This window comes from Arvicola amphibius, chromosome 2, assembly GCF_903992535.2.
Source record: "Arvicola amphibius chromosome 2, mArvAmp1.2, whole genome shotgun sequence".
Classification (NCBI taxonomy): Eukaryota; Metazoa; Chordata; class Mammalia; order Rodentia; family Cricetidae; genus Arvicola; species Arvicola amphibius.
The window spans coordinates 142,129,242-142,186,496 of record NC_052048.2 but is presented as its reverse complement, the minus strand read 5'-3'; the positions used below and the strand labels follow the sequence as shown (position 1 = coordinate 142,186,496).

At 45.3% G+C, this 57,255-nt stretch overlaps 1 protein-coding gene across 1 annotated transcript; it reads right to left on the bottom strand.

The window, feature by feature from the left end:
• Positions 1 to 5,874: 5,874 nt before the first annotated feature.
• Gsdme (gasdermin E) lies at positions 5,875 to 54,881 on the bottom strand. Its single transcript, XM_038318965.1, has 9 exons — positions 54,671 to 54,881; positions 49,622 to 49,814; positions 27,507 to 27,678; positions 25,568 to 25,688; positions 19,904 to 20,068; positions 18,114 to 18,241; positions 16,336 to 16,537; positions 13,469 to 13,542; positions 5,875 to 6,108 (listed from the first exon to the last, which is right to left on the bottom strand). The coding sequence occupies exons 1-9, from the start codon at positions 54,879 to 54,881 to the stop codon at positions 5,875 to 5,877; spliced, it is 1,500 nt and encodes a 499-aa protein (XP_038174893.1).
• Between the last annotated feature and the right edge of the window lie 2,374 nt (positions 54,882 to 57,255).

The following is a 57,255-nucleotide window of genomic DNA, read 5'->3' as shown; positions in this document are numbered from 1 at the left end:
ATTCTGTAGGTCTTTAAGTTTTTGAAGATTATCTATCCATCCGAAATATATCTCTGCATATCTAGAAAACCTAACATGTCTATAAGTTTAACTATTATAAATGACTATTACATTTTTAAATGAGCAGAATAAACATTAATATCTTAAACAAGAGTAGAAACATACATAATAATATAAAAAATGACCTTAAATTTGTATTAATATCCAAAAGTCCTTTAAATAATAGAAACATAAGTATAGTGTAAGAAAATTAACTTTAAATTTGTATCATTATACCAAAATCTTTGACAATGTAAAACATCAGTAATTAATAGTTATATTTTTGTCCTATATTTTTATGTTTCTCTAAATATAACAAACATCCATAACCTACCAAATAACCAAAGGCTATACTCCCACCCCAACTCTTGGGAATGTGGATGTCATTTTCTTGAAACTACTTCCTGCTGTCTATAGACTAAGTATCTTTAGGGTTCACAGAGACCTTTCAGGGGGTCTTGTTTGCAAAACATATTAGCCTGGAAGGAATCCACAGGTTTTTATCTTCTGTGGAAACAAAAGTAGAACCTCTTTCTCCAAAGCAACATATCCTTAGACTTAAATTTGAGTCAAGATACCTTTAAAATATGTTGTTTTAACTCAGTAGCCCCCACCAAGCAAAGCAGTTAGCTCATTAATAGTCAAAAAATTTAAAGAAAACACAATAATATACATAATCCAGATTCTGTGTATTTTCCATCTTTACATGGATATATGTGTGTGTGTATATATATATATATATACATATTTTAAGGATTTTAAGTCATTATTTTAATCTATGTCTGTTTCTACTCTTTTTCTCTTTCCCAAACATATGCACATTTATCAATCACACTGTGACCTGTTCAGAGGTCGTTTATGTCTGAATCTGTAATTATTATGTATCTGTAATCCTTTTTTTGACCAGGAGAGTTTTTAAAATGATAAACAGACTTAGCTAGGACCAAGGCAACAGCCCTGGATGCTGGTACTACCCCATTCTGCTTTCCAACATGGTGGAGGTATATTTACTGCCAGCTCTGGGAAGCAGCAGGTCCATGCCACCAGCAAGCTGCTTGTAACACACTACCCACAAAATTTTATTTTTTTTATTTTTATTTATTTTTTTGCTCTGAGAAAAAAATCTGCCATGCAGCATGCTGTCCAGCTTGGAGACATCTCTATGTACCACGTTAGGAAGGTACCATGCTGTGCTCAAGCCTGAATTCCATGACATCTCTGCACCGTGGCCTGCATGAGAGACACAAAGCTGTCCTCAGCTTAGTTTAAGCTTTCTCAGGTCTATGTAGATGTACTTGCCCCACATTGGGTACCAACTGTAGGAAGATGTATGTGAATCCACAAGAACCCAGATAAAAATATACCAAAGACTTATTAAGTAACATGACAACATTACAACATTACAACAGAGTGCTGTCACGGTCTTCCATTCTGCCTTGGGGTGAATGGAAGCAGCAGTCTCTGACCACCACGCAAGAGAGTGAGTGAGACCTAACTAGTCAAGAGGAAAGAAAGATCACAACATTAAAAACTCTTCAGCTGAAAAGGGTAGGAGCTTAGGGGTGGAATGCCTTGCAACCTTAGTGTACACATGGCCCTAGGTACATGCCAACACCCCAGAAAGAAACAAAACCCCTTCTGAGTTATATGTTATTTTAAGCCAGAAGCCTTTAGCAGTTAAGACATGATTACATCTTATGTCAGAGAGCTTGTTAGTGGTTGCACTATTAGTAAGCATAGTCCAAGTGAGAAATACTTAGCCTTTGCAGGAAGAGCCAGTTAGGTGCTGTACTGTTGTAGAATGAGCATGCCTTTGCAATGAGGAGTCACTCTGAGCACATATAAATTAATAGAGGAAAAATCCTCTAATAATAACATGTGCCTAGTTCTGGCCAACGCACATAGGGAAGCAGCCTCAAACGGACTTACAGGCATTGGGTTTATGCATTCCATATATGCTACCATCCTCTAATCTCTTTCAGGTCTTGACCCAGATTACACTTGAACAATTTAAAGAGGTAAGAGTCTGCAAGTCTGGCCAGGTGGGCAGATGGGAGATTTACACAGCAAAGATAGACCAGTGTTGTTTTGGTTGCTTGCTGTCCAGGGCCATCTTTCCCATTTTACAGAACTATGAAAAGAACAGAGGCCTAACGGCAGATCAGGACTTAATGATAGCATGCGCCACTCCCTGGAGCTGCAGCCCTAAAGACATGTATTCTGATATGGGAATGGGTCTCACGGCTGGTCATTCTTAGTAAACAATCTCAGGAGTCCTAAACTCAAGTTATTTTTGAGAAACAAAATTTTCTTCCCTGCCATTTTCTGACAAGCCTAATTAGTACATTGCTTATTTCCCAGTTCCTGTGGAGGTGGCACTCCCTTCGCTAAGACCTGCTTTGTAACTTAGTGTCTCCTGGTTTATAACATTACTGTTGTTCATGTTTCCCCTAAATCAGTAGCTCATGTGTATCTGAATGTAAAATGCAAAGTAGATGTTTGTTTTCCCTGTATGTCATCTTATAAGAACTGATTCTGGTTCCTGTTTCTTCTGTAACACTGGCTTTTGTTGTTGATTGTGGTGGGGTGTGTTTTGTTGTTGTTGTTGTTTGTTGGTTTGTTTTGTTTTTTAAATGATGTCCTGCAGAAGAATGAGCAATAGTGTTGCCTTAGGGTTACTGTTGCTGTGATGAGACACCATGACCACAGCAACTTGGGGAGGAAAGGGCTGATTTGGTTTACACTTCCATGTCACTGTTCATCATTGAAGGAAGTCAGGACAGGCACACAAGCAGGGAAGGGACCTAGAGACAGGAGCTGATGCAGAGACCATGGAGGAACTATCTTTACCAGCTTGCTCCTTGAGGCTTGCTCAGCCTACTTTCTCATAGAACCCCAGTACCACCAGCCCAAGGGTGGTACTATCCACAGTGATCTGGGTCCCCCATCAATCACTAATTAAGAAATATTTTTTTTTCACATAAAAATATTTATTTAAAATTTATTTATTTTTTTTTCTTTTTTTTTTTCCATGGTTTATTTTTTTTTATATTTAAAAATTTCCATCTCCTTCCCTCCTCCTCCCCCCTCCCTCCCCTCCTCCTCCCCCTTCCCTCCCTTCCTTCTCCCCCTTGAAAAGGAGGGAGGGGAAGTATGGGTGGAGGGGAGGGGAGGGAAGGGGGTTAAGAAATATTTTATAGGCTTGTTTGCACCCGGATCTTATGGAGGCATTTTCTCAGTTGGGGTTCCCTCCTCTCAGATGACTATCCTGTATCAAGTTGACATAAAATTAGCCAGCGCAAGTGTTCAGCAGCAAATGAAATTTTCTGCAAGCTGTTTTGAATTGTCAGAACCTACAAAGACCATTTGATGTGAATGACTTACTTTGAAATTTTTTGTCTCCCCACCCCCAGTTCATGTTTATATAACTTTGCTCCTAATACAAGCACTTGCTCTTTATAGCCCCACCCTCTTTAGTGACTGTAGGAGTTTTCAGTAGAAGACAACATGCTTATAAAAGTCAAAGCTTGCCAAATTGCTTAAGGAACTTTCTGATGAAAAGGTTTAAAAATAAAAGTTAAGCAGCCCTGCTTTCCAGATGTCTGCATTACTGAATTCTGCAGAAAGGACCATCACTGCTGTCCTTATTATTTCCTATAATACAGTAAGTACTGATTTTTCAGAAACTCACTATAAATCTTTCAACAGATTTCCATATACAGTTAAAAGTTAGAGATTGCATATTCCTGTTAAATATTTTTTGTGCATATAAAGAAATGCTTGCTGTTGGAAAGATGAGCAGTATTTTGTTAATAGGTAGAACTAAGAGATAAAACTACAGGATAGCAATTAGCTTTTATTTCGATGTTTTTTTTTTTTTTAAGTCCTTGGTGCAAATTTTTCTGTCTAAATAAATTTTATCTGCCTCTACTTTTCAGCCAGGATTCCCAATGCTGTTGTTTCTATTCTGGCTGATAAATGGTAGTGGCTTTCATAGAAAAGGACTTCAGAGTTGGGGAAGATTAAAATACAGGATGAAGATACAAAAACTGCTTAGACAGCATGAGACACTATAGTCACTTCCCATCTGCCCAGGAAAGAGTCACCATGTGTTTTAGCAAGCAGCCCTGTTGTGGGTTACAGCTTAATACTAGGCCTGCAGGAAGAGGGCAGGGACCCATCAAAACACAGCATTGTGGCTTTGTGAAACAGGCAGTCTTTCCAGAAGTGCCCTTTGGAGAACACTCCCATGCAGGTTAAGGGTCTTTCTGATGTCTCCAGAAGAATGTGTTTTGTTTTTGTTTTATCCCCATTCTTTGTGTGTGTATATGTTCACATGTCACATAGAGGCTAAAGATACCTTCATCTACTGCTCTCCATTTGGGGTGTATTTTGCCCAGACAGGTTCTCTGACTAAAACTGAAGCCCTCTGGTTGGCTACTCTGGCAAGCAAGCAAGCCCAGACTGCCTTCCAGTGCTAGTATTACAGGTGTGTTCACAGTGTCTGGCATTCTACATGCGAGCCATAGAGCCAACTCAGGTTTCCATGCCTGTACATCACTTACTACTGGACTGTCTCCAGTCCTTTATATTTCCTATCTTATACGAGCCATCATTCAGGGGTTTTCTTAATTAGAATAATACAAAATTCCAACCAGACTATAAAGGTGAGGAAATAACATTTTTTTTTTTTTTTTTTTTTTTTTTTTTTTTTTTTTTTTTTGCCTTTTGTCCTAGTCACAAAGTCCCTGAATTGCAATACTCCATTTCCAGGTTTCTCCTGAACTTTAGACATGCATCCCCATGCATGTGTGTTTTCCACCTGTAGGTTCATATATGTTCTGTCCATAGCATGCTTTTTATGTCTTATGTCAGAAATAGATGAGACACAGCACCAACTCTGCACAACTACATACATTTGCATTTCCTTCCTAACTTGTGATCAGTTTATTTCTGAGCAGTGCCACTAGTATAGCCCTGTAAAAGACAGCTGCATAAGGTGGAGTCTATGTTTATTTTATTTCGTTTTTTGTTACTCTTCCTCGTAATGTGAAGAGGCCACATGGGTGAAGTGAAGGTGAAAACTGCATCTCCCTGCTGCTTCGGTCCGGAGGCATTGGTACTGGTCTATAATAACAGATACTCTCAGTGGAATATAGAGGCTTGGAGAAACTGTCCAAGCCCACTGAAGCAGAAGGACATCAAAACAGAATAGCAAACTATACATAGTTGAGAATCTTTTGATAGAAATGGCAGCATGTGACAAATTTCCAGAAGCCATTGGAATTGCTCCAGACATAGTATGTTTATCAAAGTGTAACAAAGTCAAATCAAAGGAATATATCTTAAGTCCCCATGTTGAGGTGGGTGAGATAAAATGTCCTTAATACAATTATGTTTCATATGCTCAAGTAGCATTACAGTCTCCCAGTCACTGTGTTACAGACAGCATGTCGGAAAGAAGTGAGGAGAAATTGCTTTCCTACAGCTTTCACAGCCTGAGAGAAATTTTGACTTTTTTTTGTTTTTGTATAACAGCAGTGAGTGTAAAATAATGTGACAGGTGGGTGAAGAACAAAGCCCTTGACTTCCCTCAAGTAACTCAAATCTTAGGATCTACCATGGTTCCCGGGGTCACTGACTGTTGGCACAGTAGGCCTCTGAGAATAAACGGTTCACAGTGCTTGCAGGCATTTAGTATGGAAAGTCACCACTTACTGTGCTTTGGAATTCACTGACAAACTTTTAACATGCTTGGGCCCAAATCCCAAAGTATTTTCTCAATTTTGAAAAGTACTCAGCCTTGGTCAGTAGCACTTAGTTCTGACAAAGACATTACTTATGGTCTTTACTTAGAGTGCAAAGCCCACTTAGAGTGATATGAAGAATTAGTGGGAAGATGCAAGAGTCCTTCAGGATGGTGGCTTTCACAGACAGCTGCATCCTCTCCAGAGCAATTTCAGCAGAGGCAAACAAACGCTGCACAATCTCAAACCTCTCAGTATCTCTCAGAGGAGCCAAGATGGGGTCTTCAAAATCACATACCCTATCACCAGACAGAGCATGGAGCTGAAATGACAAATTTAAACAAATTTAAACCAAAAAAAAAAATGTCCCAGAAAATCCAAGTTAGATACGTTTCTTAAAAACTCCCAGAAAGGACAGGAAAACCATTGACCATAATAAGATATATGATTCTTCATGCTAAGACCTTAGGCCTGTTCTATTCATTGCCTGCATTCCTGTCTGAATCCCCATTCTGTTACACCTTCTAAACTGATTAGCCCAGTAGGTTAGAAAAATCAGCATGTACCTTTTGTATGTCACATATAAGGATTCATCTTGGCTTTATTGATAATATGTACATTTTTATGGGATATTTTAGGGTAATTCAATACATATAATTAGTAATAAAAATCAGACAATAAGAACTTTTGTCTCCACACACCATTTTGTGTTGAATTTTTCATACACTTGTAATTATTGTGAAATATGGTGGTTTATCTCTTACCATGTTAAAGAAGATCCAGAAGTGTCCCACCTGTCCATGGTTTGAAACTCCATAGAATTTCAGCCATCCTCCCCACTGCTTGTCTGAGTCTAGTGGTCATGATTCTAATCTGTTCTTCCAAGAGTTTGACTTAGTATTTCCACAAATGCATGAGAGTGTATGTCCTGTGTCTCGCCTGTTTCATTTAACAATGATCTCCAGTTTCTGCCATGTTGCTACCAATAAATAACATGTTTTCATTTATTATAAGGGAATACTATTCTACTGTGCATTTATCTGTGTTCTTTGGCCTTCATCTGTTGAGGAACATCTGGGTTGTTTTCACATTTTAGCTATGTGAACAGGCTCAGCAAACATGGGAGTACACATCTATTGCTATTTCATCTTCAATAGACATGGTAGCACTCAGCAGTTTCAGCACTCGGGCCCTCCATTGTGTTTTCTACAATGGCTGTACTAAGTACATCCTTTCCAATAGTATATAAGAGTTTTCCTTTCTCTACATCCTCTCTATTATTTCTTACATGTTTTTGATGATAGTTATTTTAATGAGGATGATATACTACTACATTGCAATTTTGATTTGTGTTTCCATGGTGATCAGAGAGACAGTAGTGGGGTTTTGTTTTTTCATGTACTTGCAGTTTGTATACCTTTTGAGAAGTATCCATTTAGGTTTTTATCTCACTTTTTAATTGGATTGTTTTTATGGTATATGGCCTTTTGAGTTTCTAGTATTATCCAGAAACATCTCTTGTCAGAAGATTGTAGATACTTTTCACATGGTATGTTATATTTTGCGATGCTATTGAGTTCAGTTGGTACTACTTTATTGAGAATATTTGTACATGAGTCTGTGGTTGTCTCGTCTCCTCTGGGTATCCAGATAATGCATTTGGTAGAGTTCCTCCGAGTTCACCTTCAAATAACGGAAGCAGCATTGGAATTAGCTCTTCAAGTCCTAGACTATCTTTAGGAAATTTCAGTTACTGTTTCCCTCTCATTGCTGGCCTGTTTAGAGTTGATATTTCTCTTGACTCAGCTAGCTGCGATACACGTATCTGCATAGGTTTCCATTTTGCAGACTGCAGTTGCTGCAGTCGTTCCTTGTGATCCTCTGCTTCTGTTGTGTGTAATGTCTTCGTCCATCTAAGAGTGTGCCTAACTGTTACCAGCACACACACCTAATTTGTTTTGACAATTTTGCTTTTCTCCCAAAACACCAGATTGTTGATTTCTGTGGGTTTTTTGTTTTGTTGATAAAGGGTCTCAGTATGTATCCCTGGCTGTCTTGTAACTCACTGTATAGATAAGGCTGGCCTGGAAAGCACAACAATCCTCCTGCCTCGTCTGCCCATACCTAGCTTCTCTTTGTTTCTAAGTTTTGATTTTCTGCTGTGCTTTGGGTTTTGGTGTGTCCTTGTTTTCCCTATGTCCTTGAGTTGCAGCAGTAAGTTGCTTACAATCTTAAGATCTTTCTGTTGTCTGATATATGCATTATTGTTCAAAAGTAACACATAGACAGAAGACCCACCTACATCAGACTCCCTTCCCTGACCCTTGAGGGGATCATACAGACAACACACTCATCACATAAATAATACTTTTTAAAAAAACTAGCAGAAAGATTCGTGCTGGATTATGTCTTGGGAAAAGGAGTGACACTGACACGGGCTTCAGAACTAAAGTCGTACTGAGTTCACAGCTGGGCAGACGGGTGATGCAGCATGTGGCTAACATGCAGGTAGTAAGGCTGTTGGAGGGCAAAAGATTACATGCTAGGTGTCAGCAGACTGGCTTTAGCTTAGAGGAGGGTGGGACCTTGATAGAAACCTACAAACTTCTTCCTCTTCAAGATAGTTGTTCCTAAAAGTTCACCCACAAAGTAAGAACATTGTATTTACCAGACAGTGGTGGAGCACACCTTTAACCCCAGCACTTGGGAGGCAGAAGCAGGCGAATCTCTGAATTTGAGGCCAGCCTGATCTACAGAGCTAGTTCCAGGACAACCAAAACTGTTATATAGAGTAACCTTGTCTCCGAAAACAGACAAACGAAGAACAGTGTATTTGTCTCTCAAAATCATTTGGCTAGTTACACCCCAATGTCTGGCAGCCCCATGGATCCTGACAGTTCCTTGGTGTCATCAAATCGTTTGTACCACTACAAGAACCCTGAGCACCCTTTCATAGCCTCTCTGTAGTCTGTCTTGTGCCCTTTTTTATTCCTGATATAATAGGGTTTAATGTGTTTTAGCTGTTATAGGTAGAATGTGGACAACTGGTTATTCTTGATTTCTTTTGCAATAAACCAACTCTTGCACTCTTCAAATTAAAAAAAAAATGCATTGAGACTTATTTACAACCTAATATGTTCTAGTCTTGAGTAGTACATATTTCTAATAAGAATGAGTTTGCTGCTACTGCTGCTGGTTAAGACGCCCTGTAACTGGTAACACTCATGTGTTTAGACTGAGGTGTTTCTTTCATTTTGTGTCTAAATGTGCTGCCCAAAGTGGAAAAAGAAGGGAAGTCCCTGGTTAAACCTGTATTCATCTCCCTTCTTGCACATCTACAGTTGTTCTGGCTATTGGGTTGGTAATGTTGGACCTATATGTATTTGCCCTTTTGTATCTGGTTGCTGAACTGATCTGTTTATGAATATATAGTGATTGCATTCTCTCTCTGGTTGTTTAAAGTCCACTTTACCCTATGAGATTATGAGTGTAACTTCTGCTTGCTTTTGATTTCTGTTTAGTTGCTTTTTTTCCCCAGCCCCTTTTAATACACTGTCTTAGCTAGGATTTCTATTGTGAAAAGACATCATGACCATGGCAGCTCTTAAAAGAAAAACATTTAATTGGGGCTGGCTTACAGTTTCAGAGGTTTAGTCCATTATCATCATGGTGGAACATGGCAGTATGCAGGCAGACATGGTGCTGGAGAAGGGTGGTGTGCAGGCAAACATGGTGATAGAGAAAGAACTGAGAGTTCTGCATTTTGATTCAAAGGAAGCAGAAATGACTGTGTACCACACTAGGCATAGCTTGAGCATATAAGACCTCAAAGCCCACCCTCACAGTGACACACTTCTTCCAACAAGGCTACACCTCCTAATAGTGCCATTTCCTATGGACTACGTATTCAAACACATGAGTCTGTCTTATGGGGAGCATGTCTATTCAAACCACCACATACGCATACATCAGTGAATGGATTTCTTGTGGTTTGGTTTTCTTTGAGACAGGGTTTCTCTGTGGCTTTGGAGTCTGTCCTGGAACCAGCTCCTGTAGACCAGGTTGACCTCGACTCGAACTCATAGAGGTACGCCTGTCTCTGCCTCCCAAGTGCTGGGATTAAAGTCATGTACCACTACCGCCCAGCTGAAACTAGTTTTTAAATGCCTTTTTTCTTCCCCATCTGGAATCCCCATAGTACAAATATTTTTACCTATTTCTGTCCTAGATACCTTGTAGCTTTTCTCAATTACCCACACAAGCCCCCTTACTGAAGTAATTGGAAAGATTATCCTTAGGTTCTGCAGTGTTTCCTTGTGCTACTTCCTATTTTCAGAGCTTTGTTTTATTGCATTGATTAGATATATTGGCTCCAGAATTAATAGTCTTTGGTATTTTTTAACTAAGATTTCTAACTCTTAATTTCTCATTTATATCCCAAATTGCTTTTTGCTTCTTTGTGTTACTTTGCTTATATTTTCTTGGAGCTCATTAATGTTTCCTTGGGATCATTACTGTAAAGTCTTCAGACTTCCTTCTCAGAGATTATTTTTAGAGGAGAACAGCTATTCTCTCTGGCTGGCTTGTTCTCTGTATCCTGTACATTTGTGAAACATCCAATATTTTGAGGCACTTTCTGCGGGAATTTTTGTTCATTTAAATGTCAGCTGGATAGGTGCCCGGGCTTCGGTTACACATGAACTCAAACGTGTACCTGCTGTGCGGTGCCTCATTTGGTTCCTATCATTAAGGCCAAGGGGTCAGCAACAATCCTGACCACAGTAGGGATTTGCCATAAACACAGAGTGTATTCAGCCATTATGGACTCATTGGTATGAGATCCAGAAAGAGCTATCCCTAGGTCTATCCAGGTGAACATAGAACACATAACGAGTTGTAGAAGATGCTTGAGTCTGTAGCACCAACACCTACAATTCTAGAGCCACAGGATGGCACCAACCCCTTTCTCCATGTCTTACCTGGTAAATATCTCCAGTAACCATGGGATTTAAGATTTTGAAACATAAAGGAGTTCTTCCCTAGTCCTTTGGGAGTGGTTAAAGTCTCTGGGGCTTTATAGCCACTTTTGTGGATGTGTGGGATCGAGACTGTCGCTCATCCAGGACCAAGGTATTAAGCACAAGTTTTACTCAGTACCAGCAACCCTAACCCAAAGTCAATGGACTATGGAAGTTAAGTTCCTTGGATCTTCCCAATAGTTCTGGTTTCCATGCTCGGAGGTGCAGGACTTGGGGGAGAATCCCCCTGTGTGCCACGGCTTAATATGAGTGGTATGCAAGCCTGTTGTTTGGTGTCTGTGGCCACAAGGCCAGGGTGGAAACATATCTAGATCATGCAAAGAGTAAGTAGTGGAGTGGCCAACTTGTGGCATAGTTTGCCATGAAGCTGAAGACCACAGATGTGATTCCAGCTACAAGCCTGAGTAGTGCTGAGGCTTTTGCACCAGCAGCTCCATTTCCAAAGCTGTAAGCACAAAAAGTTCCCACTGTCGTTGGGTGTGAGTATCACTGACAGTTGGGGCCCTGGTTGCTGGATTCCTGGAGCTATAGGACTTACCTGGAAACTTGGCCAACTTGTGATAGACAGGTGCAAGTGAGGGTAGGCCTTCACAGGCATCTACAGCCTCACAACCTCAAGGTTGTAGGGTGAGGAGGAGATGACCCGCCATGCATATGACTATGATACCTCAGAGTCTGAAGTAGCAAAATTCTGTCTATACTGCCTTCCACCCAGTGAGTGGGCACAGGACAAAAGGTCCATAACAAGGTAAAAGCCTTGCTGATGGGAGGCCCAACTAAGGTGATCACCTTCTTTGGAGCCCTGTTTAAACAAGCCACTTTCTCAGAGTGGACATGAAGCTGTATGTCCTCTGGCTTGGGCAGTTGCAGAATGATAAGATCTACAGCCATTTTCCATTCTTTCTCCAGACAGCATCAGGTTTAGTGAAGGGCAGGGTATGTCTAACAGGTACTCCCTACATTGTTTAATGTTCCAGTCACTTTTTTGCTGACAGTTTTTTCTTTGCTCTGGGGCAGGTACACACTCACCACTCCCACCACTTGGTCATTCGTTGTTTTGTTTATTAATGTAAATGGCAATATTAAAGTTTCTCTGGTATTTGGGTGAACTCAGGTGTAGGTACTGTCATTTATTAATTGTTTTCTGTTTCAAGAACCTTTGCCCTGGCTACTCTGTATCCTTTGGGAATATTTTCTAGATTTCTCTACTGATTTAAATCTACCCTCTTCCCAGTCCACAGCATGTGGATAGTGTATCTTACAGTTTGTCCAAAACCTTAAAGAAGACTCAACTTCACTTGGACCTTCAAACAGGAGTATGGGTAGATTATGTGACTTTTCTAGGTAAGTCACTTTAAGAAGTACACAATACTCCAGTCTTGAAGTGGGAAATCTACAGAGATTACTTGAGGACACCTAGGACCATCTTCCTTTAAGAAACCTATTTTGTCTGCTGAGCAGCTTCAAATGCAGGCAAGTGCATCTGCAGGCAGCAGGAGTCCACCCATTTTTGGAACTGGTTCCTGTCTGGTCCTGGAACATCAGCCAGTCAGAGCCAGAGCTCACTGCAAAGAGTGCTAAGTGAGTTCATTAGGGCCTGGCTCCCATAGCACGAGTTTCTTCTCTGTGTACTTCCTGAATGGCTTCAATTAGTCCCTAAATACTCAAGAAGCAGACTTTGGAAATGCTGAACACTCACTGCTGCAAGAGGGAACAGAGTTGTTTTGCTCATCATCTCATACAATTAGTACAATTATATCATTTCTATAATCAAACTACACAAGCAGCCATCACCCTCAGCTGGTCTGAGATATGGTGGCATGTTTCCAAGAAGTTGAGTATCCCCTGGGGCACGGACTCTGTGGTCAGTTCTGATGGCACCAGCCCAGCTATGTGATAAGATACCTAGTGATCCTGGCTTGTGACACATCCTACATACAGAACAACATCTAAGACCACGTACATGCTTTAGTATTCCCAGAGGACATGCAGAACATAAGTAGGCCTATCTGGGCAGTCTGTATTGCCAGCTTTGCTCTGTGAGGTAATACGGGGGCTTGGCACCACTTGGCATACCAGACTTTAAAACAAGTGATCCAGGGCCTTCTACCAGCACAGGGTGTGTGAGAGAAGCTGCCTCTGGACAATCTGGGGCAGCCTGTTGCTGCTCTCTGCTAACTGCCCTCTCTGGAACTTGAAAACTTCGCTCCACTCTGGGGTTAGACTCATTGCTGATCTCCTGCTCTTGCAGTGGTACTGATATTGTAAGAGGATGGGAGAAGCTATGTCTCCTCCAGAGAGCAGCCCTGAGTGCTTTCTGGCAAATGTGACACAAAGCAGCTTCAAACCATGCCACACACGGCAGTGGCCAACAGCAGGGTGTTGGGCCTCTCAGTACCAAGTTATGGCCAGAAGTCTCCAAATTGAGGAAAGAACAGTATTTGGAGTTGGCACACTAGGCTGCTTTGCTAGCCAGCTCTTTGAACACTTTGCTCTGTACCTCAGACATCCCCAGCACCCATATGTTAATAATATGTACTTACACACTCAAGCTGAGAAACTAGAGGTGTTATACGAGCTGCATAGCACTATGCCTCATCCCTAGCCTTTTCCACCCCACTGTCCCAGCTGAAGGTTCCTTACCAGGTGGCACAGCGTACGAATAATGTGAAGTTTACAGCAAGTCCCCAGGAGAACTGTGGCATTATCTGGCATTTCTGTAGAAGACATGCATCGTGGTCATGGTCACTGTCAAAAACAAGTTTGTGGAAGCCAAGCATGGTGACGTATGTTGTAATGTCATCATTTGAGAGGTTAGACAGAAGAATCACAAGCCTGAGACACAGTGATCCCTTATATTAAAAAGAAAGAACAGTTCGGCCATCCCTAGGTGGTGTCCAACTTATAGTTCATTACCTTGCTACCACTAAAGTAAATGTGTGACTGGGCTAGGAGTGGTGGCATACTCTTAATCCCAGCACTTGTGAGGCAGAATCTCTGGGTTCTAGGTCAGCCAGAACTACACAGACTGTCAGGAACAAGAGTGTGGTCATGTTTGAAGGCAGTGCTGGTGATCTGTGGGGTCTCCCTGGGAATCTAGTCACCAGATGATGCTCTTTGACATCAAATTTGCTCAAAAAAGGCAGTGCTTGAATGGTTAGAACCATTCCAGGTAACTAGGCTAGAGCTTCTGTCAGAAAGCTTTGTTTTGTTTCTGCTTTTCTAAGACATTCTTGCTATGTAACCCAGAATAGCCTTGAATTTGCAATAACCCTGCCTCTTCCAAGTACTGGGATTTACAGGCATGAGAATATGTAACATGTAAACATTCAAGACCATAGCGTGGGGTATTCTCTAGGAACCTGTTAATTTTACACACTAGAAGGTATTTAGGAATACATGTCAGTACACCACACAAACATGAAGGGCTCCATCATGCCACCACTCCCTTTGGGAGAGAAAGCTCCGACAGGGCTAAGCAGTGACACAACAGAGTTGGGACAGAATTGTAAGAGGCTGGGCTACACCAGAGGACCCTGCCAAAGGGATTCAAATCAGTGCCATTCGTGCATCTATACAATGCTTCCCGTACAAAATAAGAGCTCCTGAGATGAACCCAATCCACAGCGCGTTAGCTTGGAGCTGCTAAGTCACCTGGTATAGTGAGCACTCATGAACTTCATGACCACCTACATCTGTTAGCTGTATTAAAGATGACATGTCACTGAGGCTGTGACCTAGAGAGGACAAAAAGACAGGCTGCTGAAGGAAGGGGCAGCCCTGTTAGGTGATCTCACCAGAGAAACCCAACATAACCTTCCAGTGTGGTCATGCCCCTGCCTCTGAGGAAGCTCACAGTTTTCCTATGTCCCCAAGGAGGCCCTCACTCCACTTCAAGAAGAGGATAGAAGGTACAGGGCTGAGAAGGGTATGTAGTGTCAACCAAGCACTGAGACACATTTCAACCCCTTCACCTTCCAGAATGCCTCTTGCTTCATGAAATCACTACCGCATCCCTCATCCCTAGAGATGCTTAACAGAGCTGTGAGCACATCACAAAGGGCTCTCACCCTGGTGAATGTCCTAGGCCAGGCATGCTCTGTCCTCCCCTAACTACCTAGAAGACAGTATACAGCTGCCCAGGAAGTCAGGGAGAAAGTGATTCAGTTACAAATGAGGTTCTGTGGTACTGAGATCTTGGATTTGCCAAGATTTGCTCATGGTCAAAGGGTCAGAGGAAGCTTTCTGGGAGACGGGCAGTGCTGGAAGCAGCTAAGCAGGATAAAGCCAAATAAACTGTCAGGGCCCAAGAGAACTACTTTCTACTCCAGCACTATCCCCAGATCTTAGGACGCCATGCTGTCTGGAAGAATTGGCCAAGAAGGGTCCAGGGTTAACTAGAATACTACCAAAAGAGCTTTAAATCAACTAACCTTTGTGGATGCTGTTATAACATCATTGTAAAGGGCAGGGTTGATGTAGATGCTGGCTACACATAAAACTTCCCCTGCATCTAGCTTCCAAATGGAAATAAGTTTTGTTACAACCTCTAGTATGGTCAGCAACAGTGCTATATCTAGGCCAGGGAGAATGTGACTATCGTATAGTCAGTGTCAGCCATGGGCTATTCTACATAGAAACACTTAAGTAGTATAGGATATTTAAGAAGCCTTCTCACAAGCTGACAGAAAGTCTATACTCAAGCATGTTCACTGTTAACATGGGTCTAGCTCTAGGTGGAGTTTCACAAAGCCTATGTCTCATATCTTGTCTCAGTCAGCCACTCAAAGACTTTCTCTGTGATTTAGAACAAGACACAGGGTTTATCCATCAGCACATCAAGCTGGAACTTTCTGATTCATTTTTTAAACACTAAAGGTTCCCTGGGCCTTTCACTCTGTAGTACTGGGGGGAAAGCTCCTGTATCAGGACCCCAGTGCCTATTAGCATGTGTTGGAGGGAAGTTGGGCCTCCGAGGATGGGATATAGCTACAGCTGCTTCACAGAGGGTACCACCAGACCTTCCTGCATGACAGTAACTAAAATCCACTCCCCCTGGGAAACCATTTTAAGACCTATGCATAAACACAGCCATAGCCTGCCTCCTCACCTTGTGCATAACACACCACTATGCTGAACCCTGAGAGTACCTTGAAGGGGCCACAAGTGTGCAAAGAGGAAGGAAAGGATCGGGACAAACACGTCCAAATGAAGGTGCCTGACACACAGCACTGTCTGGACCCTAACAGGGATCACAGGCTGCATTCTGAAAAGGACTTCCAGTGAGGAAATCAGAAGGTAGTCCTCCCTGAGTAAGACAGTCATACCCTCAGAGTGTGGCAGGATTCTCCCTGGCTTTCCACCTCTTATCTTCAGGACTGAAAGGAGACAACCGTACCAAAGCATCCTTGGTCATCATCGCTTCTGTGACCCTGGCACATACAGAAAGCAACACCATTTCCCAGTCATGGCAGACATTACCCTGTTCTTTTTTGTCTCGGTTTCCATACCTGCTAGTGCACTGACCAGGAAGTAGGCTGTTGCAAAGAGCTTCGGGTTGCTGACCTCATCCTGCGGGCCAGGACGCTCACCCTGTACCCTGCACCCCACCAGCTGCAGGAAGGTTGTGAGGTCCTGCTGCTGCCTGTCTGTCAGCTCCTCCATCACCAAGACAGCCTGTGAGGACCAGAGGCCGCCAGCCATATCATCACACTACAATGCAGAAAGGGAAGAAAGACTATGGTGAAGCTAGAACCCGTTGAAAGTGCAGCTTTACTGAGCCTTGGCCCTACTCCCACCTTCCCAATACCCCATGCACTTCACCACCTCTAGGTAAAGCAAGCACTGGGCCCTTTCCTATATTTTGATGCTATCCGTGGGCTTAAATTTCCTCCTAAGGACACACTAAGGTAAACCTTGCCCAAGTGCTATCCTTCCCCAAGGAAAGGAAAAGAGTCATGCAGGAAATGTTGGGCAGAAAGAACCTTTCAGACCAAGACAGGCTATGGAGTTTTACCAGACCCCAGGGACAGTGGCTACACACCAGACTGATGAATGGAGCATAAAAGCAGCATTCCTTCCTGGGTCTCACACTCTTAGAAACAGAGCTCGAAACCTACTGTGTCCCCAGCCTGCCTTGGCAACTTTGTCCCTCCTCACAGGGCTGCTCTGGAGTGGGATGGCACTGCCCATGAGCCTGTTCTGACCCCCTGAGCTAGCTGTACTACATAAGTATGCTATGTCCCCTCTGACACCCACCAGCAAGCTGACGCTCTGCCAGCATCGGACAGGGCAGATGCTACTCTCTCCACAAGAGACCAGCCTGACATTTTCCCCTAGGAAGGAGCTATTTTATGGAGTAAAAGTCATGGGACTGGAACATTTGTGTCCTTCCTGAAGGCAAACTGGACCGTTTGGACAACTGCAATTCTGCCCCCTGGTTACCAAGCTCTCCAACACAGTCTCAGATCAAGAGGGAAGATAATATATGATTGGCCCTCTGGACGCCTAAATCATTTGAGCAGTATAGGAAAAGAAGAAGGACGAAGAACATCACAATGAAAAGAAAAATTTCAAAGCTTCAGCCTCATTAAGAACAAAAAATCTGCGCTGATGGAGGGTGAGCAGCTGGCATCTCCCTCAAAATCTGGCTGTTGCAAAACAACAATAAATACCTACTTCTCTGTTCTAAATGGGACTGGCTGACGGCTCTACCACATAGCCTCTTCCCTGTGAGCTGAATGAGTGTCTCCCTGCAGTCTCAGAATGGGGCCTCTTTGGAATGAGTCTTTGCAGGCATCAATAAGGTGAGAGTCTCAAAGCAAGAGGACCCTGTACCCAGTAATGGGGATCCTTAATGAGTGTTGTGTCTAGAGAAGACCCCAACAAACAAGAGAGGACAGGACAGAGTAAGAGTGGAGCAGCAACAAGCCGAAGGATGACAGGAGCCACCAGAAACTGCAGGGAACAAGGGTTCTCCCCGAGATCTTTCAGAGGGGTATGGGCCTGCTGCCACTGTCAATTCTGGACTCTGCCCTCCAGGTCTGGAAGAGGGTAATTTCTGATATTTTAAAGCCCCAAGCCTATGGTCATATGTTATAGCTCTAAGAAAGTCACTTATTCCTCTGCCTGATGTCAGCTACAAGTTTTAGGGCTAAAAGGAGATGGTGAAACTTAATTTCAAATTATCCCAAAGCCATCCTAAGGAGTCTAGCCTGTGCACTAAGAGCAACCAGGTACAGACCCAAACTCAACACCCTTCCCTGCCTCTCACCCCCTGCTGCCTCACCACTTGCTCCAGAGCCTTGAGGAGTTCCTCATCAAACAAGACTGTCTGCAGGAGGCAGAACAGCGCCATCTGCTGCTGGGCAGGTAACTCTGCAAAGGGATGGAAGCTTCTCTCCAGGTGTGCAGCCGCTGTGGAAGCAGAGCAGATGCAGGGTCAGGCCTAGCTCCCAACCTGCCTCTCAGTCCTTCCAAAGGACTCCAGGTTCAGAGTCGGCTGTGGGGCTCGGAGATACACAGTACCCTGGGTGGCTCTCAAGAATCCGGGAAGCTTCAGGAAAGGAAACGGAGACAGGGAAGCCCACTGTGATACCCCAGGCCTCACTTGTCTCTGCCCATGCAGTGCTAAGCTTGACCAGGTAGTTCCTGGAAACCACTTATGCTCTTCTTTGGCATGGTAGCTATAGGAATACGTCTTCAAGACTGAATCACTAAGCATGAGCCACACTGGTCCCCAAACACGTCCTTCCTGGCACTGTCTAGAGATGCACTGCTACTTGGCATGCTTCCTTTTCAGTGCACGGTGGAAGGGTCAGCACTCAACATGCACGACAAACATGGCTTCCACTTCCCTCCCTGTGCCTTCCACTCCTGCTCAAGATGAGCACAGAGTGCACTCTGCTATGCCGCTTACACCCTCCACAAGAAGCCTGGGAGCCTGTGCCCTATAATCCTCTTTCCTTTCCTGAGGACAGTCAGAAGATCCTAGTATATTAAGCCAAAAAAGATGGGCTGGGATGGTGCTTTCCTACCGAGGGCCGCAAGCTGATACAGAAATGTATGGCCTTGCTGGTGGAAGTCTAAGGAACAATTGACAAAGAACTCCTGAGCCACATCTTCAAACTCTCCCCTGGAACACAATTTAGTCTTTTTCAGACTCTGCCTAAAAAGAAGGGTTGTCCTGGTTAACCTAGAATCTGAGGGCTCAAATACCAGGCCAGAGGTCCAGCTACACCTGCCACCATCCCCAGGTTCCTAGGGTACCCAGCCAATAGGATGGGCAGCTCAGCTTGGAACGGAGGAAGGGAGTTCCTGCCTCACCCGCTTCTGCAGGGCAACTCCAGCTCAGTCACAACTACTTTTATAAGTAGACACCTCATGTTTAGTCAACTCTTGTCCCAGGAAAGATCTACCTTAAACCCAGGTCTCCATCATCCTGTCCTCCGACACTGACATTTTGTGACAGAACAGCATCCTCTGGTTAGGGATTCACTAAAGCCCCAGGGAGGAAGCTCTTTTCTTGCTATGCAAGGCAGAACATATTCTGAGCCAGCCCTGGCTTCTCCTAAGCTCTGACCTCATCTCATTTCTCCTTTTCCTCACCCAGTTCCCCCTACTGCACACTGCTCTCCTGCACTCAGCAAAGCAAACCAGTTCCGAAGCAACAAGCTGTGTGGAACAAAGAGAATTGCTATGGCCAGTTCAGGGGTACGACCCCTCTGCCATGTGGGTGGGGCACTTCCATGGCATTCACCATGCTGACAAAGAGCAGTTGCCATGTGCTAAAGCCCAGGATGTGGCAGAAGTGACAGAGACCCTGGGGTCTCCAACTCTGCTCATTACTGCCATTCTCAGTAGTCAGGTTCTGTGGTCCAGGGGAAGAAAACTGCCAGGAGCCTTGACAGCACACTCCTTGGCCTCCCACACTGACCCACCTAAGGGTCTCTCCATTTTTCAAAACAGTAACCAAGAACTGGCCCTCCTTAAGATCCAAGGGGATCTTGAAGATAACATCACCTCTAGGGAGAGAGGGTCCACTTCTCTATCTGTCCATAACTGTGCTGCAAGCCATACCTTGTTTTAAAACGTGTAGTGGTCCATCCTGGGGAGAGGTCCCTTGACCCCCATCCGGCATGTCCAGGAATGCAAATTCTCTGTAGGCCAAGGGGTCCAAGTAGACAGAGTCAACTTTCTTCTCATGCTCAAAGCCACCATGCTTCCCTTGGAGGAGACAGAATTCTGTAGTGGGGAGAAAAGCCCACACCAGACATGGGTCAGCACAGCTCACCCACATCTCGTCACCTTTCCATAGCTCAGGCTGTGCTAAAAGACTATGGAAAGGTTTTTGTTTCTTTGCATCTGCTTTTCGAGATAGTCTGGGTTGAATGAGAAGAATCTCCCATAGGTTCATTATTTGTGCATTTGGTCCCCAGTTGGTGACATTGTTTGAGAGGTGCAGCCTTGCTGTAGAAAGTGTCACTGGGGGTGGGCTCTGAGAGTTACAGCCTTGAGCTATCTATGATCATCCAGTGTGATCTCAGCCTCTGCCCCTCCATGACAGACTCTTCTTTACCTGGGACTGGAAGCCAAATGACACTCTCCCTCAAGTTGTCTTTGGCCACCGTGTTTGTCACAGCAACAGAAAAAGAACTAGTAAAGAGGTTTGCTATATAGCCCAGCCTGACCTCTTACCCCAGATCCTCCTGCCTGAGCCTCCCAAGTCCTGGGATTACAGATGTATGCTACCATGTCTGCTCTCCTGAGGATTTTCACACTAGGTCTGATGAAGCATCGCGTGGCAGACAAAATGGCTCTGTCTGCACTACAGCAAGCTTAGGAATACCCAAAGGCTCCTTCCGTGTCCTTGTCCTCTGAGATGAGGAGGGACCTTTCGTCTCCTGGAGGGTGTGCCACCACTTCAGAGAAGGGTCTGAAAACCTGAGCTTCTGTTCCCCACCACATTCACATCCCTTCACTGTAAACTCCTTAGGTTCCACATCCTAATGACATCACGGCGAAGGAGAACCAGAGAAGGGCTTCTGGCTAAAGCAGAACCCAAGCAGCCACCTTCCAGCAGAAGTTCTCTGAGCCAGGATCTAGATACCATAGACAAGAAGAGCACTGGGGGCCAGGGCTTGGGAGTGGCAGGGTGTTTCCAGACAAGGATTAACTTTGGGGAGACCAGGCGACAGTGGTGTAGGTGGTAAGAGATCAAGCTGGGGATACTTGTGTGGCAAAGTTCATGCTGGGAACAGGCACCACAGACAGTGTTTGAGCAGGTGAATGGAACGCTCTGATTATGGTTTCAAATCCTCACTACTAACTACACGGCAAGACAGAAGACGACAGTGGACATGCTGGGTGAGAAAAAGGGAGTTGCTTCAGTCACACCACAGCCCCAGACAGAAGCGTGGGACTGGAAGGCAGGGTGAGGACAGTGTCACTGCTGGGGGCATCAGATAGCTGGAGGATTCACACTGCAGGATGAGCACATGGCCGCTGCCCAAGAGCAAGCCCAACTCCAGAATGATGGATGGTGCCTCTGATTAGACCCGTGAGAGGTGTGTAAGGAAGGGTTTTCATGGAAGCTGAGAACACAAGGGTGAAGGAGGGTTCACAGTGACAAGATGACTAGGGTGGGTATCCAGGGTGACGCTGTCACAGGCGGGAAGCTTGAGTGGGCATCTCCTTCCAGCTCCCACAGAACAGCTAGGGAAGCCATCCACAGTAGCCCTGCCAGAGGCAGGAAGTGTGGGCAGACATCTCCTTCCAGTTCCCGAAGGTCTGTTGATGAGACTACATCAGAACGTTCCACGTGGAGTGATAGGAAATGCAGATGGGTAGCAAAGGGGAAAGCAGTTATTTAGTGGTTGTGGACCCAGTCACAACATGCAAAGGTGTGGCACTGCCTCCATGGCCAGGGCATGAGAAATGAGCCAAAGACAGGGATGGGGGTTGAGGGGGACAGCAGAAACCAGAAAGCACGAAAAGAGAAGCCCCTGGGAAAAACAGGCCACCCCAAATGAGCTATAGGCAGCTTGACAGGAAAGAGCTTCATGCCTGGCCTCTAGCCACCAAGTATCCTCCCAGAGTCCATAGCCATTCCCTCACATGAAGCACGTGTTCAAGGATCTTAGAGAAATGACACATTCACAGTAGCTAAATAGAAAACTAAAATGTACTAGAACTGAACTGTTAAAACAACTGCAGTTACGTGCACACAGTGGAAGAGTACTCATCCACGAAAAGGAGACCCACGCAGATCTGAAGAGCGTTAATCTTCAGACACAAGAAGACAAGCACTGTGAGGGCGCATTCATATGTAGACTCTAGAACAGTGAAACTCGCAAAGCAGAAAATAGTGATCGTCAGGGCCTATGAAGTAGAGGAAATAGAAACACACTGCCTAAATGACGCAAAGTTCCAGCTATGAGAGAAGGGCTGTCATCAAATATATAGAATTGTAACAAGCATTAGTAATGCTGTTACCATGGAAACAAATGTGTGGGTTAAAATGAATGCTAGGGTTAAAAGAGTGGAGATGGGAGTCCGGGGAATGAGAAATAAAAGGGCTGCAGCCCAGCAGTCAGGAGCACTGGCTGCACTTCCAGAGAACCTGGGTTTGATTCCCAGTACCCACATGGTGGTCCCTAACTCTAGTACCAGGGGTTCTGGGACCTCCTCCAGGCATACATATGGTGAATATACATTCACGTAGGTCAAATACTCATACACATAAAATAATCTAAAAGCAAAAGCAGCAACAACAAAATAAACCAAGATGTTCACCGCATCACCAAGATGTTCACAGCATCAGCAGTGATGCTGTATTGTTATCTGACTTCAAATTAACCTATGTGCTCAGCAACAGACGGACAGAACACAGCACATTTTCAGAAAGGAGTATTACTTAGCCATTGAACCAACAAAATCCTATCGTGTAGGGGGAACATGAGTCAGACACAGAAAGGTAAACAGCGCATTCCCTCACTCATGCCAAGTCTAAAGGATGCTGCTCTTCCAGAAGGAAAGCTGAGCAGCGCTTCCCTGAGACTGAGAAAGAGACGGGCTGGGCAGACAGGGAGCACAGCCTCCACTGGGTGGAGGAAGTGGACTTAGCTGTGGTTAACAGAGCAATGCAGATTGCAAAACAGTCTGTGACGCTATTGAACGTTCTTATCAAAAATGATAAATGTGCAGCAGCAGGGTGGCTCCGTGGGTAAAGGTGACTGCCACCAAGCCTGACAACCTGAATTGTATCCCCAGGACCCAAATGGTGGAAGGAGAAAACTGACTCCTTCAGGTTGCCCTCTGACCTCCACAGGCAGGCCATGGCATGCATACACACATTCACATAACGCAGAAACACAAATAAATAAATGTGATCATTTATAAAGGTCCCAACTAAAACTAATATAACCTAAATGCAAGCACGCACGCACACACACACACACACACACACACACACACACACACACACCAATTATGTGACGCACTGGCTGGGTAAATCAGTGTGGTTGGGGCAATCATTGTGGATATCCTATCATAGTATTGTACTCTTAGATACTTACAGTGTTTCCCAACAGCCTGAAGAAAATGGGAAAGTAACACAGTGATCCATCAGTCAAATCTATCTACGAAGCCCCCAGAGCAACCATTCACATCTGATTGGACCGTACAAGTGCACACCAACACGGCTTATCATATGCTGGTACTGGGAACAATTGGGTCACCTTCAGGTGTGTTTGAGCTCAAACAAGCAGAACGGGGATGGGGGTAAGAAGGAGAAAGTAGAAAGGGAAGGGAAAGAAGCGGGAGGGAGGAAAAGAAGAGGAGACAATGAAAAAAGTAGTGTGTGGGTGTTGGGGGGCATCTGAGGGTGGTAGCATAAGTCTGTGATCCCATATTTGGAGGTGGAGGCAGGGGGGGATAAGGAGTTAGTTCAAAGCCATCCTCAGCAGCATAGCCAGTCCAAAGCCTGGATGGGCTACATAAGACTACTCAACTTTTTTTTTTTAATGTTATGAACTAGATGCAGTGAGCTTCCCTTACCTAACATTCTTGATCGGTTTCTTAAAACTGCCATTTTCTCTCTGTCACCTCAGGCCAGTCATTTCCACTCCCCAAAGCACAGGCTTCTCTTTGGCTAGATGAGCAAGCCAGTATGTGGGGGGGGGGGAGGGAGGTCAGTGTTTTGTCCATGCCTGTTCAGACCCTCGAATGCACATGAGTTAGATGACGTTAGTGATCTGCTGCAGAGCGGGGCAGCGTGTCGCATGGTCTCAGAGGCCTACTACTCCCCTTACCCACTTCACCAAAGGCAGGAGAGCGGCAGACAGACACACATGTAGTCTGTTCTCGAGGGCAGGGGGCACACTTAACAAGCATGCACAGTTTACAATGACCATAGCTGCTCATCGGCCAGACTCAGCAACTGTCACCCTCAGTTGTTGGCTGAGTCCTTTACCTCTACTCCCGGCACACACACGCTCCCCTATGCCATTTTGGAAACAAACCACAAACAGACAATTCAACTGGGGCATTTCAGAAGAACCTTCCAGCAGAGAAAACCATAATATCACTATCCTACCCAGAAAGGTTAATAACGGTGTGTGATGTTACATTTCCCCATTCTTGCTCCCAACAAAGCCATCAGGTCTCACTGGGAAGAGGGAAGGGGCTTTGAGCATCTAGCACAGTGGTTCTCAGCCTTCCTAATGCTGTGACCCTTTAATTCAGTTCCTCATGTTATGGTGACACCAACCATAACATTATTTTCCCTGCTACTTCATAACTGGAAGCTGGCTACTGTTGTGAGTTGTAATGTAAATATCTGTATTGTCCAATGGTTTTAGGCAACTCCTGTGAAAGGGCCCTTCAGCCCCCAAAGGGGTCGCAACCCTCAGGTTGAGAAGCACTGATCTAGAGTAAGCAGATGTTCTAAGAAAGGACAGCCCTTATTTTCTTCTACCAATAACAATGACATGTGATGCCGGAGCAAGGTCAGGTTGCAGTATGGTCTCCATGTTGGGAGGGAGCGTGGAGCCCCAGTGAGGACGATGTTAACAGAGAAGTCAGGGTGGTCGCTGAGTTACCACTGTCCTGGGTACTTCCCAGACCTCATCTAGCTTAGCTCCACCCAGGGCCACCAGGGACGCTCATTCCCTCTGGGTAGGTGGCCTGTGGAGGTTTAAATGAGAAATGTCCCCCACAATCTTGGGCATTTGAACATTTGGTCCTTAGCTGGTGGCACTGTTTGGGGAGGTTTGAGGGCTGTGTCCTTGGAGGAATTGTGTCGCTGGGAGCGGGATGTGAGAATTTAGGGGCTGGCTCCTACCACTTCCAGCTCCCTCTGCTTCATGCTTGCAGTAAAGGATGCGAGCTCTCAGCATCCTGTCCCTGCTGTCGTGTCTGCTGCTCCCCCAGCGTGATGGCCTTCCATCCCTCTCGACCTGTAAGCCCAGACAAACCCTTTCTTCTGAGAGCTGTTCAGGCATGGTGCTTTGTCGTGGCGACCAAAATGTAACTCTGCGGGGCCTTAACCTGGGGAAGACTCAACAGCGTCACAGGAGATCTGGCTGGCTCCAGAGCCCATGTTCCTCCCACAGCCACAGTGACACCTGAGGAGCGGGAGGTGCATGCAGCCAACTCCCCAGTGCCCCCAGATTCTCTGACAATCCCACAGACCTCGGCTACCTTCTCTCTTGCTACCAGGGCATGTACCTCATGAGGACTCACCAAACTGGCCGTCCTGTTTCACGTGCAGCTCGATGATGCCACAGGCAATGGTGGTGGCAGCAGGGATCTCCAGCACCACATGGGAGTCCTTGATGACAGTCCCATCCTCCATCGCTGACACCTGTGGGCAAAACCATGCACCCCTTGTATACTCAAGAAGCGCTCTTGGCTTCTTCCTGTCACCGTTAGGCCCAGCCTTCTAAGAATTCTGGGGAAATAGCCACAGAGTTAAGGAAAGAGAAGGAGACAGCCAGCACTGGTACCTGGTGGCGTGGGTAAGATGCCAGACCATGGCGTTAGAAGCCACGACACAGGGCATGTTTTGACAACATACCAATTACTATACCACTGCAGTCCCACACTAAGGTGATTAATGGAACCAAAAAGTTTCTGTCTCCTAGTCCCATCATGAGCACTGTAATACCACTGCAGAGCTCATCACTCGTGTCTATGGTGATGCTGGTAACAGCTCCCATGGGCATCTATAGTCACTGTCAGCACACAATACATGGTAAGGATAAATGACTACACTACTGGCTCATGCACACTAGACTAGATCTTTAAACATTTTACAGTATTTGAAGAGTATATTTCTTAAGGAAGGAAGGAAGGAGAAAGGAAAGAAGAGGGGAAGGGAGAGAGGGAGGGAGGAAGGAAACTATAAACTGTGTGCTGAGTTAGGCTGGCAGCAACCTTATGCATCTTAGGTTCACTGCACCCCTCAGGTCCACCATGAACCCCTGCAGACATCTAGGCCTGTATAAGTTACTCTGTGGTATGACATCACCCCCAACGAGTTACCTGGTGGTGTGTAACTCAGAGCATAGCTAAGGGATATATGACTGCAAGTAAATAGGATCAGTTTCCAATTCCCTTCTCAGGCTTTGAGAAACTATTTTAAAATCCCAGAGAAAATCCCAACAGGATAAAGCTGGGCTGGAAAATGCTCATTGAGCTGTTCACACATCTATGGCTAATGCTCTGTGCACAAACAAACCTGGGATAACAGAGACATAGGAGAGGCTGGAATAAAACCCTGAGATAGGAGGAAGATGGACGGGCAGGGCTGGAGTATCGGGCAGGAACCCTTCCTGCAGTACACCCAGGAACAGGAAGCCAGAGATCTATTTGTTGGCCAGTCATTGGAGACAGACAACCCAGCTTAGCCATCTGCCCCTGGCATGAGGATTTGCTTCAAAAGCAGCAGCAGCAGCAGTTGGGCTACCAACTCCCAGGACCAGAGCTTCAGAAGGTGGTGACCATAGGCAGAAGTGTCAGCAGGGCCAGCTGAAACCACCTCTTTCAGGTCCTCCTTTCCCCTTCTGTGGTCCAGCTGCTCACCTGCCTACCCAGTATCCCCAGATCTAGATTTAGACTACATGTCCACCAGCCCCTGCCAAATACAGTCTTCTAGAAAAAGTCAGCACTACCCAGAAGGAAACTTATGATTATAGGCCCTGAAGCCAGCTGTAGGAAGTTCATGTCTAATGAACCAGCTCCAGGGTCAGCTTGGAATCTGGAAGAAACAGTAAATGGTAGACAGACAGATCCTCTTGTTCCTGGCCCACCTAATGCCTGGCTGAACAATTTCCTTGACAGAAGCCCTCTACCTTCATAAGGGGCCGTGACTGGTCCAGGCCCAGCTAGCCACTGGAGCAGTGCTGTGACCCTTCCTCATGTTGTGGTGACTCCCAATCATAGAATTATTTTCCTTGCTACTTCATAACTTTCTTGGAAGGACCGAGGCTCAAAACACCCTCAGGTCCTGGGTCCCAGGGTAACTGAGGCCTCAAAGAGCTCAGCTGCCTGAGTCAGGGAGGTCTTGTTTACTAGAGCCAGCTTGAGTCCCATTTCTAACTCCCTACAGGACAAGTTCTAGCTGAGGGTGACTCCAGGAAAGGAGCTTGTGGGGAAAGGTCCCCATGCTGGGACACGGCACCTGCACAATCTTGGTCTGGATCCCCACCATGCCTCCACACTTCTCCTCCGTCTGCACATGCTCAGATATCACACACTTCTGCGTGGTCACAATCTTCTGTGTCAGCACACACAGGACCTCGTTCCTCCTCTCTAGAACCTGCTGGAGCACTGGGTTTTCCAGATTAATCGTTCTGAAAAAGAAAAATGGTCATGAGTAGCCCCATAGCTCCAAGAGACTGAGGCGGAGACCAGAATCTCCTCTTCTGGCTGGAAGAGAGAACAGGGAACAACAGGCTTCATTCATTTCCTGGTGATGAGCCAGGAGGCAGGTTACCTAAGAATGGGCTTAGCCAAGCCCTCTCGCAGCCATTCAGACCAGCTGAGGGACAGGCTGGACATGGGAAGAGTACCAAAGAATTATATACTCTTCTTAATTAAGTCCCCAGCAGCCACACTGGTTTCAGTGAGGAACAATGGAAACCCCTCCTCCTGGGTAGGCCGGGTGGGCAGAAGGGTAGCGCACATTGTGGCTAGGGAGGAGGCCCTCAAACACAGGGTCCTTATGTAACACAACATCTTCTCACAGGGGAGAGATGGGGGAAAGGCTGTTAACGGGCAAAGGTGGGAGATCAGACTGGGGCTGAGAAGGGACTGTGGGAAGTATGCATAGCCCCTCTGTGGGGTTTCTATCACAGAGACTGGAAGCCATTTGGTATGCGCTGCCCCAGGCCACCAGCATGGTTCCCGCATCCTGAGCCACTTAAAATTCTGTAGAATTTCAAAGCCAGGCCTCACTTCCAGCTATAACTTGATGCTTAAAAGCCAATGATGAGATAGACTCCTTGGAGACCCTAGTTAACACCATGGCTGTGGAAGGGCAGGAAGAACACCAGGTCCTAGGTGTGGTCGGCATGGGAAGAAGAGGCTCACCCTAGGCTAAGAGGACAGCTGAGGTTAATCACCTGCAAGCTCAGCACCCGTGTCTGGCCACTAAGGGGCCTCTGGTCCATCCTAGGTACACTTAGGGCTCCCAGGTTTTTGGAAGTATCCCTGAAGTGGACAACGCAGCTGATCCGGGCATTAATCAGCCCATGATCCACATATGAACAGAGACACAGAGTGGCTCATACACACCATGGGCCTAGTCAGCCATGGGAAGGAGTCAGCTCCATCACATGCGACAATGTGAAGGAATTTATCCTCATGCTAAGCAATGTCAGCCTCCATAAAAGGACAAATATTGTAAGAGTCCATATCTAGGAATGATCCGGAATAGACAAATTCGCAATGATCATGGAGACTGGAGCACTGGGGCTGGAAGGTGGGGGAATCAGGGAAAACTAATTGCTTAATGGCTATAGAATTTGAGCTTGAGGTGGTGGAATATTCCAGAGCTGGATAGCGGTAGTAGCTACACCACAGAAAGAATGTCCTTAGTGGCAATGAGTTATACACTTAATGACAGACCTGCTCATTTTATAATTTTCCCTGATAAAAAGAAAGACATACAGAACACTGGTCAGTCTTCCACTAGCTAGGGCAATGCAAAAGTACTGCAATATCCATGTGAAACAAAGCAGGCTCTTTTTTTTTTTTTACTTTTTGAGACAGGGTTTCTCTGTAGCTTTGGAGCCTGTCCTGGAACTAGCTCTTGTAGACCAGGCTGGTCTCGAACTCACAAAGATCCACCTGCCTCTGCCTCCCGAGTGCTGGGATTAAAGGCGTGTGCCACCACCGCCCGGCCAAAGCAGGCTCTTAACAAAGCTGCTGGTCGAGCACTGGGGGATGGCTCCACAATTCAGCATGACTGAATTGAATCCCCAGCGCCCATGTAAAATGCCCATAGTGGTGCCTGCAATGATGTAATCCTAGCTCTGGAGAAGTAGAGACAAGAGGATCCCTAGAGTTTGCTGGCTAACCTGTTTAGTCAAATCAGTGAGCTCCAGGTTCACTGCGGGACTGTCTCCAAAAATGACATGAAGTGATTGAGGAAGACATCTGATGCCAACCTTGGATTCCCCACCTACATGCACACCCACACTGTATGTGTACTGTATACACACACATGCACACATATAAATAGACATGTATGCACATACCATGTAGATACAAAAGTAGATTGAGAGGCTAATTGTCTGGCAAGGCCTGAATTCCAGGAAGAAGTATGGACAGGGAGCTGGGTGCTGTCCTCCCCTGATGATCTGAAGTAAATTATGTCACCTTCAGGTGGTAGCTTTTTCATGGATAGCTGTTGGTAACAATGCCCTCAATACGGCTTGTTTAAGGGCGTAGTGAGCGGCCAGCTCATGCCATAGCAGGTGTGTGCCACACAAACATTCCAGCCAGCTCCCCAGTGAGGTCCACAGAACATAGCCACTATATGTGCGGTTCCTGGGCACTGTGGGTCATTTAACTGGGTCGGGGATAAATTCCTGTGTCATTCACTTGCTTAAAAGCCTTCGAGGCTCCTCACCTGCTCACCCAGGTTCTACAGCTCCATGATCATGTCCCTGTCTCCTATTCTGCCAGCCTCACCTTCGAGCCTTTCTGCTGTGCCTTCAAGAGGCCAGGCGCATGCCCAGTCAAAGCCCTAGAGGCCATATCTCAGACACATTTGCCACCTCCTCAGCAAACTTAGCTCTATGTGAGTGGCACTTCTGTCACAATGGCACAACTAAGATGGAGAGTACATGTTCACACAACTTTCTCTAGCTTGTTCTTTTCTTTATTCATTGCCTGCCCCTTCAGGCTAGAGTAGAAACTCCATGTCTATTGTGTTCTGCTTATCTCAGGGCTGGACCAGCACTCAGTGCCCAAAGCGGGCTCAGAAAACATCCTAGGAGTAAATGAATAGGTAAATGACTACATAAATTCGGTCTGTTTCTTCCTTACCTATTTGCTTTAATATGTGTGCATGTGCATGCATGCGTGTGTGTGTGTGTGTGTGTGTGTGTGTGTTTGTGTGCGTGCATGCATACAAGTCAGAGAAAGAGGAATAGAGGAAGGGAAGGAAAAAGGAAGGAGAGAGAAAGGGTAGGAAAGAAGGGAGAGGGCAGGAAGCAAACAGGTTGAAGATAGAGGGGGAGGAGAAGGATTCTGATGTTTGAGTTGGTGAATGGTGAACAGGTGACTCCCCCCTTTTGCAGATACTGGGTGGTCAACAGTCACTATAGCCAATGCAAGAGCACAAATCCAGCGGAACTGCCAATTCCCAGCTGTCTCTTCAAAAGTGACTTCAACAGCTCTTGTGCAAAGAGAAACTCTCCACCGACGGGGTGTAGACTTGGGCACACCTCAAGACAGTAAGAGCAGTAAATGAACAGCCCATCGTCAAATCAATCACAGTGCCTAGGAAGACGCTGCCTGTGTTTTTTTTCTCTGAGATCAGGAGCAAGACTAGGGTGCCCATGCTAATAACATCTTTGCAGGAGCAACTGGGCAAGGGAGAGAGGACAGTCAAATTAGACGCATGCAGATGGTGTGATTTTATGTGGAGGGAAACCTAATTGCCGTCAGATGAAGCCCGTCATGTGTGTTTAACTAAAAAATTCAATTTTAAAAGCTGTTAGAACTTACAAACAAATCCAATAAAGTGACAAGACAAAACAATCAGTACACAAACCTAGCACCATTTTCATAACACAATAATGAATGTTCTGGAGCAGAACTAAGAAAGCAGCCCTGTGCCAGCCAGGGGTGACAGCTCACACCTGTAATTTACCAGCCCTCGCAAAGTTGGACCAGAAGGAAGGAATGCCATGAATTCAAGGTCAGCCTGGGCTACACAATGAGTCCCAAGTCAATGGATACAGAGGGAGGCCCTTCTGGCAGACATAGAGAGGAAAGAAGCAAACGAATGAACACTAAATTGTGTTAGTTCTAGAGTAATCAAAGCAATCTTGAAGAAAATACCTCACTCCAAATCAAACTCCAGAGCTGGCAGTGCATACACTTGCAGGGTTGCCCCTTGGGAAGCTGAGGTGGCGGGGGGAGGCTGTGAATTTGAGGCCCACCTGGACTACACAATACATCTCAAGCTCTCCTGGCCTGTGAGTCTAGGATAGATGGGTACAGGAACTAGCTGTCTAACTCACTAACTGTAAAGCTATAGTGATTCTAACAGCATGATGTTAGCTGAAAACCCAACACAAAGGCCCATGGAAGAGAACAGAGAGCCCAGAAATTAATCTATGATCAAACATCCACCTGAGTTTTGACAAAGGTGCCAAGAACATACAATGGAGAGAAAATAGTGTCTTTGATAAGCTGCTGTCATAGTTGGTTATGCATATGCAAAAGATCCCCCTTCCCTCCCCTGCTTAAGTCATCTGAAAATGGATGAAGTCCTCAGGGTTAGCCTGGAACTGTGACAACGAGAAGACAGGAAAAGCCTCAAGACACTAGTCAGCAAAAGCAATGGCTGGCTTAGACAGGACCCCAAAAGCTCAGACAGGAAAAAAAATGGACATGTGGAACTCTCTCAGATGAAGAGATATCTATAAAGCCAAGGTGACAGCCAACAGAGTTGACAGACAGCCTGGAGAGTGAGGAGTACCCATCAGCTCTTCTTCCAGCAGGGGCCACACCCAGCATACATAGGAGCCCAGAAAGCTGAATACCACAAAAGCAATGCAACTAAAAAAATGGGCTGTAGAACCTAAGTGGAGAACAGAAAGACAGTCAACACACACACACAGACACACACACACACGTGTGTGTGTGTGTTTATGTATATTTATTTATATATTTATATATGTTTGCTTATTTATTTATGTTTATATATATATTAGGGAAACACAAGTCAAAGTTCCATGAGATATTGTTTCACCCCCCAGCAATGGCCATTGTCAGACAAAAGAATAGCCAATGATGTTGAGATGTGGCGAGAAGGGAACTCGTGCACAGCTGAGGAGATATAAGCTATCACGGCCATTGTGGGAAACTGGAAATCAAAGTACCATAGTGTCCAACAGCCCTGCTGTGGTCCATGGCATACTTAGAAAGGATTGCGAGAGTGCGCAATACTCAATGTTGGAAGAGACAGTTGTGTGTGTCCCTCATTTCCCTATCATCCGTTAGTTGCATGTACTGAATAACTCCAGTGTACCTCGTAAAGATGCACAAATACTATGTCTAAATTTTTAAACCTGTATGTTAACAGCATGGTATCTACATATGAGTCTCCCTAGGCCACTATACTTTAGACCCATAGACCGAGTCTGCAGTTAAGTGCCAGCAGGCCCACCTGTCAGGATCCCCATTAACCCAGCTGGCCCGAACATCTCCTCTAGCTGCCGCCTCCCGTCAGGTCACTGGAAATGAGTTCCGTCTGGGACGGTTAATGTGTGGACTCCCTTCACTGTACATGTAAGAACAGAACTGTGGGTCACAGCCCATAACTAAGACAGAGGAACTGCTGAGGGACCTGCCAGGAGTCTAGCGTGACTATGACGATTGGCAAACACTACTTCATTACACTCCAGTGTCCCCCAAACAAAACCCACTAAACACCAAAGCTGTTCTAAGCTAAAGTTAAGTTGTTTTAAAAGGAAAATCTCAGCCAGACCCATTCTAAGGTTGCTTAAAGGCCCCACGTCCACATTGAACCCCCAAGACATAAGCATTTGTTGCAGAAATGGAGCCCCTTGCTTCTGGTGACAAGTCTCCAAGGCTTGCTGAGCCCAGCAAGGTCTTTAGGGACAGCCATAGCTTTGGGAAGGGAACACAAGCTTATCCACACACACAGGCCCATGGCCAAGACTGAGGCTAACATGGAGCTGTCCCACAGCCCTGACTTAGGAGACACACCATGTCTTCCTGATCAAGCCACAGGGCAGGGCCAGGTGGCCTTCACCTCTGTTCCTCCTGTGAAAAGCTCACCTTACTGCTTTCCAAGATAGTGCTGCATCTTTTGGAGGCCAAACACTGAACAAATTTAATAATCGGCTCTGCTAGGGACAGAGGGCGATAAGGGAAAATAGATGCCCATTTGACCCTGTGCAAAATAATCTCGAATGGGATCCTTGCCCATCTCCTCTTCCTGCTAACACTGCATGACCCAAAGCAGCAGGAGAGGCCCCAAGGCCCCTTGGGGGAACTGTCCTCAAGCACAGACCCAAAATAGCTTGGAGCTGTGCCCATAGCTCTAACGTCACCCCCTCAGACCTTGGCAAGGATTACCATGTAACAGAAATCCCCCAGTACCAGCAAGTGGAAAACCTAGGCCAATGAACTTGTTCAGTTTCCAATCTTATATTCCTGTATGCACTAAAAGTTCTAAAACCAAAAGCCATTTAAAATCCGGGTTAAAGGCTGAGACTATAGCTGAATAGGAGGGGGATTACCAAGCATATATGAGGTCTAAGTTTAGTTCCTATGACTGGAAATAAATGGTGGAGCCTGAGAGATAGCTCAGTGATCTAGAGCACCTGTTGCTCTTGCAGAAGACCTGGGTTTGAGTCCTGGTTTCCATATGGTGGCTCACACTTCCAAGGGATTCTGGCGCCCTCTTCTGGCCCCTAGGGGCATTAGGCATGCTCATGGTCCACGTACATATATTCAGGCAAAATACTCACACATATAAAATAAAGTAAATACAATTTAAAGATTATAAAAAATATGTTTAGTGCTGGAAGATAGTTCAGTCAATAAAGTACAGTGAGGAGCAAGACAGCTGAGATGGATTGGCAATGTCTGCATAGGCACAAAATGGTACAGTCATGGGCACCCAGACGCAATAGGACATCTGTTCATAGAATGTGCCCTAGTAGCTTATCCTGATCATCTGGGACAGTAGGAGCAGCAATGCCATCAGGGCACCCATCTTCTGACAGTTTATTTTAAAGGCCACTGACTTTACAGAATTCTAGACACCAGGCAACAATGGAAACCCATTGTACAGAAGTGCTCAGGGACAAAAGAATTGATTTTGACATGGCCCCAGAAATAAGATGGGGACATTAAAAAGAGTCCACGAAGTGGTTGGCTTTGAGCATATTTTATGTGCACCCACATGTGCGTATGTAACAATAATCAAAGACGAGGCCATGAATCTGAGAGGGAGTCAGGCGACCTAGGAGGAGTTGGAGGGGGCAGGGACTAGACGTGGTGTGAATACGGTGTGAATCTGGTGTGAATAGGCCACACATGTAGGAAATTCTCAAGAGAAACTTAATTTCAATTTTAAAAACCAAATGGCAGAAGGAAAAAGAAAAGAAAAAGCTAGTCAACAAAAACAAAAGCAAAGAGGCTGCCACTGCAGGGTGTTAAGCAGGAATTACCGCCCACAGAAATGTAGATCTGTATTGATGATTAAAGCTATGGTAGTTGGGGTGTTTCTCCGAAGGGCTTTGACTTACTAGCTACGGCTACAGTTAAAAGAGAAGCAAATGTGTGTACACACCAGCTGCAGGTCTGAAAACTAACTGCACCAACTTCCTTTTTAACCTCCGCTCTTGGCACTTCACAGCGGGAAAGCCTGCTGCTTTCTGACAACCCACCTCCTCCAGGGTCACAGTTCCAAGCTCACGGCCAAGGTTTTATTTCAGAAACTGCCTCCTCTAGTCCGAGAATGCAGGCCCCTGCTGTGCCTCATCTGCCTGCTTACTGCTCACTGGAGACCCTGCTTTCTACCTTCTAAGGTCTAAGCTTGAGGACAGTCAGAAGAGGGAGGTAGTCCTCAGCCCTCTATTCCCCAGGCATGGGGCTGCGTTCTGTACTTGACAGGTTAGAACCCCCCTCACCAGGAGTGTGGGCACCTTAGGACACTCCTGGCAGGCGAGAACCCCCCCACACCCAGAGTGTGAGCACCTTAGGACCCTCCTGGCAGGCTAGAACCCCACCACCACCTGGAGTGTGGGCACCTTAGGACACTCCTGGCAGGCTAGAACCCCCTACAACTGGAGTGTGGGCACCTTACGACACTCCGGTTTTGTGCAGGTGCTGAAGAGTCACGCGCTACAGGGAGGGAGGTCTAGTCAGGTCCTACCATGAGCTCTGACTCACCTCCTACCCAGTTATAGTCATATTTTTCCTTAAGGACTGGGGAAGAATTCTGTCCATTGAGACCCAGGGAATGCTATACTGGGAAGATTTTTTTCTCCCACTTAAAAAGAGTTACATGTCATTTGTCTATACCTGGATCTTGTTGTCTATAACATAAACTAACATTTACAACCAAGAAAACTCAGGCTGTTGAGACAGCAGCAGGTGGGGATGCCACCCGGGTCCTCACCAATGTTGAACTAGCCACTCAGCTTCTACCTCAGGATGTTTCCTTAATTGAGGTAAGAAATGTTCTCTGCAACAAGAACATTGCAACCCTAACTGTTCTCGAGGTTGCTGTCATCCTTATTTCTCAGAGTGACACAAAGCACAGAGAACTCACAAGTCAAGGACCCAAGGGACACAGGTTATTGTGGGTAGAATAGCGACTCAGCTCAACAATTCAGCCTTGTCTGATCTGAAACTCTACCCCCATCTTTCCTCTCCTTCCTGAGCCCCTACTGAGCCCTGCATAGCTAAATCCACACTGGCTTCTTAACAAATAAGAGTCCTTCCGCTCAGCTCCCCAGGAAAGCGCCAAAAATACTGGCAGCAGAGCCTCCAGAAACGGCCACCCGCTGACCACTGAGGACCAGTGTCCACCCAGGGCGCACCAGCGGTCTCTACAATAAACCAGCTTCCATGAGGGAGGGAAGGAAGGTTCATTCTGACGTACGGGTTGGTATTTTGGCTCAGGACTTCGGTCATTTCACTCCATGGCTGCTTCACTCTATCACTGGTGTGGTGTAGCATGTAACCAGAATGTGGTGGGTGAATCCTGGTCCTCTCCAGAGAGCCAGAGAGTTAAGAGAAGAAGAGAGAAGCAGAGGTTCCCCATTGTTCCCCTGAGAACATGCTTCCAATAACCTAACCTTTACTGCATCCTAGTAGCCTCAAAGGCTTGGAACCTAGTTGTTAACAAGTGAACTTAGATCCAAACTACAACAACCTGGGGCAACAGACAGAAAATTCTGGAAACCTCAACTACTGTGATGCACAACCTGGAACAAGGGGGAGAAAATTCTACATCTCTTAACTACTGAGACCTGGCATCCTCACTTTCGGGATACAGGCATCTCCTCTCTGCTTTCCATGATTTCAGTTACCCGAAGTCAGCCACAGCCCCAAAACCTAAATTGTTACTGTTCTGGGGAATGCGCTAGACTGCCATGCAGACAGGACACCTGGGCTATGACCCGTCCTTTGTACAGTGCATCCGCTGTGTATATGCTACTCACTCGGGAGCCACCCTTCAGCAGCCCTGGTTACCAAATTGACTTGTGACATTTCAGTAGTAGTGTTCAAGTAATTTCCATTTTAGTTAATAATGACCGCCAAAGGGGACCGATGATGGCAACTTGGATGTGCCCAAAAGATGCTCGAACCTGCTTCCTTTGATGGGAAAGTGTAGGTTCGCAAGTTAATAAGAAAAGCGGAGAGCGTGTGCTAAGCCCAACAGTAAGGCAAATCTACCTGTGAGACTGCAGGGAAATGGCGCTACGTGTTGTCGGTGTCTGACTACCAAGTCCTCAGCTGCTCACCTCACGTGCCCTGATGACACAGACTTCTGTCAAGGGACATCTCCCTGGGAAGGGATGGGCGCAGCACGGTAAGATAGCCATTTACATGACTTCACAGTGAGCCACGATTTAATTGCAGTATATTGATCTATTTTATTAGTAGTTTACCTTCTGCTCTGCCGGGTTTAAAGCTTTACCATACACGTGTACATGACAAAAATAGTCAGCAGAGGACTGATCCTATGCTCAGTTTTATCACACATTGGAGACCTTGGACCATGTCCTCTGAAGTTAAGAAAGGATGGGAGTAATGAAAAAGGACTGTGTGTGTGTGTGTGTATGTGTGTGTATGTATATGTGTGTGTGTGTGTGTGTGTGTATGCTCAAATTCTCTTTTACTCAGTTGCAAAGAAATGTAGATGCCTTCATGTTTGCAAAGGGAATTAAAGCTGGGGCATGATGCTAACTGCGCGTGATTCCCCGAGTGACTGGACCACCCTCCCCCACCACCACACCTGCTCCTCAAGCATTCATTGCTGGCATCGTATCTTAATCCCACAGAAGAGCCCAGAGAGGCTGAGAGGGAAAATGACTAAGCAATTACAGATGCTCACCCTTTTAGGTGATGTAATTAATTAACTGCCGCCAGGTGACGCGGAGCGGCAAGCGGGAGGATGAGAAGCGAATGAAGCTGAGCAGTGAGGTGAAAGCCGCACTCACCCTTGGGAATTTTCTTCATTTCCAAGCTCCGTGCATAGCAGCTGGACTGGAAAAAAATCATACGGTTTGTGGGTCTGGCCTTAAATCCTGAGTCCAGGCAAACTAATTAATTTCTGAATTCCACTCCTCGTATGTAAAATGAAGATAAACCAATTATTCTCTCAAGCGAGCAGTGCTCAGTGTGCCGCCAGAGCCCACGTGAATAAGAAGAGCATGCCAGGAGGGACACGGGGAGACCAAGGAGCTCACAGCAGATGGCCCGTCAGCACACTCAGCACCCCAACAGGAGGGTGGGGATGTGCCTCTTATGGGGGACATTGGGTCTAGGCTGGGACACGAAGAATAATTAGGAACTGGCAGGGTGTGGCAGGAAGAAAGAGCTCTGTGGATGGAAGGAGTGAAGGAGCCTTCAGGTAGGACCTAGGGGAAGACTAGTGTGTACCTCTGAGGAACTGAAGTCAGGTGACAGGCCTGAGGGTTGAGGAGAACATGGAGAGCAGGATTCTACAGAGGCTATGTTGGACGGTGTAGCCAAGAGGATATGCGGACCACTTCCTGGCTAGGGAAGGCACGCAGGAGTATGAGCTGGCAGTGGTTCGTGGCACGATCTGATTGGCTGTCTGTGGAGGAGTCAGAGTTGGAAAGGGCCAGAAAAGGGCTGACGAGAGAGTCACAGAAAGGGTCAGGAGGCTGGGACAACGAGAACAGATAAGATCAGTACTCAAGAACAAGAATCAACCAGCGAGTATGAGATGGGTGTAAAAGAGAAGGCGAGGAGGGAGCCGTATCCCACCCCAGCTTTTTGGCTGAAGCGGATGAACACTACTCACTGTGAAGCTCCGAGGAGGGTTAGAGAGGAAGACAGGAAATTCAAAGTTGGGTATTGTCAGCCATATCAAACTCTGGAGAGCCCAGAGGAACACACACAAGCCACCTGAATCCCAGCTCCTGACCCAAGCCAACCCGCGCAGCTGTGGACACTAGCTCATCACCTGGCACCAGGGAAACTACAGAGGGTGCACCAGAAACGACAGACGAGCAACTCTGGGGCCAGCACCTTCCGCTTCTAAGCTCCATAGCTCCTCAGCATGCTAGCCACATCTCTCCTCCAGGAGTGCCGAGCTACCCCAGGCTTGATACCCAGGCTCTGCTGTGTCAGAAGTGAAGCCACTCACAACCATGCTGAAGGGATTAGGGGATTTCCCACACGCAGGTGCAGCTGTCCAGGTTCTGTTTATGCTCTCATCTAATTCTCAGAGAAACACATTTTTGCTAATGAAGTTCAGGGTAACGAAGGCAAAGATTATGGCTCCTAGGTGTTGGTTCTGATTTAAAAAATGTTGTAGACCGGGAATGGTTGTGTACATCGTTAATCCCAGCACTCAAGTGGTGGGCAGGTTTGAGCCCAGTCTTGTCTACAGAGCAAATTCCAGGACATCCAGGGCTACACAGAGAAACCTGTCTAGAAAGAAAGGATGGAAGGAAAGGAGGAGGGAGGGAGGGAGGGAGGGAAGAAGGGAGGGAGGAAGTTTGTGGAGCCAGATTGTAAGTGGTGTATATTTATTACGTTATTCCTTAATTTACATTATACCATACTTTCCACAATTATTTTTTTTCATTTTAAAAAACAAACCTTCCAGATATGATGGTGCAATATATATTTTTAGCTTATTTGTTCAGTTTTTGGAGACAGGATTTCTCTGTGTGGTCCTGGATGTCCTGGAACTCACTTTGTAGACCAGGCTTCTCTCAAACTCACAGAGATCTGCCTGCCTCTGCCTCCCGCGTGCTGAGATGAAAGGTGTGTGCCACCACTGTCCGGTGATGGTGCACATTTGTAATCTAAGCACTCGGGAGTCAGAGGGCTGGGCTACATAGTAAAATCCTATCACACACAGAGAGACACTCACACTGAACCTAGTTTACCACCCAACCATGGGTCTAAAAATAACTGCTAACACTAAGAAATGAGTGTAAGGTGTCTCTGCTGGCTGTGCTCACCCTGGACCTTAGAGTGCCCTCATTTAGATCACTCTCCTCATGCCCATGCTGCCCCTGAAGGAGGAACAAAGAGAGAAGGGAGTGGAGAAGTGCAAGAACAAGCGCATGGCGATCAAATGCTCTCCACAGAGAAGAACCCAGGAGAAAAGAAAGGTGTGTCCAACTTGGTTGTGTGTGTTCTTAAAAAGCAAGACATGATAAAAAAAAAAAAAAAAAAAAAAACTACTAAATCAAATCCTGGATAATTGTGAAGATTTATTGCCATGTTGTCTCACTCACAGCATATCAATTTGTATAATTAATGGCGAGTTCGTCATCAAGAGCCTATTTTCTCACACCAAACAGACTGGACCAAAAAATAAATAAATGTCCCCTCACCACATAATAATCAAAACACAAAACAGACAGAATAAAGAAAGAATATTAGGAACTGCAAAGAAAAAGGTCAAGTAACATATAAAGGCAGACTTATCAGAACTAAACCCAACGTCTCAATGTAAACCCTGAAAGCCAGAAAGTCCTGGACAGATGTGCTGCAGACATTAAGAGACCGCGGATGCAAGTCCAGACTACTATACCCAGCAAAGCTGTAACTCACCATCGATGGAAAAAACAAGATACTCCATGACAAGACCAGATTTAAACTATACCTATCCATAAATCCAGCCCTACAGAAAGTATTAGAAGGAAAACTCCAACCCAAGGAAGCTAACTGCACCCACAAAAACACAGGCAACAGATAACCTGACACCAGCAAACCCCAAAGAAGGGAAACGCATAAACACTACCACTGAAAAATAACAGAAATTAACAATCACTTGTCATTACTGTCTCTTAATATCAAGGGACTCAATTTAACTATAAAAACACACAAGCTAAGAGAATGGATGTAAAAGCAGGATCCATCCTTCTGCTGTATATGAGAAACACACCTCAACCTCAAAGACAGACATCACCTCAGAATAATGGGTTGGGAAAAATTTTTTACAATCAAATGGACCTAAGAAACAAGCAGGTGTAGCTATCCTAATATCTACTAAAATAGACTTCAAACTAAAATCAATCAAAAGAGATGGAGAAAGACATTCTATACTCATCACAGGAACAATCCATCAAGATGAAGTCTCAATCCTGAACATCTATGCTGCAAATACAAGAGCACCCACATATGTAAAAGAAACATTTCTAAAGCTTAAATCTCATGCCAAACCCCACACACTAATAGTAGGAGACTCTCCCCAGTAGACAGATCAACCAGACAGAAACTTAACAGAGAAATAAGAGAACTTACAGATGTTATGACTCAAATGGATTTAACAGACACCCATAGAGCATTCCACCCAAACACAAAAGAATATACCTTCTTCTCAGCACCTCATGGAACTTTCTCTAAAACTGACCACATACTCAACAAAGCAAACCTCAACAGATACAAAAAGAAAATTGGAATAACCTCCTGTATCTTATCGGATCAGTATGGCTTAACGTTAGAATTTAACAACACTAATAGCAGAAAGTCTACAAATTCATGGAAATTGGACAGTGCTCAATTGAACCACCCCTGGGTCAAGGAAGAAATAAAGAAATAAAACACTTCCTAGAATTCAATGAAAATGAATCATAACATAACCAAACCTATGGGACACTATGAAAGATGTGCTAACAGGAAAGTTCATAGTACTAAGTGCCTGCATAAAGAAAATGGAGAAATCCCACACTAGTGACTTAACAGCTCACCTGAAAGCTCTAGAACAAAAAGAAGCAGACTCACCCAGGAGGAGTAGATGAGAGAAAATAATCAAATTGAAGGCTGAAATAAATAAAATAGAAACAAAGAAAACAATAAAAACAATACAAAGAATCAATGAAACAAAGACTGGTTCTTTGAGAAAATCAACAAGATAGACAAACCCTTATCCAAACTAGTCAAAAGGCAGAGACAGAACACCCAAATTAACAAGATCAGAAAGGAAAAGGGGGACATAACGACAGACACCAAAGAAATCCAGAGAATTATTAGGTCATACTATAAAAGCCTGTACTCCACAAAATTGGAAAATGTAAAAGAAATGGACAATTTTCTGGATAGTTACCACATAAAAAAATTAAATCAAGACCAGGTGAACAATTTAAATAAACCTATAACCTGCAAGGAAATAGAAGCAGTCATCAAAAGCCTCCCAGCAAACAAACAGAAAGCCCAGGGCCCAATGGTTTCAGTGCAGAATTCTATCAGAACTTCAAAGAAGAGCTAATACCTATACTCCTCAAAGTGTTCCACACAGTAGTAACAGAAGGAGCATTGCCACATTCTTTTTATGAGGCTACAGTTACCCTAATAACTAAAACACACAGAGACTCAACCAAGAGAGAGCATTACATACCAATCTCCCTCACAAACATTTATCCAAAAATACTCAATAAAATACTGGCAAACTGAATCCAAGAACACATAAAAAAATCACCCACCATGATCAAGTCGGCTTCATCCCAGAGATAGACGGATGGGTCAACATATGAAAATCTATGAATGTAATCCCCCATATAAATAAACTGAAAAAAAAAACCAATATGATCTCATTAGATGTTGAAAAAACACTCAACAAAATACAATACCCCTTCATGATAAAGGTCTTGGAGAGATCAGGGATACAAAGAACATATCTAAACATGATAAAAAGCAATATACAGCAAGCCAACAGCCACCATCAAATTAAATGGGAAGAAACTCAAAGTGATTCCACTAAAATCAGGAACAAAACAAGGCTGTCCACTCTCTCCATATCTATTCAATATAGTTCTAGAAGTTCTGGCTACAGCAATAAGACAACAAAAGGAGATCAAAGGGATACAAATTGGAAAGGAAGAAGTCAAACTTTAACTATTTGCAGATGATATGATAGTATATGTAAGTCACCCCAAAACTCTACTAGTGAATTCCTACAGCTGATAAAAATGTTCAGTAATCTGGCAAGATACAAGATCAAATAAAAAAAATCAATAGCCCTCCTATATAAAAAGATAAAGAATCTGGGGGCTGGAGAGATGGCTCAGCAGTTAAGAGCATTGCCTGCTCTTCCAAAGGTCCTGGGTTCAATTCCCAGCAACCATATGGTGGCTCACAACCATCTGAAATGAGGTCTGATGCCCTCTTTTGGCCTGCAGGCATACACACAGATAGAATACTGTATACATAATAAATAAATAATAAATATTAAAAAAAGATAAAGAAGCTGAGAAAGTAACCAGAGAGACATCACCCTTCACAATAGTCACAAATAACATAAAATATCTTATGGTAACACTAACCAAAGAAGTGAAAGACCCATTTGACAAGAACTTTAAGTCTTTGAAGAAAGAAATTGCAGAAGATATCAGAAAATGGAAAATTCTCCCATGCTCTTCGATAGGTAGGATCAACGTAATAAAATAGCAATCCTACCAAAAGCAATCTATAGATTCAATGCAATATCCATCAAAATCCCAACACAATTCTTCACAGACCTTGAAAGAACAGTAATCAACTTCATATGGAAAAACAAAAAACCAAGAATAGCCAAAACAATCCTGTACAATAAAGGAACTTCTGGAGGCATCGCCATTCCTGATATCAAGCTCTATTATAGAGCTACAGTAATGAAAACGGCCTGGTGTTGACATAAAAACAGAAGGTTTGACTAATGGAATCAAATCAAAGAGCTGGATGTTAATCCACACACCTGATTTTTGACAAAGAAGCTAAAATTATACAATGGAAAAAAAAGCATCTTCAACAAATGGTACTGGCATAACTGGATGTCAACACGTAGAAGAATGCAAATAGATCATATCTATCCCCATGCACAAAACTCAGATGGATTAAAAGCCTCAATATAAATCTGACCATACTGAACCTGATAGAAGAGAAAGTGGGAACCTTCAGTGCATGGACACAGGAGATCACTTCCTAAATATAACACCAGTTGCACAGATACTGAGAGCAACAATAAACAAATGGGACCTCCTGAAATTGAGAAGCTTCTGTAAAGCAAAGGACATAGTCAATAAGATGAAAAGGCAGCCTACGGAATGGGAAAAGATCTTCACCAACCCCACATCAGTCAGAGGACTGATCTCCAAAATATATAAAAAAAACCCAAGAAATTAGACATCAAAATTCCAAATAATCCAATTAAAAAATGGGGTCCAGATCTAAACAGAGAATTCTCAACAGAAGAATCTCAAGTGGCGAAAGACACTTAAGGAAATGTTCAACATCCTTAGCCATCAGGGAAATGCAAATCAAAATGACTCTGAGAGACTATCTTACATCTATCAATGATAGCTTATGCTGGAGAGGATGCAGAGTAAGGGGAACCCTCCTCCATTGCTGGCGGAAATGCAAACCTGTACAACCAATCTGAAAATCAGTATGGTGGTTTCTCAGAAAATAGGGAATCAATCTGCCTCAGGACCCAGCAAGCAATACCACTCTTGCACATATACTCAAAGGATACTCAATCATACTACAAGGACTTTTGTTCAACTATGTTCATAGCAGCATTATTTGTGATAGCCAGAACCTGGAAACAACCTAGATGTCCCTCAACCAAATGGATAAAGAAAATGTGGTACATTTACACAATGGAGTACTATTCAGCAGTAATAAACAATGACATCTTGAAATTTGCATGCAAATTAATAGAACTAGAAAAAAACATTCTGAGTGAGGTAACCCAGACCCAGAAAGACAAACATGGTATGTACTCAATCGTAAGTGGATACTAGCTGTAAAGCAAAGGATAATGAGCATATAGTCCACGAGCCTAGAAAAGCTAAGTAACAAGGTGAACCCAGGAGAAACATGTATAGATCCCCCTGGGAAGGGGAAGTAGACAAGATCTCCTGACAAAATTGGGAGTATAAAGGTGGGGGAGAAGGGAGGGCAGAAGTGGAGAAGAAGAGGAAAAGGGGAGGTGGAGGAGAACTTGAGGGAATGGGATAGTCGAGATGGGGGAAGCACAGAGATGGAGAGCAAGGAAAGAGATATTTTGATTGAGGGAGCCATTATGGGGCTAACAAGAAACCTGCCAATAGAGAAATTCCCAGGAATCCACAAAGATGACCCCAGCTAAAACCCTAAGCAATAGTGGAGAGGGTGCCCAAACTAGCCTTGCCCTGTAGTCAGATTGATGGCTGTCTTAAATGTCACCATAGAACCTTCATCCAACAACTGATGGAGACAGGGACAGAGACCCGCAGCAGAACACTGAGCTGAGCTCCCAAAGTCCAGTTGCACAGGAGCAGGAGTGAGAATATGAGCAAAGAGGTCAAGACCATGATGGGAACACTCACTGAAACAGCTTACCTGAGCTAATGGCAGCTCACCAACTGCAGCTGGACAGGGAAGGAACCAACACAGGACCAAGCTAGACTCTCTGAATGTGGATGGCAGTTGTATGGCTGGGGCAAACTGTGGGGACACTGGCAGGATTTGTCCCTGCTGCTTTTACTGGTTTTGTGGAACCCATTCTTTTTGGATGGATACCTTGCTCAGCCTGGATATAGTGGGGAGGGCCTTGGTCCTTCCTCAGAGCAATGTGCCTTGCCCTCTGGGGAATGGATGGTGGTGGGGTGGGGGAGAAGGTCCAGGGAATGGGAGGAGAGGAGGGAGTGGGAATTGGGATTGGTATGTAAAATGAAAAAAGATAGAATGCTTTCTTTTTAATAAAATAAATAAAAAAGAGCCAAATTTTTTAATTGCCATGTGTACACAGACAACTATGATCAGCTTTACCAAAATTTGCTTAGAGGCAAGGTGAATAATCCAAATTGGATGTGCCTTTATGGTAACAATCAACTCATGCCTTGAGATACCAAAGAAACAAAAAACAAAACACGCAACAAGCCCCAAACCCTCCATGCTGCCATAGAAGCAAAATTCAGCCGCAAAGAGAAAAATCTGCTGTGTGTCCACTTACACCTAGACACTTCAGAGTGAACTCCCGAAGACCACATTGCCTGGGGAGAGTGAGGCCAGGAGCTGGCACGACTTACTAAGTCCATCCAAGCTAATTATGAGGAATGAGGCTCTCCGGATTCTGAGAGATTCGAGGCAGTCATGTGCTGGCTGGCAGAGGTGGGGTAAAGTAGGGCTATTTGGCTGTGACACATGGCAGCTGGATGACAGAAGACAATACTAAACCTTTCTGGAGAGCTTTCCCACAAATATGTGCATTGAGAATTCTCAATACATTTGTCCATCTCCATTTAAAGAAATAGAAGACATATATCACGATAGTTTCCATCAAAAGTGTTTACACTAAACCCATAGCTCATTCAAAACAATAAGCTCCGGGCGCCTATAAGCATGATTTCCCAAACTTTAAATGAATCTTCTATATACATGGGTATAGTTTCAAAGAGAATGGAGTTTGAGATATGGATACACTTTGTAGGGAATATAATTAATGCTTGGAGTTTTTTTTTTTTTCTTTCTTTCTTTCTTCTGGTGCTACCTGGGCCAATCTGGGGGCCTTCAGCAAGCTCAGCAAGTGAACCGCATTGTCAAACTACACACCAGCTCTGAGATTTTTGACTACGAAACTTGTATACAGATGACACCTTATCTAAAAGACTGAAATAAAAACGCCTGGCTGCAAACATGTCCTTGAGAACATGCAATACTATGGCATCGCTAGTGGCCATGCCCAAGGCCACAGCTGTATCTGCAGCACCTTATCAAGCCTGGTGATGTTCCAGGAGTCCAAAGATGGGCAGAGCACACAGATAAGAGTTTATTACTCCAGTGTGAAGTCACAGGAATGCTAGCTTGATTGCTACTCATTCAGAGACTTGGAAAGCACCCCCCCACACACACACATCCTTCCCAAACAGCTCACCTTCAGCTCTCAGCAAAATGTAACAAGGGGGCAGGTGGGCTCTGCACTAAGCGCCGCCTAGGGCCAGGTACTGCACCTATTTCTTTTTTCTGATTTTTCAGTGTTGGGGTTGGACCCCAGAGCCCATGCAGGCAGATCCTACATCCTGACATGCATTCTTTAACATTCTCGTCTCTTAGCTACCACTCCCCAAACCAGCCCATCTCCCATCACACCCGCAGCTGATGGGTGAAGCGTCTTCCCAGGTGATCTCAACCTGTCCAGCCATGTCCAGGAGAAGCAGGCCTGCCTGACCCCTCCCAAGCACCCTAGGAAGACAGGACCCATTCTGCACTTTACCTGTAAACACCCTCAGGGGTCCACCGCATCACATCCGAATCACGTTTACCTCCACCAAATCAAGCACGATTTAGAGGAAAGGATAGGAGACTTGGAACCCAGAACTCCTGGGCTGAACCCCAGCTGTAGCACACAGACTGGGCTCTGTGACTGGGAACAGTTCCCTTTCCTAAGCCTCAGTTTGCTCACACTCAAAAGCAGTCAGCAGTGCAGAGAAAATAAGCTGAGAAATAGCCACTGTCTAGCACATAGTAGGTGCCCCGAAGATGACTCTCCCCTTCTCCCTACCTCTTCCCTCTTCTAAGTCTTCACCCACAGCTATTCACAAGATCCCTACCCCCCGCCCCAAGCCTCCCGTTGACAGTCGCTTTTACACCTGAGTCACAGAGACTTTCTTTAAAGCCCTGCATCAGGTGATATGATCACAGAGCATTGCCCAGCTCTGGTTCCTGAAACAGAGACAAAACTGCAGATTGGAGCTAAAGGGGGATGGGTAAAGAGTGGGGGAGCAAAACCCCCAGACTTTCCCAGCCTCCCTGTCCTCCTTCCTCCATGAAGAGTGTCACCAGAGTTAGCAAAGAGAATGAACATCACCCTATTGCAGTTTGGTTGCAGATAAACAATACCCAACCTCCCCCGGCCCCACAATGTCCATCGCAGGAAAGAAGGAAGGTGTCGTTGTTGAAAAGAGCAAGAGAGGAGGGAAGTAAGATCAGCCACAGAGTGACTGTGCCTCCCACCCAGTACCGCCAAAGAGACCCACAAGTTCTCTGGCTGAGAGTGAGGAACTGGGGGAATCCCAGGAAAAGCCATGAAGTATCAATCAAATACATGATAATGCTCTTTCATGTCCATTAAACAGGGCAGCTACAGGTGCCTAGCTTGGAAGTCTGACGTTGCCCAGCCTGTGCTAAATCTGCTCACCAAATGCTTGACATGTATGTTTCGTTGTATTTGTATTTATCAATTTAAAACATACTTTTGTTCGAAAAGCATATCATTCTTAGAATCCTAAAAACAAGGATTTACTATCTTCTGATTATTGCCTTTGGCATTGCCAGGGCTAGAGCCCAGCCTTGCATGCACTAGGCAACTGCTCTACCAACTGACATAGCCCACCAGCCCTAAGAACAGCAGAAGAGACAAGCTACCTACACATCAATGTAAGTGATTTGAATTTTCTGTCTTAAGTGGGAAGGGTGATAAAAATGACACATGGGGGTGCACATACGGCTCTGAACACACTGAAATACCATCTCCCTTGGATCTCTGCACTAACTTCTCTCTTGGTCTTCTGGCTTCTGCCCATCCATTCTCTTCCCGACCCAGTTGCCAAGAAAATCTATTTAAAGAGTAAGTCAGCATGTCACTTTCCTGCTCGGAATCTCCAGGGACATCCCGTCTTACTTAGATTGAGAGGCAAAGTCTTTCCAGTGGCCTCTAGGTCCCGAGGGACCTGGATCTCCCCTGGCCTCCCCTTAGTCACCCCAGAGCAGCTATCCTGGTCACAGCACGAAGTATCCTTGTGAAAGACCCTGCTTGTTTTCTCCTTCTTCAAGGCTTTGTTCTTAGGCCAGTTTCTCCAGTGTCTTCTCTGGCCTCGCTGTAAGACAGCATCCCCCTTTGCTACACCTTCCCCAGGCCTCCCATCTCATCGGTCTCCTGCATGGTTTATTTGACTCCACATTTGGAACCTGCCACTAGAATTTGGACAGAAGCCGCAGCACTTTGCTCGCTGTGGCAGCCCCCGTATGGAGAGTATATCACATTCAGTCAGTAGAATGACTTGTTGAATGTTGAATTGGCATGAGGCAGAATGTCAATAAGGATGCGTTATCCTGGGATAAAAATGAATAAACACAGGATTTCCTTCCAAACATTGAAGTGGTAAACCAGCTCTTCCCCATGAAGCCCCGCGCTTGTTCTCTTCCCCATGAGAAAAATGAAAAGACACAAGGTAGACGTGAGAGTTTCCTGCTTCTGAAGGTTAATATTCAAAACTATGGAGCCTGGTGATGTAGTCAGCTCTCACCTAGAGTGTGGGAGGCCCTGCTTCAAGCACCAGCACCAAGATCAAACCAATAAAACCATCACTGATTCTTTGAACAGGACGTGGTGGCATAGACCTGTAACTTGAGCACTCAAAAGGCTAAAGTAGGCCAGCCTGGGCTACGCAGGGAAACTCACAAATGAATACACTAATAAAAACAAAAACCCCATAAGCAGATCAGGGGCTGGCAGGATGGGTCAGTGGGTAAAGTCACTAACCTGATTGCCGTGACTACTGAGGACCAGCAAAGAAATGACTCCAGCGAGTTGTCCTCTGACCCCCAGGTGTCTGCCATGAAATAGGCACCACCCCCTCACACACACACACACAAAATAAATTAAAAAAAATTAAAGCAGGACTCCATCTTTCTACTGTTGGCATTTTTAATATATGTTTATATATGTGAAATATATATATAAACAGTCAGTAAATTCAGAAATAAAGAATGTGCTCCGACAGTTTTAGGAATACTTCAATCCATGCTGTTTAGTAAAGTCCACATTTTGGCAGAGGTCCAGTCAAATGACCTTCAGCCATAAGATGTCTAAAGGCCCAGCGTGCAGAATGAAGCCCCCCTTACCTCCCGACTGCGTCCTGAATGAGCTGCTGCAGATCCACCTCCTGCTTCCTCAGGGTTCCAAACGAAGAGCGGCCCTCCACCAGGCCTTTGCCGCCAACGTTTAGCTTGACCTTGCCCACAGCCGTCCTGATGCTCCCGCTCATATGGTTCTCAAATTTGCTCTCATATTTCACGAAGTCAGACTCCACGACCACTGGAAAGAACAGAGCGGAGGAATCTGAAGGCAGATGGCTCAGAGTTGTGCGCTGCTCAGCTTTCCGGCAGCCTCATGGGAAACCGATATCAGCATCTAATTGTAAAGTGGGCAGCTGTACTGTGAGGGCATTTACTAAAATGCAGTCAGCACACCTACATACTGTAGGTGAGCGCAGCCATGGACTGACCAGTGTTTAGGAGTGTGTAACACCTCTTTAGCCACTGTGATGGTTTATATTGATTCTCAACTTGAAAGGATCTAGAATTATCTAGGAAACAAACCTCTGCATGCCTAGGACAGAGTTTCTAGTTCAGGTTAATTGAGGTAGGAAAGTCCCATTCTAAAGATGGGCGGCACCATTCCGTGGGCTGCTGTACCAGACTACACAGACAGGACATAGGGAGCTGACTGTAGGCATGATGTGACCCATTCCCTCTTTCAGACCTTTCTCACCATAGCGGACTGCACCCTCAAAGTGTGAGCCCAAATAAGCTCTCCCTTAAGTTGTTCTGGTCAGGATTTTTTGTCCCTGAAAGGATCAAAAGTAACTAAGATGGCCGCCAGCTGGGGTAAAGACTGGAAGGGGATGAAAATGGAGAGTGACGGGTGGTACTTGTGCCCACTCTGCTGATGCAGACCCCAGACCGCAGAGGAGCAACAACATGGCAGATCCTCCTGGCCAGTCAGTCCTTGGACATCCTTCCTTCCCACCACCCATCCTAAAGACCAGTTCCCCGGTCCTCCTTAACATCTCCCAGCAAATGGAATGTTTACGTTATATCTGAGCTCTAGCCAGACATTCAGCTCCTTACCAGGTTAGTCACTAGACATAACCAATCCCCTCAGCTGCCCCAGACTCGCTTGCTCTAAGGAACACTGCAGTACTGCCTAGCATTCCATTGTCAATCAAGTCAGCTGGGAATAGCCTTGTTCCTCACTGTCAATCAAATGTCCTGCCACTGAGCCACGGCCACATGCAAGTGGGGGTATCAGGGTGCCTTCAGGGTCCACCCTCTGCTCAGAACCCTCATGTGAACTACCAGCCTTGGGTTTGGGGTTTGATTTTTTTTTGTCCCCACTCCCTTCCCCCACCCCCGCTTTCTCTTTTCTCTCTTGGGTGGTTAGTATTGGATCCAGGGTTTCATATATAGTAATCATATATTCTACTACAAACATATGCCCCCAGGCCACTGTCTCCATTTTAATCTGTCAAGATACAACTACAAAAGACCTTCAGCATCAGTCACCACTAGTTGGTGAGGATACAGAAGAACCCGTCGTGGGCACCACCCGTCTTTTCATGTCCTTCCCAAGTCTCTCCTAGGCTCCAGACTGATCCTCAGAAGGGATTCTAAACTATCCAAGCCTGACAGACTCCCTTCTACTCACCTCTGCAAGCAGGGACTGTGTGACGGGAACCAGAGCCCAAAGGCCCCTGCCTAGTGACCTACTTCTGCCAGCTAGTCCCATCTCCTATGGGTTCACTGCCCTCAGAATAGCACAGAAGCTGGAGTCCAAGCATTCAAAACATTAGACTAGGGGGTGCATGTTTAGATTCAAAATGTAGCAGTCCCCAGAACTGGTCACACAGCCAACAGGGAGAAATTGAGAATAAATGCATGAAATGTCACCCTAGACACACATGTAAAAAAGATGTCACTTAGACACAGTTCTTTATCAAGTTGTAACCTGAAAGAAGGGAACACTGGGCTATCAGGGAGCCACCCCCCATTCAATTACTGCCCTCCCCTCTCCCTGTCCTCAGCAATACCCATGCCAGGGTTGAGGCAACAATGAGGAAGCACCCTGAATCTGCTCTTCCCAGCCAGGACTCCAACAGGACTCAGGAGCCAGCCTCAGCTCTGACCTCGGATGGTGGCCATATTCAGGAATCCCTTATCTGTGGTGACAAACGACATCACCAGTCTCACTTAAGTCTGCACCATCTTTCAAGATGCCACCAAGTTATCATTTCAACACCACAGAGAGAAATTCCAGGACTCAGTAGCCCTTGGTGTGTTTTATGATGTTTTCCCTCTCGTGCCAAAAAATATGTCACTATTTTGCTACTCAAAAGAGGTTCTAGCATCAAGAACATAAACCTGGGTGCAGAAGGGGAGTGCTGGTGGATATTGTCAACCTGACAGGCTCTGGAATCTCCTAGAACACGAGCTCCCAAGCATGTCAGAGGAGGGTGGTCTAGAGCAGGTCACCTGAGGTGGGGAGAGTCATCCTAAATGTAGCAGCACCATTCTATGGGCTGGGGTTCTGGACTGGATGAAAAGGAGAGAGCCAGTCAAAAGCTAGACTCCATGGCTCCCCGCCTCCTGGCTGTGGATGCAGTGTGACCAGCAGTATGTCTCAAGACCCTGCTGCCATGACTTCCTTGCCTAGTACTCCCTGAAACTGTGAGTTAAAATATACTGTTTCTTTCTTAAGTGCTTCCTGTCAAATATTTTGTCACAGAAATGAGAAAAGGAGCGGGGGACGACGTGAAGTTCAGATCGATCCATCTTCCTGTTCCTTGGCAGCGCCAGTGACTGGCTGAGGGCAGCATTGACAGAAAGCCTCATCTGGAAGCAAGTATGGAGTCTGCAGACCCAAGTGAGTGACTCTAGCTCCCTTTACTTTCAGACAGGCAGTCACAAAAGGCTGAAACGTTACTGTGAAGGAGAATTAGACCTGGTTTCATCCGATAGTTAAGAACTGTTGATACTTCCACACATCACCACGTTTCAGAAACTTATCAAGGAGCAGCAAGCTTCAGGAAGTTTCCAACCTCTGGTCCAGGAAACCCAAGAAAGCATGCTAATGCAACTGTTTCAAAAACAAGTGAAAAACCACAAACAAAAATGTCCACTGCAGTCTTAATTATTAAGCTCCCAAACTGGATTAGTTAGTCAAATTAGATATATATACACAAAAGGATGTTATGTGCTTGTTGAGATAGAATTAAAGGTATCTAAATCTATAGAGGGAAAATATACATAAAATTAAATAAAAATAAATAAGGAATATATTAAAATCATGTGCAGCATGTTTCTACTTCTGTTTGTAAAAAGTATTTAGGTTTGGGGCTGGCGAGAAGGATCAGGTGCTCACTGCACAAGCATGAGAATCTGAGTTCAGATCTCCAGCACATCCTAGAAAAGTCCAGGCTGTGCTAGCCTGACCCAGGTCTAGGGAGACTGCTCAAAATAATAAGATGGAGGCCGGGCGGTGGTGGCGCACACCTTTAATCCCAGCACTCGGGAGGCAGAAGCAGGCGGATCTCTGTGAGTTCGAGGCCAGCCTAGTCTACAAGAGCTAGTTCCAGGCCAGGCTCTAAAAAAGCTGCAGAGAAACCCTGTCTCGAAAAACCAAAAAAAAAAAATAATAATAATAAGATGGAGAGAGTTACAGAAGACACCTGCTGTTGGCTGACTCTCTCTCTCTCTCTCTCTCTCTCTCTCTCTGTCTCTCACACACATACACACACACACACACATACACACATACATCACAATTTTTTTCCATTATATGCAGTTCAAAAAAAGACCATGACCTATGTATTAATGGATATTGACATATGATGCTGCATTATAAAGTTTTTTTCCTTCATCTCTTTGTATACTTTATAAACATAGCCACGTGTTGCTTAGCAACAGGGTCAAGTTGTCAGAGAAGCATCCTTAGGTGATTTCATCTGTGTTGAGACATCTTAGAGTGCTCTTATCAAGAGAGTGCAGAGATCACTAGCTGCTGTAATCTTAAGGACTCCCCGCATAAGCACAGCTATCATGGACTAAAGGTCACGTGGCATGGACTAGACGAGGGTGCCGTGGACAATCCACTGTGCTCTCTGTCTACCGCCAGCTGCACAGCCTGCCATTAGTCCCTCTTCCTTCTCTGTTGCATATCTCTACAAACTGATTAGAGGACCAGGTGGGGCTGAAGAGACGGCTCAGCCAGTAAAAGCATTCCCCACCCAAACACAAGGACCTGAGATCAATTCTCCGGAACCTATAAACCTATACATAGTGTGCCTGCAGTCAGCTGGGAACCAGAGAGTAAATCCCCAGGAGCTCTTGGGCCACATGCCACATCAGATTGGTGTACACTGGTGTACACGGTAGCAGAATGACTGGTCTCAAACAAGGGGGATAAGGACTGATACCCAAGATTGTTCTCTGACCTCCACTGGTCACATTGGCTCTGGATCTCTCTGTCTGTCTGCCTCCCACCCCCCCCCCCCCCCTCTCTCTCTCTCTCTCTCTCTCTCTCACACACACACACACACACACACACACACACACACACGGCGGTGGGGGGCGGGCGCAGTACCAGCCCAGGTGCCCCTTCCCTTGGGGCCACTGAAAAGTAAACCATAGAGTCTCAGTTTGTAGGCAGGGGACTTCACCAGCTGTCACAATAAATGCTGAGCCAATCTCTTTAGCAGACCGTCTATAGCCACTTTTGGACCAGAGTGGGAGACTGCCCTGCTCCACTCAGAAATCATTGTGCAAGAAACAGAACTTCTCATGCCCCTCTGATCGGTCAACAGCATATTGTCTCGACACTAAACCTCATTTTGTATAGGGGCGCCATTCCACTTATGCCAAGTAGCTCTAACATTTATGATGGGCACAAGGAACTTTTATGCCCAAACTGATTATCACTTTTACAACACTAAGGCATAACATTTCATTTTGGGTGCATGTAATTTGTGCTCAGTAAGAAAGAATATCCTTTTATACCAGAGAGCCAAGGAAAAGGAAGACCCCAGTATAAGACACCATGTCCATTCCAGACGCCTAGAGGAGCCTTTCCTGTTTGGGGACTAGGCGCTGAATCGTCGTCATAAGGAAACATACCTGGACTGAGACATTGCCCCTCTGTGAGAACATCTCCCAAGGTGACAGACAAAAACTGGTACTTGGGTCTCTGCCAGCACCAGTACCTCTTCTTCTTGGTCACCAGACTTAGGAGCTGCAGCTTGTCAGAGTCATTCAAGTGTGAGACTGAGATCAGGTCTCCTCCATCGTCAACTTCTTTAAGGAAATTCCGAGTCGCTTTGGCGAACATTCTGTCAAGTTCAGGTTACCTAAAAAATGTTAGCATAGAGTCAAATATGGAGTTATTTTGTGTCATTTTTTCTAAAATTACATTTTTCTATAGCTGTTATAGCTAGTATAAAAGAATGTAACCTCTCTAAGAAACTATCTATTGTGAGTTCAGTTGAGGATAATGAAATCAAATTGAAAAGGAGGAAAAGCCGGGCGGTGGTGGCGCACGCCTTTAATCCCAGCACTCGGGAGGCAGAGGCAGGCGGATCTCTGTGAGTTCGAGGCCAGCCTGGTCTACAAGAGCTAGGTCCAGGACAGGCTCTAAAAAAGCTGCAGAGAAACCCTGTCTTGAAAAACAAAAAAAAAAAAAAAAAAAAAAAAAAAAAAAAAAAAAAAAAAAAAAAAAAAAAAAAGAAAAAGAAAAGGAGGAAAAGCTCAGAGATATTGGAAAATAATATGTTTTAGTCAGGATAGGCTAGGTTATACTTCCAAAAACAAGCGACCCTGAAATCCCAGCGGCTTACAGCCCTTGTTCTCAACATGGGGGATGCGATCCCTCTGGGGTCGAATGACCCTTTCACTGGGGTCACTGAAGACCATCAGCAAACATGGGCATTTACATGATAATTTATAGTAGGAAAATTGTAGTTATGAAGTAGCAATGAGAATAGCTTCATGGCTGGGGTCACCACAACACGAGGAGCTGTATTAAAGGGTCATAGCACTAAAAAGGTTGAGAACCAACAGCTTACTGCTATAAAAGTTTATTTGTTAAGATGGGCTTGGTGGTACACACCCATGATCCTATAGGGCAGAGGCAGGAGAGTTAACACAAGCTCACGGGCAGCTTTGTCCGTATAGTTGGTTCCAGGCCTAGATCCATTCCAGACAGAAATTATTTGTTGCTTATACTGCAGGTCAATAAAGATGGAACAGGAAAGGTCTAGGTTTTTCTTTTTGGAGAGGGTTTTTTGTTTGTTGTCTGTGTGTGTGCGTGAGTGCGTGCGTGCGTGCGTGCGTGCGTGCGTGTGTGTGTGTGTGTGTGTGTGTGTGTGTGTTGAGACAGGGTCTCATTTTTTTTTTAGCTTATGATGGCCTAGAACTCATTATGTAGCACAGGCTGGCCTTGAACTCTAAACAATCTTCCTGCCTCAGTCTCCCAAATACTGGTGTTACAGGAGTAAATCACCGGGCACCTGACTGAGGGTTTTCTTTGTTTTGGACAGAGGATTAAAGGAGACACCATCATCCTCAACATTATAAACCATTATACAAGATAAAAGAGAGTTCTAGAAGGCCTCACATTAGCAATTAAACACCCTGGCACAAAAGGTACCGATGGCTTGTTTGCTTAGAATGTGTCAAAATGCAGCTTTAACCAACCTTGGGAGTTGAGAATGCAACCCTACCAAGAACCTGGAAGGCACAGACCTAAGAATATTTGTTGACATAATGACTTCCAAACATTGAATCAACAACAGATTGGAGATATTAAAAAAATAATTGCATTGTATTGAACATGTGCAGACTTCCCCTTCAAACAATGCTGTAAAAAGCAAAAGAGCAATTGTATAAACAATATACAGGTGACTTAACTCTACCAGATGCCGTGCGTGGGATGTGTGCAAACTACACCATTTTGTAGGAGGAGGGTTGGCTAAGGAAGGTAGTCCCACATTGCCAAGTCTGGCACGGCTTGGTCCTGGAAACCTGCCTCAGTTATTAAGGAAATGGACAGACACACAGACACATGTACAGAAAATCTGGGATCAGGTAGGCTCTGCTCTCTCGGGTAGAGCAGCGTCTTCTACGAGAGCAATCTGGAAACTCGAAATGCTTATTTTGTATATCTGAAATTCAAATCGAAGGGGCTGCTGCATTGTTTACAGCTGAACAAGAAGACGGGTTTAGGCAGTCTTGGGCAGGAGGGCTCAGGAAGGAAGCAGTCTTGGGCTGTGGTCATCTGGGAGGAGGAAGCTGTGGTTGCTAGCCTTCGCACACACTGCCAGCCTTTGCACTCGGCAGAAGAAGGCTTTGCCATTTCCCTCTGAGCCTCAGAGGCTTTCCCCTCTCCAAAGGTCTGAGGCATCAGGGTCCTTGATGTGGTTGTGCCCAAGACAACGATACACACGCACTCAGCACGTCATCCTCTCCTTACACGTTCATTTAGGGCGTCCTCCACTTCCCTTCAGTGGTACCTAGGGGCCACCGCAGTTCTGCGAAAAGTCAAAGACAGATTTTTCTCTACCTTGTGTGATCTTCCCAGCTCCAAAATGAATACTAGATAGCTATAAATTTTTAAGCCAGAAATAAAAGTATCGTTACACTTCAGCTGGAGGGGGAAAGGAACCCCAGCATCTAAAGGGGAAGTAGCATGTTCAGTGGAGTACAGG

What these genes read in the sequence shown, in the direction of transcription:
- Gsdme (XM_038318965.1), bottom strand. Translation starts at nt 54,881, where the DNA reads ATGTTCGCCAAAGCGACTCGGAATTTCCTTAAAGAAGTTGACGATGGA. An exon ending in CCTGGTCAGTGCACTAGCAG is followed by an intron (nt 13,543 to 16,335) that starts GTATGGAAACCG and finishes TGTCTTCTACAG; the next exon opens with AAATGCCAGATAATGCCACA. An exon ending in TTCGTACGCTGTGCCACCTG is followed by an intron (nt 6,109 to 13,468) that starts GTAAGGAACCTT and finishes TTGTCATTTCAG; the next exon opens with CTCCATGCTCTGTCTGGTGA.